The 53,757-nt window shown below is 40.8% G+C and overlaps 1 protein-coding gene across 3 annotated transcripts; it reads right to left on the bottom strand.

Annotated features, from left to right (window-relative positions):
- Window positions 1–2,356: 2,356 nt before the first annotated feature.
- Window positions 2,357–52,470, bottom strand: LATS2 (large tumor suppressor kinase 2). Of its 3 annotated transcripts, none has more exons than XM_030445957.1 (8): window positions 52,312–52,470; window positions 47,631–48,194; window positions 15,099–15,231; window positions 10,490–12,027; window positions 7,947–8,529; window positions 7,075–7,257; window positions 5,804–5,910; window positions 2,357–5,052 (listed from the first exon to the last, which is right to left on the bottom strand). In XM_030445957.1, exons 2-8 carry the CDS (start codon window positions 47,967–47,969, stop codon window positions 4,558–4,560), a joined length of 3,378 nt encoding a protein of 1,125 aa, XP_030301817.1. In that variant the 5' UTR covers window positions 47,970–48,194; window positions 52,312–52,470; the 3' UTR covers window positions 2,357–4,557. The 3 variants fall into 3 exon arrangements, with proteins under 3 accessions (XP_030301817.1, XP_030301824.1, XP_030301832.1); XM_030445964.1 differs by lacking the exon at window positions 52,312–52,470 and adding an exon at window positions 52,163–52,266; XM_030445972.1 differs by lacking the exon at window positions 47,631–48,194 and having other exon boundaries at window positions 2,358–5,052; window positions 52,312–52,459.
- Between the last annotated feature and the right edge of the window lie 1,287 nt (window positions 52,471–53,757).

The raw sequence follows: 53,757 nt of genomic DNA, 5'->3' as shown, positions 1-53,757 counted from the left end.
ACATGGTGAGCTCCTTCGTGGCACATGGCTGGGCAAATCAGCGGCATCCTGGAGAGCTATTGCTCTGCTCTCATGTGATGCCCTAATGCCCAGGGACAGAGGTGGTGTGGGAGTGGGGCAGCAATGCAGCCTCTTTTTTCCCTGTACAGTGTGACCCAAAGCTGTGGGTCTGGCTCACTGCATGAGCTGGCTCCCTCCTGCCCAGCAGGACTCTTGAGGAGGGAGCTGTGCACTCCCAAAAAGTGTGAGACAAGCAGGAGGTACCAACATAAAGGGTCTCCTCAACATGTGTACCCCCCACAGGGTAACCACTGCCTGCTGCAGCAGGGCTGGGCCATCTTTAAGTTAGTCTTTTTCCTGGCTGCCACTCATGGTCTATCTGCATCAGCTATTTCCCCTCACCCACATCTACCCCTCACACATTCAGTTCCCCCTTTTCTGGGCCTTTCCTGGGTCATGTGGATTCCCCAGGATGCCCCATTTTTTTCACATATCTAGAAATGAATAACCACAGGCATGTCTAATCTCATGGAACTGACTGCACACCACCTTTCACACCATGAGAGCTGACAAGTCAGGGCCTTGGTTGGTCCATTTGAATTTAAATTGTCCATGTCACCAGGTTCCAGTTTCCTCTTCAGGCCTTGGAGCTGCATCTGCAGAATGTGGCCACTTCATAGATCGAATCCTTGGTCTGTTTTGGTAAGAACAAGCCCAGGACTCTGCTTTGTGCTGCTCACTGCTCATCCAGTGCTCAGAACAGAAACCAGAGGAAGGCACAACTTCCATGTTCTTGCTGCAGCAGATTTCTTTGCCAGGAAAAACATTTTTACACTTTGTGTGTTTTAATGGTTGCTATTTCTACATTATCTATTCCTGAGATTATTTCCTGTGGGAAATATTTAGTATTTTTAATTCCAATTATAATATTAGTAACAGTTGCCATTTTCTGCCAGTTTCTGTAGTTTGGGATAGAAACAGATGATATGTTCTAAATTCCTGTTCTTAATACAGTTTTCCTAGGAAAGCTTCTAAGGCAGTTATTTCATATGTCAAATATTACAGGGAAAATAACAGAATTCTACCTTTACGAGATTGATTTTCCATCAAGTTCCAGGCAATGGACTCCTTCTGGCATGGATAACTTCATTCTTCCACTTCCATTTAAAAGTCAAATGCTTCTCTACGCCCTTTATCTCTCATGTTATTCAAGCTAGGTACTCGACTGTAACTTTTACTTGCAGGTCTTTTGCATCCAACATGGAATAATTTGCTTATCAAGAATCACTGCTGCTTCTTGGCAAATCTGGCCATCCTGAAGGATAAATGTATGAGCAAGGCTGCCTTTCCTGCCTGTGCCACTGGCACCCTTGTCTTGTCAAGTTTCCATTCTGGAAACAGCAGGGTCTTACATTTTTGAGGCAATTACTTAAGATTTCCATAGACATGGGAAGTGGTGTTACTGCCCATACCTGTCCCTGCTGGAACCCAGGAATGAAATTCCTGTCTTGCAGAGATCAGCAGCAGGTTCAGCACTGACTCAGTAAAGTTATGACTGCATCTCAAATGTCACCTGTGGCCTTAACTAAGAATACTACTTTAGAATTAATAAACTTATTTTTCACTCAAGAATAAATACATCCTAGGGTTAGGTTTTGTTTGTTGTTTTTAAAGGAAAATACTTTTAAACAAACATTGAACACATATAACTTCTCAGAAGAAGACAGTAGATGCTTTTTGCAGAAGTTCGACAGAACCAGGAAAGCTTAGAGCCAGTCCCTGAATAAGGCATATTCTTTACTTGTCCAAATTGTGTAACATTCACTCTACATTTTTCTTTACATCCAAAATTTCTGCAGAGGATGTGAGCCTTCCAGGGACAGCATCTGATAAGCTGGAAAAGATTTGGGTTTTGAATGGTTTCTTCTTCAGGTGAAACAGGAGGTGGCTTCTGTTCCCTGCAGCTTAGACTTTAAATGAGTAAAATATTGGTTATAGAAGCACTTGCTTCCTTCTGAGCTGGGTCCTCTTGTTTTGCTTAGTTGCAAAGTCTCTGTATTTGCAGATGAATTATTTACATTTTAGAAATACATCAGCAGCAACAGCCAGAGGGGGCAAGCACACAGGTTTTGGTTGCCCTAGAAGAGCCATCACTGCAGAGAAGGTGACTGTGTGGAATTTTTTGTCACCTACTGACCAGATCACACACACCAAAACAAGAGTTGCCTGGGAATCCTGCCCTCTATTCACAGAAGAAATGGTCTTAATGTACCCAGAGATCCTATGCCAAATGCTGCAGGTGAGGTGAGATTTGGATTTCATGTTTAAAACTCAATTCCATTACTAGTATTTAAAAAAAATCCAATTTAAAATTATGCCTTAAAATAGGCAGATATTATCCCTTTCAAGAACATATAACACATTTTAGATTTTGATTCAGATTTTTAATAAATTGTGCCAGTAGAAGCTTTCAAAGGCAATGATATATCAATAAATAACAGTTAAATTGAGTTCCTGAGAAAGAACCTACCACATGAAAGAATGTCAGATAGATGTAAATAACAAAAAATGGCATTACTATATAAAAAAGCAGTAATACTGAATCTTACATGAACTGTCACAACACAAGCACTGCATACCTCAGAACATTCCTTTCATACAAATGTAAACAAATACACAATCATTTTCGTTTAGTTTAGGCTGATGAATTTATATGTTGTTGCTTAGATATCTAAACAATGGATAGGATAGGATATGCTAAAACATTAAGGAATAATATGTGGAATAATATATGGAAAAAATAATGAAGCTCCAGATTTAAAATTAAAAAAAAGCAAAAACACATTAAAGGAGTGCTTTCCTCAAATGTTATTATATGTCAATCACTTTAAATAGGACTGTGTTACACTAATCTGAATTAAGGATTTTTGTGTGTGTTTACTTATTTAGTTATATATAATATATATGCAAATATGTATGGCTTAATTATCTTTAGTATTCTGATATCACCTTGAATAATTCTCACTTATACATATAAGAAAAAAGCATATTTTAACATAGTTAAGAATTGATATTTTGAAGTATGCCTATAATTTGACAGAAATGCAGGACTATCGTGCTCCATCACAGCAACACATAAGACAGGATGACCTATGAACAACACCAACATTTTCAGATGTCAGTGCCTAAAATAACAGGATACTAAATGGATACGTGGCCACCCACATGTAGGGTCCCATCTCTGGAAAAGCCACGTACCTCCAGGTTCCCGAGATGTCCACGGAGCTGTGCATGCTCAGCACCAGCCTCATTGCACTGAGGATCTTGCTGTGTTCCAGCAGCAGAGCTGGATATACTCTGTGCTGAAGATGCTGAGCTCCAGGTGTTAGTACAGGAGCTCTGCATTGCTGTTGGTATCAGCCATGGACACTGTGCCGCGTGCTACGTGAATAAGCCCCATCTTGACTGTTGCCACAAATCAGCTCTGCAATAATGGTCTTGCTGTTATTATTGATCCTTTGTGGGGAAACGTGTGTGCCGATGACACTTGTTCACTAAAACAATCTATTACATCAGACCACAAAATCACTGCTCAGTTATAACCTTTGCAATCTGTTTTACAAAATTAATATTGGATACAATCATAAGAGGAAACCACCCACACAGTACATTATCAACACACGGTTTAAAATGGTCTAATTTTAGACCCTCAGTAAAAACTGATCCACAGGACCTGCCTGTGAATGGCAAGAAAAGGCCATTTCAAATAGAAAAACACTGCTCATGCAACATTCTTCACACACTAGACAATTAAATCACACCCAAATTGTCACTTGCTCACACTTTCTATTACACTCCAATAAGCAGAAGGAAATAAAGCAGCTTTCAGGTTATGTCACAATTTTGAAATGTGGAAAATACATATAATAAACAAAAATCACGGTGTGAATACAATGGCATAAGTAAATTTAGAAAATTAGAGAGTAGGTTTTTTAATTTTTTTTTCTTTCTTATATTATTGCACAGAGACCTTTCATCACATGTTCTTCAGCTTTATGCTTCTTCCTAAATGTGAAATAAGTGCTATGGATAAAATAAAAATGTAGAAAAGAAGAACAGCAGCATGATTTGTCAAAGTTAATCCCTATAATTTAGTAGGAAAAAAAACCCTGCTATAAACAAAATATAAGTGCTCTTTATTCATTTAAAAAATAACGCTGACAGTTGCAGAAATCTGTAAATGTTAATCTGAGTAGGGGGATGGTAACCTCAAATAAAAATAGTCCTAGAAATATCAGACTGCTGGCCTTGCAGATTTTGGTGAAGACCAGGATTTCAAGTTATCAACAAAGTTATTTACAGTAAAACTAACTTGAACTTTCAAGAGTGCCATTTTTAGGACCTGGCCCTGCAAGTTTCTGACTTCCCAGGATGACTTCAGCCTCAGCTGAAGTTACAAGAACTGAACAAGAGCTGCAGGATCAGCTCCTAAACGATCAGTTGGAGGCCCTAACAGATTTGAGATTAGTCTTTTATCTGGAGTTCCTATACAATAATTTACACATATACAGGCTGACAAGCTCCAGTCTGATCCACCACACCTTTGTCTTCCACATCAGGTTTCTCAGACTGGCTAACTTCCATTCCAGAAGGTTTGGGATACCTGAAGGGATATCCATTGTCATCGAAGAACCTTCGGAAAGTGAACTCATAGAAAGCATGCTCTGTGTGTTTGCTATTGGAAGAGGCCAGTGGATCCCATGTCCTGGTGCTGTCACCACTGGCATCGTTCCAAGGACCTTCCTCTTCAACTGGATCAAAATTTGAAGTGTCCATTGGGTGGCTGATCTTTGGAACATAGGGAGCTGGCTGCCTCCGAATATCAGTAGAGAAGTCCATAGAGTGAAAGAAAGAATGGGCCTTGATATCATCTGCTCCATTTCTTCCCAGCCTGTCCTCAGCAGCACAGCAGAGCTTCGTGATGAGATCAGTTGCCTCAGGGCTTAGCTTGATCTGTGAGGGAATGTGCAGTGTGCTTTCCCAATTTATCACCTGGAGGTAAAAAAGATTAAACAACTTCTAATCCTAGCAACAGAATCCTTCCTATTGTCAACATTAGCTGTACAGAAACATACACATAACCAACCACCTCACAGTCTATATAATTAGATTAGAGGTTCAAGAACCCAAAGATTAGATTGCATCAGCTGTTAATAGTGTCTTTAATGAACCAAGAAACATTTAGATAGCAGATAAGAGGAGCAATTCCATTTTAAAAGAAGGCAGACTCCTGCCTGAATGCTCTCCTCATCTGATTTGAAAACATACTCAGTTTACACATGACTTCATGGAATGACTTCATGGAATGACATCAAGAAATTACCATTTCATCTCCAAAATGTAAACAAGGAAAAATGGTCATGAGATACACCCTTTCTAATAAAAAAAACCTACGCACTGCTTGACACTTTGAAACATATTGCCAACTCTAATTATCACTAGTATACCAGCTTACTCAAATCTGATATTCACTCTAAGGAATTTAAATGGGTGAACTTCTGCTGAGACTTAAAAAACTATTAACTATCTATGCAGTTGGACAAGTCAGTTCTAAGTCTGATATTTACCATCTTCATTGATGGGGAAAGGATTTGTCCCTGCACAGAACTATTTAGAAAAACTGGCTCTTGCAATCACTACTCCTTCCTCTAGTAAAACAAGAGAGAATAGGTCTGTGCATTGAGAAGGGAAGGGGAAAGGTTAAAATTCTGCTACCACAGACTGGAATTTTGCTTCAACTTACCTTTAGCTGGGTTTCTGTGGGTGTAGGAGCCAGAAAAGGAGGCTGCCCCACTAACATCTCGAAGAGGATAACACCAACACTCCACCAGTCACAAAGCTGAGTGTATCCTAAAAGGCAAGTCAAAAGTTTGTCCTACACCAACCAAAGAGAGTGTGCATAGAGTTAAATGCAAAACATACAGCATAGATTTCTGTCTTTCCTTAGACATAAAGTTTGTGACCTAAAAACAAAGGACCTCCCCTTCACCTTCATCATAACATTGCTTCTGCTTGCTGACCTGAATTTTACTGCTGTCAGGAAAAGATCTAATACTGATGTCTGGGAATCTTTCTGAATAAATTTAATTCTCCATAAAAGTGAGTGATGAAGCAATATAATTAGAAAGAATGCTTTATTTTTTCCATGACCTGAAGTTCATGCCTCATGCAAGTTCCAAGCAGAGGAACAATTTCAATCACTTCATTGCTGTAACAAACAAATAAGGTTATGTTTGAGATCTCTGGAAAAACAGAATTTAAACACTAATTTCAACAGAGATTTGTGTTGTCAGGTGATGTAGGGTTGTCAAATATCTCAACATGTCAAATATCTCAACTTGAGAAAGAATAGGCTTAGGATCTGACTTGCAGACAACTCTGAACAACTCATATCCTTAATGAAGTGACCACGTCTGTTCTGCATGGATAGCCACCAAGTACTGTCTAAAGTAATCTTAGAATCACAGAATTATGGAGTGCAGGGCATCCAGTGTAATTGTGGAAGAATGTTTGTTGGGTTTCATCGAGATATTGGTTGGGAATCTGGAAGACACGTTTCCAACAATTTACATCATCCATATTTAAATGTCCCATCTGAATCACCTATAGGGAACCATCAGCTGGCTACTCACTGGTCTATGTAAACTTGCTAGCAGTCACAGGTGTACTCCATGAAGACAGACAATCTGCTTTATACTTCAAACTTTATAGTTTCAATAATATGTATATATAAAACATCTTCCACATTTATTATCAGTCATTCAAAGGCTTTGTAGATATACAAAGGCACACAAGCTATGATCACCATCACTATCAACAATGTGATGCTGAACAATGAAGCATGTAGAAAAATCTGTTGTCCTTAATCTGAGCTAAGAGTTTTTGGCCTCCAGAATCAAGCAGCAAGCTTCTTTAAGTCAGAAAAGAAAAAAAAAAGAGGAAAAAAAAAAGTATTTCGAAGCATCAGTGTTTACCTAAACAGGAGAAAAACACAGGTTACCACAGGCTGCCTACCTTTACGAAGCAGGACTTCAGGAGCAATATAATTAGGGGTTCCAACTAATGAGTGGGCTAGACATCTCTGATGCTGCTTCTTAGCTCTTTGTTCCAATGTTTTTAGCCTATCTCCACATCTACAATTGGACACATCATCCCAAAGATCACTGGGCTCCATGCTGTCTTGTCTGATATGGCTCCCTTTCAGATGGGAGAGAAAGTTTATATTCAAGGTTATAAAAAATAACACAAAGAGAAAATAACACAAAGAGAAAAAAATAACACAAGGAGAAGAACTATATCTTGATTTAGTAGTATCATCTTTGATTCTCGCTGAAGAACACCACTTGAACTTTAAACCCAAGGCATTTTCTTGTGCCCTCCCCTTCAAAAATGGTTTTCCATAGCCATCCAAATGTGTCTGTCTCTGTGCAAGGAAGCATGGTCTCATATGGGAGATACAGAACAATGGAGTATATTTAGGATTAGCTGCAACCATTGTTTATGGTCTTTCTGCCAACAGACACCCATGTTTCTCAATGGCACACACAGGAGGTACGTGGACTACTTAAAATCTGTGTTAAAATTACTTCACCAAGAGACCCTCCAATTTAAGGGGAGGACTTACATTTAAGTTTTCCAAACTGAAAAATTGCTGCTACTGCAGTGGTTGGTCAGATTACTGGCAGGGGTTTAAATAATATTTGAAACAAAGGATTGGAAACTAAGTAATCAGGAGAGTTATCAAGAAACAGACCCATCATATTGTCACCGACCCTTTGCCAATGTACACACCTCTCTTTCTGAGCTGGCATGTCTGCCAGGGGGTAACTGTTTTGTTTCAAAAGAAATAATGCAACAGCATCACAAATAAATCCTAAGAACACTACCTTTCTGATAGTATTTGGAGTTGTGAGTCCACCTGAATCCAGTACACAGTCCAAAGTCAGTCAGTTTGATATGCCCATCAAGGTCTATCAGAATGTTGTCAGGCTTGATGTCTCGATGAATAAATCCCATTTTGTGCACACTCTCTATAGCCAAAGTGAGCTCTGCAATATAAAATCTAGCCAGACGCTCTGGAAAGACCTCCATTCGAATCAGCAGGCTCATCATATCCCCACCAGGGATGTAGTCCATCACAAAGTACAAGTTCTCTTTATCTTGGAAGGAATAATAGAGTTTAACCACCCACTCATTGTCTGCCTCAGCAAGTATGTCCCTCTCTGCTTTGACGTGAGCCACCTGGTTCCTGTTCAGCACATCTTTCTTTCGCAGAGTCTTCATGGCATACAGGGCATGGGTATCCACTTTGCAGGCCAGGCACACTTCTCCAAATGCACCAATACCCAGAGTCTTGATTTTCACAAACATAGATTTGTCCATTTTAGCCCTTTTAAGTCTGTTGTAGTTGGACTCCTTCTGGTAGAGAATTTTCCTCATTTGTTCTTGTTCTGCTTCACAAAGGCCAGCCTTTACAAAGGAAAGCAAACCACAAGAGCTAGTACTGTTACGTTCATAGCAAGAGAACAATAAACTAGAATTCCCAAAATGCAATTCTCAGAAAAAATAACCAAGAACAAGAAAAGATGTATTCATGAGACATTTATCCTGTTGGCTGCCTGTTGAGGTATTTCTCAAATACTGGAAAATTCACTGTGCCCTCATTTGTCACCTGAATTTGTCATATCTGAGATTAATTTGCCTTTCTCATTTGACTGAGGGGCAATACTGTTAGAGAAGGGAATATAACATAACAAACCCTCCACCAGTGCATCAACTGAAGCACTTTGAGAGGAAGATTAGTGTGTGGTGGGAAGGGACAATGGGGAGGAGGGCAGAGAGGGTTGAAACTGACTGATATTGCAGACTGGAAACCCAAGCATACGCCCACAGGGATGCTGCTTAGATTGATTTATTTTCACATCTGTCGCCCAGGTCTTTAAAGATGAATGTGGGCTGCCAGACTATGCAGTGAGATCCTCACAGTATAAAAATGAAATCTCTATGAATAAAAGATGGAGAAAGACTGCAGAAACTTGCAGAACAGGTAGGATGAATTTTCAGACAACAGCCAAATCAAGTAATACCATTTTTAAAATGTAAGGAAAATATATAAGTCCATTAAAAGGAATTATTTATTGGTTTAAGGTAAAATAATTAGTGTGTTGTGTTCTTGGTTAACTCTAGAATAATGTGATATGCAGACAGCCAAAATCTCCTGGGTTCATTGTGTATTATTCCAGCCAGTTAAGAGGTTGCTAGGGGAAGGAGTTGTTTTTGTTTATAGCTGAATTATCTCTGAGTTATGAAGTGAGGGAAAACTGAAGAGTCAGAAGAGAAAAACTAAAGCAATTAACTGCTGTTTTACTTCTCTAGAGATCATCCCCTACCTCAATGTCAGGAAAATATTCACTCCATCCAAGCAATGCAACACAATCTGTACTTGCACTGTGGACAAACTATTAACTGTCACTAAAACAACCTTTCAGGAGATTTCATTAGTATGCTCATTTCATTTTAATCCCTAAAACAAATAGCTGTGTTTTCTGGAGCGATGTCAGCATCAAACTGATTCTGGAAACTGACAAGCAAGGTACAATTGGGTTGGTAATTATCCATTATGTGTTAATAATAGCTTTCCTCAGGGTTTATCCTTAAATACAAAAGTACACTAGTCATATTCTACTCATGCCTGGGAAAAAAGCCTCTTTCACATTTAAAAATTAGAAACAAAACTGCCAGAGCAACCATCAAAGCTTGGCAGCTCTGTTTTAAGTAGCCCTATCAGTGAATCACCTTAGGTTTGAGCTACAATTAGGCATGAAAGAAGCTCTCACTTGAAAGTGCATCTCCCTGAGACCTGTTTCTAGAACAAGTTCCAGCAAGGGTCCTGAGATTAGTTCAAGCTGGCCAAGATATGATTACTTGCACAATATTATTACTTACATGTGTCCAACAGACAACTTCCTGTCAAGTATTACATACTTGCCTGAAAATATGGTACAGTGAATATACTGCCAAGTTGAACTGTAGCTTTTGTGAATGAGTGGCTATGGTGGAACAGGGAGGAAGAACTGGAGCAAACAGACTCTTTTCAGAGTTTTTTAAGAGCTACCAAAGTATTGCCAGTGTTATCTCAGCTTCAAATTTGGCTTCTGAGTTTTTTCCTAAGCTAATGTAATATTTTCCTTCTATGGGGGTGGAGTGTTGGCTTAATTTTACTTTTCTAGTATGGAGATATATTAAACCACATCTCAGGTTTTTCAGCCTCCCAGACCTGCATCTAAGTGAGTATAGTCTGATATAGGGAGGTGCTGGATACCTACTACTTCCAGTGGAGTCTGCCTTTTTAAATTTTGTGACCGATTAAAAATAGTGATAATTTATTTGACCCCATTAGCTTTTATTATAACAAAACAAGAAGAATTACTTTAGCCATTTCTTGCTCCAATTGTAATCTTCTGTTAATTTTCTGCTGGTAGGTCTTTATGACATTTTCTACATGTTGCTCCATGTAGAACTTGAAGGCAAAAGGTGAGTAGCTCTTTATTCGTGATTCTCGCTTTTCTTCATCTTTGCCATTTTTTCGCACAGGCACTGGAGATGTCTGGATCTGTTTTTTATCCTTGCTTGGTTTTTCAGCTTTAGTGTTCTTGCTGCTTTTGTCATTTCGCTCACTATTCTCCTCAGCCTTATTGCATGTTGAACTGGGGACTACACAGAGGGTCTGCTCTACACCCATGCATAAGCAGTTGATATCAAACTGCTCGGAGCTACCGGGAAGGAACAAATGCTTGGGATACGGTGGTGGTGGGCACCGCAGTTCCTGGTTACCATAATCCACATCTAGTTGATAGGCATTAGCTGCTCCTACAGGTGGCACATGCTGCTCCATTATCTCCAAGCCATCCACAGCTGGTGCCTGTGCTGGTAACCAACCAGGATGGGAAGGTCCCACTGCAGTCTGAGGCTCAGGTCTCATCACTCGCATGCTCTTCACTGGCTGGAGAATATGAGCAGATGTGACTGCTGTGATGGTATTTGGGGATGTAATTGAGGGATCAGGTTTTCCTGGAGGAACCTGTCTTATAGACACTGTCACTTGCGGCTGTTGCTGGTGGTTGTTAAAGGAGTTTGTTCTGCTCGGCACTGTAGCATCAGGTCTGAAGGATACATGTTGCCGTGGAGATGTTTCTATTCCTGGATTTTGTAAAGAATCTCGTCGTGAAGGTGTTGATGTCTGCCACTGCTGCACTTGAGGATTGTTCATGTCATAGAGGTCCATATTTAGGCTATTTCTAGACGGAGTTAATAGATTTTGTGGTGGACTGTCTGAAAAATCATTCGCAAAAGCTGGACCTCTGGATATCACATGCATTTGATGAGAAGAAGGACTGGTCTGTTTGTGATGAGAATGTGATATATACAGGCTGGCTGGTGCCTGCTGAAATGCATGACCAGAATTATTCTGAACAACTGCCCCTTTATTTGGGAGATTGGTGTATCCTCCCTCCTGCTGCATCTTGTTTTGGAAGGATGGACTTCGCTGAACACCATAGCCCATAGGTTCTCCCTGCACCATCATGTGCTGCCTGCTGTAATGCTGACTGTTGGAGCCGTGGGATGCCTGCAGCTGCAAAGCTTGATTGCTGTGATTAGCCACTGGATAATTAATCACAGAGGACTCAATATTTGCAGGGTATGTTTTCTGCTGATGGCTTGTTGGTGTGCTGTGAGTGCCTACTGCAGAGGGTCTCTGTACAGGAGCATTCATAGCAGCAGACTGTGAAGTAGAGATTAAATAGTCCATATATGGCCTTGGAACTTCAGTGAGCATATTTGCACCTTCTGCTCCAAAACCTGTCCCTTCATAGGCTGCATTACTGATCTGATGGTAGGACGGAAAAGATTCGTTTGATCCTTCAAAGCTTGGCCTGCGGGTTACATTATTTGGCACAATACCCTTTCCTTTAAAAAAAGTACACAGAAGAATGTTAGGAAACAACTCAGGTGAACCAATTACTTTGCATTATTCATCCACCTGTACATATATACACACGCACACACACTGCGTAGGGAGTATGTGTTCCTGAAACACCTTTCAAAATCTAAATTAAGCACTTTGAACACTTTATAGGTGCCAAGTACTATTAATGATAACAAGCTACTGGCCCACAGCACTGCTTGTGCCAGGAATCATCAGGGAGTTTTACCAAATCATTAAAACAGAAGCACAAATTCTTTAACTATGAAATCATCCCACTACACTACAGCATGGTTTTTAAAGCTGGACCAGTTTTACCAGTCATCACTCACAGACTGGAGGAAGATACAGAGCAGGGGGTTAAGTACAGCATCAACAGGAGAAAAAAAGGATCCTGGAAGGACTATCCATACAACTTAAAGTCAACATTACTGAAAGCTACTAGGTCATCACACAGTCCACATTTTCTGTACTGTGAGCTCACTGCTCACACTAGGGATCTGTTTACATTTCTCTGTTCTATCGCCTTCCTCAAAATTCCTTGTTTCCCTCTCTATTTGCAACAAAGCCATGACACAATTTCTCCTGTATTCTTCCCAACGTGTCAGACACAGAGTATCCCCTCATATTACTCATCTTCTGTCTGTTAGGAAGGCAAATCTTTCAGGGTGTCAGCATGTTAATCTTGGCTTGAAAAATGTGTAGAGACAAGATAGCAGCATTTCTACACTGGAAGCATCAATGGCACTTTTCATCAGTTCTTCAATCTGAGGACAAACTGCAGGTGTACAAAGCATTTGCTGTGCTAAAAAGAGAAGAGGATACTCTGTGCCATCACCACTTTTTTGTTCCCTCTCTGGTTCTTTAGCTCTCACAAATCACAGGACTTGGCCCGTATATGCCTGAACAATTTCCTTTTAGTATCTTGACTTCACAAGAATGCCTTCAAGCCAACAGGCTTGAACACTGCACTGAAAGCTTTTCCCACTGTTTATATTACAGCATGTCCCAGCTCAGCCAGATGCAGCACACTTGAGTACAGCTGTTGACTCCTTGCCTGCATTGTCACAAACTCTGCTATATAGAGACACACAAGGACATAGATGTTATGAAGACAGGTCTATGCACCATCTCCACACTGAAGAGGCTGCCCCCATACTAAATTACACTTTAATAAATAATGCAATGCTCTGAAATGGAAGCAGGTTGAACAAATAATCAATGTTCTTTAAAGTGAAATCTGTAATTGACAGCTCTTTGTTTTTGACACACAAAGCTGTGCTCACAGAGGCTGTACTTAAAACAGCACTCCCCAATAGCTCACCTGTTGGGACACAGTGAGATGTACAGAGGAGGCTGTGGCAATCCAAAGTCTTCTAAGTGGCTATTCTGGCCTGGAGGTGGGAGGCAGCAATAAAACCCACTTGTCATCACTGTCACTAGGATTCATGCCGAGCCTCTGAGGCAAACTGACTTTATTTTTCCCTATCAGAGGCCATGCAGGAAACTAGTACAAAAAAGCTGTCCTCCTTTGGGACACATCCTTCAGTGGGGCACAAAATCTTGCTGATGTCAAGAGAGATATGAAGTCCACCTTCTAGATTTGTATACCAATAAGTCTACTCTGGTCCGATGGAGGAATATTTGGACTTGTAAAGATACCAAACATGGCAGTTGCAGATTAATTTTTTTCATGCATTCCTATCCAACACGGTAACTGTTATGACTGCCTCTTGCCTGTGAAGGTTTTAGATCAGTGTATTCTCAGGGGATCATCTGGTTTTATTCATAGCTCTCTGTCCCACAGTAAATGATGTCTTATTTGAGTCTTGATAGTATGCTGAAACTCATGTCAGCTTTATTACTGAAGTTAAAGCAGGAAAAAAAATAATAATTTGAAAACCTATTTCCATATACCAGTATACAGAATTTTAAAATGGAAGATTTAAATTCTCAAACTACAAATGGAAAGCTCCCAAGCAGCACTACATGCTTCCTAATCAACTAGAGGAGACCTAGGTTGTCCTAACACAAACCATGCCATATCAAACAAATCAGTATGATTTCGTGGCACTTCAGGCAGACAAGCATTAATTGCATGATGCTTACATTTCATGATGCTGAAGTGTCCAAGAAATAGGCCATGGGGAAATCGCACACAGTAAACTCAAGACCAACTTAGAGGACTGTACTACAGTAATCAGAGTGGATTTGTTAGCTTCAACTCATCCAACATGAACAAGGCCTTTTAAGTCTGAATGTTGTCACTGACAGAAGAGAAGTTCCTTGGCCAAAACAGGCACCTGACAGCAGCTCTCTAATCCACTCAACCCTTCATCCACTAAACCCTCTGCAGCATGTAACACTGTGATTAGGCACCTTCAGCCAGTCAGGGGATGGTTGTCTGCTGATCAATTGTTGAAACCGAAAGAAGATAAAAGGAACAGACCCTGACAAAACCAGAGTGTATCCTGATCACAGATCAAAAGCATTCTGCTGTGTTGTAATTGCTAATACCCAATGGAAACAACTCTTGCATGGCCTTTTGTCAGCTATGGTCTGATGTTTGTTGATGAGGCATATGCAAGACCCAAGTCTTCCCACTTTCTAATTTACAGGAAACAGAACTGAAGCAAAGTAGCAGGGATGAGTGGAAAAGCTTCCGCTATCCTGGCCCAAGCTAATTCTGTGGTGCACTCAAAAGGATGTTAACATCAAGAAATTTGTGGTAAATGAGCTACCTCACAACTCCATAGCAATTGCTTATGTGCAAGCTTTTACTTTGTGGTAAATTTGAGAAGATTGAGGTGATCTGCATTGAAGGATAGTTTCATGTTTACGAATGTTTACTATGAATGTGCTCTTGCAAAGTTGGTGAATTACGTTCAGCTTCAGTACTGTTCACCTTGCAGGGCCTTGCAATTCATGTCACTGTCTTGTACAAGAGTACTACTACATAATACCAATCCACTACTCACCAGCAACAACTCCACCTTAAAAAATACCTTATTGCAAGGAAGAATAACACCATTTAAAAATAAAAGTTCATGATTACCTGGTGAGGTCTGCTTAATTACACGTACTATCTGTTCATTTCTAGGATCCAGGTAGCTCATCTTGCTGATGTACTCCAGAGCAGCCTCAATACTTCTGCTTCCTGTCTGCTTCAGTGCTCGGACAGCCATCTCCTGTACAAAGCAAACAAGAATAGAACCATATTGAGACAAAACCCAAGCACTGTACTGCAGGCTAGAAAGTGCTAAGCATTCTTATATTTATAGAAACATTTTATAGTTCACACCAGATCACAGCTGCCTGAAGCCAAATGGACTCATCTTTTGAAAACATGTGCATGTCTTATACAAAAATGTAAAAGAAGAAAATAACAAAACCCACAACCTACCTAGGCTCTGGAAATCAAAGAAGCATCAAACTGAAATGTGTAATTTAAGATTCCTTAAAATAATCTCTGAATCAGGTCTGGAAAAGGCAGCATAGTCTTACATCGGATGAAACAGAATGAAAAAATTAGCTTTTGGTAATTGAGAGCATGTCTCTTTAGTCACCCCTGAACACAGTAAAGGATTTAAGGTGTCACTGATGCCACAGGAAGCTAATTAGACAGAGAGTGGCACTCCTACTGTCATGGAGGAAGAAAGATTGCAGTACAACTGGGACATCTTTCACTATATGTTTGGAAAATTACTTGCACACCAAACTGCATTTCACATTATTAGTCTTTTTAGCTGTATTTTACTGAGCACACATCCATCACTGAGAAGTTAATACAGGTGCCAGACATACAACCTGAAAACCAAAACTGGGGTAAATACAAATACTGCAGTTAACTCCAACTCAACCATGGTTCATGTCCCCTGCTCTATATTCAGCGAGTTACATTCTTCTGGAGTTTGTTGATACATTTACTTTTAGCTCAGGTATACAGAATACCTTTCAATAATCACTCTAGCCTGTGGATGCAAAGCAGAAATCAGAAAACCTTGCAAGGCTGCACAGCCTTTTCTGAAACAATGGAGAGTGTGAAATCCAGACTTTTAATGCTGACTTCACATAATTGAACTTCAGCTGTCAAAGTTAATTTCTTAGTTGAAAATTGTTGCTGAGAACCTTTCTATAATCATCTCCAAAAGGCAATTCATTAAAGATGTAGCAGGAGATAAACTGACCTTTGCTGACAAGAAAAGAGAACTAGTTTGAACTGGACTCCTACCTCTTAGATGGCTAAACTTGGATTAAATAAAAGTCACTATCAAGGACTTGGCTGCAAATGTCAGTATACTATTATTTTGCCACTGCAGTGCTATTTCTAGGGGAATTCTGTTATCACAACCTGCCCATTGAGCACTGAAGCAGATGGAGTGTGTGCCTTCTTGGCATGGATTACTGACTGCAGATGTGATGACTGGGTTGGCACGAGCCCACTGCTCTCCCACAGCAGTTCTGTCCACCAGCGAGCAGTCAGGCAGCCCCAACCTGTGTGCCCCTCTCCTCTCTCATCTAGAGCAAAGAGCAATTTTTCTCAACTGAGCTGCAGGTACATGTAACATACTTGCTAATTGTTTACTTAGCAAGGACCATCTCAGATGACACTAATTCACACTTAGCACAGAGCCACATGCTGGCACTTGGTTCTTTGCTTAGCTCAGTCCCCTCCTACTCCCCCCAAATGGCAGCATTTTCTCCATTACTCAGAGGTTCTGCCTGGGGAATAGCAAGTTTGAATATTTTTCATACAATTTATGACTCATAATTCATAGAAAGGCAGTAGTTGGTTTCACATTTCCTATAGCTGAAATATTTCACTGGCATCAACACATTACTAAGGGCAATTTTAAACCAACAGAAAACTATTATGTACTAAGGAAAGAATTTCCCACAATGTTTTTTTTTCCTTTCTTTCTTTCTTTTTTCTTCTTCTGGATACATTTCTAAAGTATTGCAAATTCACATCCTAGTGCTCAGCATTCTCATCATCCAGTTCCACAGGGCTGCTAACACACAAAGTCCATTTACGCCAACTGGATCTAGCCTTATTTCACAAGTCTTACAGTTTCTTATATCAAATGTGCTCAGTATGCAAGACAGATAAATCTCTGGGCTGGTTTAGATGTTGGGGGTTTTTTTGTTTTCTCTGCAATGGAGTACCAAGAGAATAAACACTTGGTAAACAATTATCTTAATGCTTAACAAAACAGCCCATGTAGTCCACTTCCTCTCTTAGCTATATTGGCTGTATACAATTCAGAGGGGCTAGAATAGGCTAGCTTTTTATCACCAGAACAGTGATATCATCTCTGAAAAGAATCCTTTCCCTCCCACTGCTTACTGTGCCACCAGTTTCTCTTCTTTTGCCATTTTGTCAGAGAAGCAGAATAAAAATTACATTGGTCTATTTGAAGCTGCATGTTCTACCTTCAGCAGATTTGTTAGGGGATTCATATATAAATTTCCATGGGAATAACAGGAGGGAGAAAGCCAAACACACTTAGCTGTGGCAGTACAGAAAAGTAAAAGGGCCAATAAGAGCATGGGATAAGCATATGTGTTGCTGGCAACTTCACTCCTGCAAGCTCCCAGTGCAGCAGCAGCCCTGTGCTCCATCTCACTGCCTCTCATCTTTCATTAGGTCAGCTCTCCCTCTCCAAAGGGTTTCCTCATTACATACCCTATTTGCTTAGCATTTACACTACTACTGGAAAAAATGAAGTAAATTTTCTTGCGGTTCAAAAGAACACCTGTGATTCCCCCATACACCATTCCACAGCTTTGGCCCTTTTCCCTGTACTTATCATGAGATACAAGTAAACCCCATTTCTAATGCTGGTTCTCAAAAGGCTCACAGCATCCCCAAGCAAATGGAGAACGACCAAAAATAAACATTCCACAAACAAAAGCAAAGGGTTTTTTCTCAGAGGCAAAGGGTTTTTTCTCAGAGGCAGATCAGATATGGAATCATAGAATGGTTTAGATTGGAAGGGAACTTAAAGATCATTTAATTCCAAACCTTCTGCCACAGGCAAGGACTCCTCCCACCATATCAGGTTGCTCAAAGCCAACCTGGCCTTGAACTCTTCCACGGAAAGGGCATCCATAAGTTCACTGGGCAACCTGTGCCAGTGTCTAAAATTTCTCTCATTTCTTCCTAATATATAATCTAATCTACCCTCTTTCAATTTGAACAACACAACAATGGACTGCCCTTCAGAAGCCTGAGGAAGGGCAAGGTGGGTTCTGTCTGGCAGAGGGGGCTAGAGCCTGGTCAGCATTTGCTGCAAATTGACACAAATACAGGTTGGGAGGAGAAAGGATTGCAGACAGCCCTGACGAGAAGGACTTGGGGGTGGTGGTGGACCAGAAGCTTAACATGAGCCATCAATGTGCACTTGCAGCCTGGAAGGCCAATCAGGTCCTGGGCTGCATTAAAAGAAACACAGACAGCTGGTCAAGGGTCGAGGGATTCTGTCCCTCTTCTCTGCTCTTGTGGGAACCCACCTGGAGTACTGTGTCCAGTTCGGGAATCCACAGAATATGAAGGACATAGTGCTCCTAGAATGTGACCAGAGGAGAGCCACTACACTGGAGCACCCACTGTATGAAGACAGGCTAAAGAAGTTGGGGTTGTTCAGCCTGGAGAAAAGTAGGCTCCAAGGTGACCTTCTAGCAACCTTCCAATACCTGAAGTCACCTACAAGAAAGCTGGGGTAGGGCTTTTTACACACATGTGTAGTGAGAGAACAATGGGAAATGGTTTAAAACTCGAAGAGGAGAGATTTAGGTTAGACATTAGGAAAAAAATTCTTTCCTGTGAGGGTGGTGAGACACTGGCACAGGTTGCCCAGGGAGGTTGTGGCTGCCCCCTCCCTGTGGAAGTGTTCAAGGCCAGATTGGATGGGGCCTTGAGCAACCTGGTCTGGTGGGAGGTGTCCCTGTCCATGCAGGGGGTTGGAACAAGATGAGCTTTATGGTCCCTTCCAACCTAAACCATTCTGTGATTCTATGACACAAGAACTGTTTCCAAGGATGGGATGAAGGGCAGAAGACAAATTAAGCAGTGTCAGTCATTACACTTGTTGGAGACCACAGGCTTAAGTGAAAGTGAGCTGGAGGGTGTTTGTAAGAAGCAGCAGAATGGCTCAAGGAGAGAAATAAATGTCCAAGTATTCCAAACTGTAGACAGCAGAAGAGGCTGCAGAAATCAGAGGAAGATGCTGGGTGAGGATAAAAGTGCACAGCTACACTGATATAGGTAGAGCTATCTTGATTTTACACCATGCTAAGGTAAATACATTTTAGAAAGAGAAGGCAAAAAAATATCAGAAATGAGACATGAAAAAAAAAAAAAATCCACTCAATGCCAAAACATTCCAAGGAGGGACAGGATCAAATCCAGCTCCCACAGTGGTCGACAAAGAATTCCACTAACTGCAAGGTACACTGCATCAGGCCTTCTGCTTTGGATCATTTCCTTTTCACCAGTCCAAAAGCTGTCAGCCAGAGTATGGTTTGGGAAACCTGGCTGCTGGCTCTGTTCTGCTAACCCCACAGCCAGCTGTCAGGCTAAGGAGGAACACAAGCCACTGGCAGTGTTACACACATAAACCACAAGGGAACAGAGTGGTCCCAGCCCAAACTCATTCTTTGCATTCTGTGTATTCCCTTTGGAGGATTCAAACATATTTATGCACCTTTTGCTTCCAGACACCACTAGCTGCTAGTCAAAAAATAAGCAAGAAAAAGTAAAGGTGAAATGCTACGGGGGAGAATGTGCTTTTACAATTAACTAACGATTTTGTAATTGATGTTACAGCTGAAGTATTAAAATGAGATTTCAGTGGTCAGCTGTGGTTCTGGACATATCTAATGGAAAACGTAAGTTAGGCCACGAGCCACAGAGCAGACTGAGGCAACTCTGCAGGGTCCCAGATTTGTGGATTCACAGTGAAATATGGGGAGGGTGGTGTTTCCCAGCTAGCTCTGGGCTACTTTAACTGGACAGCTGCATGGTCAACACGTTCTCTGTTATTTCCGCAGTCTTGCACTGGTAGAAGGCAGCTGTCCAAGAGATTTCAAGCTTTTGCTAGAAGGAAGGCTTTGAGCCTTTGCTCAGATGCTCAACAGGGAACATCCTTGTTTGAAGGTAAACAGATATTTGGATGTGTGCATATCCAGACTTCAATTCACTCTGGGCTCTGTAGGCAATATGAAAGGCTTTCCCCATTTTACCCTCCTGCCTGGCTGTACTCCACCAGCCTTGGCAGAAGCTTGCGTTCTTGCTGCACTACCGGGTTGTCCAGCAACATTTTTCATTCAGAAAGCTTCTACTTGCCAAGATGTATTTATCATCCAAGTGAAGACTGCACAAGAGGTTACAATAAGTAAGACTTTTTCCCAAGAACATTGTGTCTGAAGGAGACAATAGGTCCTCCAAAATTTGGCAAGGATAAATAATTGCTAACAACAACAAAAATTAATTACTTGCTCTCCATTCACAAAGAAGACGGACAACAGATGCAGGAAACAGATACAGGTTCCCTGCGGAAGGAAAAAAACTAAAGTTCATGCCAGAAGAGATGATCCAGAATTGATTACAGACCTTTCTGCAATAGCCCACCATTGTAGGAATTTTTCATTCATGATTTTAAGCACGCAAAACCTAAGAAATTCGGGAAACAATGTGTACAGTACAGCCCATCAGGATTGCTGCAGTCCCACAGAACAGAGAAACTTCTTTTGTAATATTCTCTATTATTATTCTCTAGTTGGATGCTTCCTCCAATTCTGTAATATCAACTTTTGTTCTGCCTATTTTCAGGTTGCTGAGACCAGGGGCTAAAATTTGCCCACAAATTGTCATGTCTAACAATAACTTTGATTAAAATATTCCAGCCACCTAGCTAAGAGGCCATCCTGAGACTCATTAGTGCTCTTCAGTTTTAGCCTAACAAAAAAACAGGAGGAAATAAGCTCTGGCAAAAACCTTGGGAGTGCTCACTTGTTTGCCACAGGATCACTTACTCCATTCATAAACCACATAAATCATTCAGGAACTAATCAGATCTACTCCACCACTAGTTATGAGTTTTCTGTCCCCACCACTCCTGTTATAAAGCTCCTCCAAAGCTATAATGCTTTGGCAGTGATACACCTTCCTCTCACTTTCAGCCTAAATTACACAGGGTCTGTTTATTCCCTCTGCCTTTAGTTTTCATTGTCTTTTAACTTCAGCAACTCTGACATTATGTACAGAGCAGAAGCCCCCTTCACCCTAAGGGATGCTTGCAACTTGGCCTCCCTGGCTAAACAAATCACATGCTTTTTAGTTTTCTCTTGTAAAAGAGGCTCATCATTCTCTTTATTGCTGTATCAGTCCACCTCTGTATCAAAAAAGATCAGACTGGAACATGGTTTTGATAAGAGCTGCACACACCATTTATGATGACATGCAAACAGTGATGAAAAAGTTACTGTTGTGGTAAAGTCACTCCTTTTTTTCAATTTAATTTCAGCAGAAGTTTGAGGCTTTCATCCTGGCTGATAGTCTTTGCTTGCAGCATTTCTACCCCTTGTACTCCTGAATTTATTTTCCATTGTTTGCACTCCAGTCTTTAAGGTCCATCCCTTCTCTGCACTGACTACATTCTCACTTGACATTGTCAGGCTGGGTTTTTGTCGGGTTATTTTGTTTGGTTGGTTTGGTTTTTTGTTTGTTTTTTGTTTTTTCCTTTTTTGTTTTGCTTTGTTTTTAAATATCAGGCTTATTAGGGGACAAAGTAGGCAGAAGGAACACCATAGTACATTGAGTTGAGGCAGACAGAATACAATATGGATTGGTGAAGAAATGTAAGGCTCACTAAACTAAATGGCATCAATATATGAAAAAAAAATTACTGAACTGTAAATCGGGAATGGGAAATTATAGGCAAGGAACAATTTTAACCAGAAGGATTTCCAAGGGATATTTGAAGAAGTAATAGAGGGAGTATGCCCAAAAGATAGAGGGGGGATTTTGGAAATTATACAATGCTCTGGCAAATGTCCTATTAGAAGAAAAAAATGCAATAAACCTAACATGACATTTGCTGCTATGCTACCACTCATTCATATGCTGCATATGCCACCACTCCAAACTCTTTTAAAAGTCTTGATTTAGACAGTCACCTACAGGAGTCTTACTATTCTGTGTGCAGCACCCAGTGCAATGGGGTGCTACTATGTCAGTGTTTAAGGCACTAGGATAACTTATTACTAAATTAGAGTAAGGTAATTAAGTATAGCCCAAAATATTCAACTTGTAGAAGTAGCATCCTGAGCAATAAGATGTTGTAGGGATAAAGTGTCAATTCTCCTGGCTCTCAGGATAAAACTCCTCATATTGCTACCACCACAAAGCAACGCTGAAATAAGATTACCTTAACTCTCCAAGCCACAGGACATGGCACACTTCCTGTAGCTATGGAGGGAATCAGGCAAAATAAAATAAGACATTGAGAAGCACCTTTTGATGATCAAGATTACAGCTGTTCAAAATGTTTCCAGTATCTTTTCAGATTTCAAATAGCTCTGGATTATTATAAAACAAACAAATGAACCAGACAAATGAGACTAATGTTAGCTACCACAATAGTTTTTCTATTTTACTAGCTCTAGAGTTAATACAAAATTCTTTCACAGGTATCACCAAAAAAATCAAAATAAAAGGGCTATCATGACATTTCTCTACTGGTTTTCCCAGCTGACTCTTCAGCTTCATGACTAATCAAAGCTATTTAAGTTCTTCCAAGAGAAAAACCTTTACAGACTTAGCAGCAGGGTACTCAAAAACAACCACTGTAACACCTTCAGTAACTTGGAAGGGGGAAGAAAGAAAAAAACAAGAGCTGAGAATAGTAACTGAAATATGACATATCTCCTTAGCAGGTGTCTCAAAAGACAACAGTTGGATGAAAATACTTTTTAAGGCTATGTAATTTATGTCAAGTAGCAGCACATAACTTGTTTATGTTTTTCTGTTCTTTTAACTGAACTCATGCAGTACACTCTCCCACCACAGCTCCTTGTAAACACCCATGTTTGGCCATGGGTGTTTCACAAAGAACACCTGCCATCTTACACTACAGACCTTGTGTTCCAGGAGTTGCTCAAATATGGATTTTTGCATGAAAAGGAGAAATATGAACTTCAGGCTATAAGCCAATCCAAGGTCTCAGAGTTAACATGTTTGGATATAAACCAAGCATGGATGTTCAACATGTTTCCAAACAAATGCTTGCAGAATTAAGGGATTATTTATATCCAGGCATAGACAGACAAAGAGCGTTGTCTGTACGCATTTCAAGAAGCTCTGATGAACTATTCAAGAGATGAAATCTGTTTAATGAAAAAACATACATGCACTGCAATGTCAATTTTCAAATCCAATCAGAACATTTAATCAGACAATTCCTGTTATGTCCCAGAGAGTACACATGTGTATGTACAGACACACATGTAGATGTGTGCACATCTGTGTATCTGATTTTGTTGAAATTAATCTAATTTCAAGTATGCATCTGAGCCCTTTGAAAGCAATGTATTCAAAAAGACACATCACTTTCTTTCATGAAGAAATGAGGTTCCTATTTGTGTCATCAGTCAGACAAGACAAGTGATTTCGTTATATATATTTATATATACACACTTATTACAACATTTCTGGAAGCATGTCAGGCACTCTGGAACGGATTTGGAAAGGGGAAGGCCTGCAAGAAGAGGTCCTGCTGCAGGCAACAAACCTGCACTCAGCATGAAGCTCAAGTGTCATAAAAGAACAGTTGCAAACAGGCAACAAAAGAGAGGCCAGGACATTACCAGTAATGGAAAGGGAGTGCAAATAATCAAAAGCCATAACAAATGCCACTTTTTTCTTTTTGCTTTCTTCCAAGTAGGCAGGGAAGTAAGAATAGAACTGAGTTGCTCAATCCCAGAACACAGGCATGAGAGGAGGGGAAGCACAGGACAGAAAGCCCCATTATAGAGACAGCTTAATGGACAGAGCTAAAGAACAGTGAAAAGGGGGCTTTTCTGTCCTGACTGGCCTTGGAAAAAGTACATCTGTGGCTGAAGAGCTGGTGGTGGAAGCCGAGTTTCCCCAGATATTTGGTGGAGAGAGTGACACTGTTAGTACCCAAGATATGCAGTAACTTGCTGCCTACCTCAGAGGCTCTAATGCCCCTTTCTGAAGGGACCCACTCCTTTCCCAGCTTTTGAAGGAGCATGGACTCCTGATTTAGCAAACAAACTTGGCCAGCAGTAAATAGGCACCAGTAACAGCTCCCCGAGTGCAGAGAGTCCCCATTGTCAAAAACATACATTTTATTTTAGATTCCACATCAGAACATAGGTGTAAGGAGTGAGCACACAGAATTCCGTTTTGAACACATGGTCCAGGACTATCTACATACCAAAGTTCATAGGCCAGGTTTGCATTAATGATAAATTAAAGGTGAAGGGAAAGTATTTGTGTATCTTCACTGCTATCTCCCAGCTATACAAAATCCTTTCTCCTGTGATGACACCTGAAGCCTTCTGCACTGTGCTAAGCCCTACATAAACAAAAGGGAAGAATTCTATTCTAAAAACAGTTTCTAATTAAAACCAAAACAAACAATTCCATACATCCATAACTGTTCCTCATTAATCTTTAAGTCTGTTCATTGGAGAACCATGTAAACTATTCAGAGTTCTGTCTAACCAAAGTACCCATGAAGAGTGCATCAACAGACAGAAAGTTGTACAAATATTTCTTCATGTCTCTCCCTCATTGAAAAGGGGAAACCAAACCAGAAGCATCATTATGTGCTAATTCAGAAATCTTATAATCAGGCCAAATCATATTATATGAACAGCATTTACAATTTACTACACTGGCAGGTTTCTGCTACAGAGCAGCATAGAACAGCTTTGATGACTTCATGCATGTGGGGAATGCTCATGCACACATGTGCAAGTGTGTACATAGCTCCATTCCAAAGGCGCTGATTTGCTTCCCCAAAATCCCCTCACTTTGGTGACAGGAACAGGGAAATTCCCACCCTCTGGACACAGTCTGTAGCAGATTCAGATTCAGCTCCAGCTCACTCCTGTCCCTCCTGACTGGCAGCCACTGCAGTGACCTGTACTCTGTCACAGCATCTCAGACACATGTCTTGCATTAACCAGAGTTTCTCCTCTTCCCACAAGTAAAGGCAAGGGGAGCCATGGCACTATTCATCGATACTTTTAATATTGCAAAGGTAACATAATATCCTACAACAGCTTTGGAACTCAGAAGAAAATTAAATAGGAGGGGACTAAAAACCAAATTCAAATACAAGCAAACAAGTTGTCCCAAAACAAGAAGCATAACCATCTTCCTGTAATGTTCAATGAAAACCCCTTCCAGGTTCCTGTTTACATTTTCTAATAATGAGAGGTAACACTAAACACACCATCCCCATTTCACACCAAGCCTGCCAAGCTCCAAGGTTCGCCAATCTAACTCAAAGAACAAGAGTTCTGGTACACCAAATCAAATCCTTTCTAGACAGCAGAGATGTCCAAGCCAGTGGACAGCTTGTTACTAAGCTTCTGTGTTCTGTGTGTCTGTTCAAGTTGCTGAAATCTTGGACACAACACTTCTCATCTCCCTGCTCTGAGCAGCGGGGCTTGCCAAAAGATCATACCAGACAGTATCAGGCATTACAACCTTTATAATTAGAAGGAAGATACAAGGGGCAAGAATCTCCAAATACTCAGTCACCATTTGGTCTGAAACCTTTCTCTGGATTTACATGCAGGAAGCAACAGTAGATCCAGAAACTCAATTAAAAGGCAGAATTCACCTTGAAGAGACAAGAACAGGAAGCATTTTCCTGTCACTTCTTGACAGGGTGTATTAAAATCATTAGGAGACCAGGAGAGGTGCTAAGCATTTCACCAGTGCAATCAGTAAGTTTTCTTACTCAGGAGAAAGAGCAGACTCCACCAGACTAATTCCTCCTTGCTCTACTTCTCCTCCTGCCTGACTCAGTCTAATGAAATATGGACATTTGGTCATCAGTGCTTACATTACAACCAATGTAAGTATTAAAGGCCAATTTGAGATTATTATTATATCTGATATATATCATATCTTTGCAGCACCTAGCAAAGAACCAGTATACAGGTCCCTGTAAGAAAATTCCTAGCAAGCCGCTTTCTATGTATTGATGCCACTGAAGAATCACAAAACTCTCAACACATGTAAAACATGGTAAAGTGCCTTGCACATAAGGGATCTGCAAATTTGAGGTGGAATTGGACCAAAGCTTGAGGGACATATGCACCCCATAGCAGAACAAAACTGTTGTTTGAAAAAAGGCACTTCGTTATAGCTTCATTTCCCCTTATATATGAAATCCAGCCATGAATAAAAAATGGCATCTGCTACTCTGTACTTTAGGGGTTCCAGTGAGCATCTCTACATCCAAGGCATGCAATCTTAAAAGAAAAAACCCACAGCTGCACAGAAAATTAAAAAAAAAACTACTCCTGACATAATGCATCTTAAATTACTAAATATATTAAGATGGCAGTTTCAGCAAAAGCAGCACCCTGCTTTGCAAAGGCCATCTGCCATTTAAAAAGCACTATCTCTCTAAAGTATCCTCTTGGAATCAGGCTCTTTCACATTTGTTTTTCTCAGGTGAGATGTTCTGACATTTATTAGTAATCAGGGCACACTGGTTGCAGAAGCAAGAGACCATCCCTGCTCTCCTCCAGACCCTCTTTTCACATACTGAGCAGTCAGAACTGCAGCATGAGTCTTTCCAAGCAGTGCCCACATCCCTCCCTTATTTATTTTATATACTTCCAGTTTCATACTCTCTGAGGGCATGTAAATCAAGCTGGATAGAATAGCAGTTCTGTAAAGGTTCCATGATGAGGTTATTCTTCTTCATTAGCAGCAAGTGATGTGCTTGTTAATTTTATTGTTTATGGGCTAGCCAGAAAATCATTTGGCTGTCATTACATTTACAATAATTCTATTTGTGTATCAAAGCATTTCTTTTCAGTGGCCACAGACAATGAGTGTTTCACATTGCTCTTCCTTCTACTGTAAAGATACATACATATTGGATTATGTATAAAAGAGGATTTTTACAAATATTCACAGAGCCTGCAAATTATTTCTTAGACAAACTGGACACAAGGGACTTGTAAATTGGGTATTCAGATTCAGCAAGATGAGTTATGAGGTTTGTTGTCCAGGAAGAAAGCCCCAAAGCACAGAAAAGAATTGTGTCAAAGACTGGAAGAGCTTTTCACACTGCCAAAGCCAGCTGTTCCCATGGAAGTCACACGGTGCTGGAAATCTGCAATGCTTTTGGTAATGTTCATTGCATTTCTCTATATCCCAGCTCTATAAGTATCTATTCCTAATAGCAGTGCCTCTGTCATTTTAACTGAATGCTGCCTTGTATTTCATAAGATTTTAACATTTAGAGTGATACAACTTCCCCCTCTTTTTCTTGTAGTTTTATATGGGATTTTTTTTTCAGTGTTAAACCACTACAATTCTCAAGTATTGTTTTAAAACCCCTTCTCCTAAGCAAGAGAAATTCAAATTAAGACAGTAAAATGAAGCTGTCCATTCATATGCCAGGTCAAATACTAACATAATTTTCCTAACAAGGTTCAAGCATATTCCTCATGTGTCCTTTAGAAGTTTAGTAAAGATTTGTTCCCCTTAATTTTCCTTTGGGGAGTACTTTAACAGAACCATAAAACCTCCAGGAGATCTGGTTGGAATGCATTACTCCACTGAACTGTTTTCTCCTTTGAGGATGTATGCCACAATGGGACCCCAAGTGACATCAAGTAGTAATGCACAATCAAAAAGAAAAAGTAATATGAGAAATATTGCTCCATTATAAGAAAACTGAAGGCTACTTCCCTCTCAGACTCACAGTCCAATGCAGCTTTTCTCGTGTGACTGAAGAAACATCTGGGTTTTATCTTGAGATTCCCAATATTTTTCAGTACAGACACATACACACACAGAATGCAAGTATGCTGAGCAAGACAACCTGGCATATTTATTGTTTGAATGGGAGGAAAATTTAGAATGTTTTGACATATATTTATTTTTTAAATGGTAGTATTTTTTATTTTATGTATTAACTGTGATGCTAGATTTCTTTTAAAAATGCCGATTCAAAAATATTAAAAAGGCATTCAGCTTTTAACATCTTAAAATCAATGTGCTTAACCTTGAAATACAATAATGCTCAAACTCTGTAGCACCAGGGAACTCATTAGACATTTTCCAGAAGTCTCCATGCAGTGCTTAGTTTCATTAACTCTGCCAAATACACGTGTATAACCACATTCTAAAAGCAAGCATTGCTAAACACCACTGACTGCCACTTAATGATTTTTAAGACCACAAAAATACTCCTTTGTACTCAGTGCTGTATAGGACTGCTCGTCACTGCAGCTTTCTGCAGTTTTAAGATAAAAGTCTCAACTATACCACTGTTGGAGGCAAAAAAGAAAAGAAAAAACAGCTGGATAAAATATCTTAAGGTCAGTCTTTTTACATGTAAAGCAGCCACAGAAAAATTATTCACATTCTTAGCACATAGCTGACCGGGACAAGATTCCACAGAGAGGTAAACAATTCCCCCAAGAGAGCAGCTGCATCTTCCTCAGCTTGGGAGCCACTGGAGGAGGGAGAAATGCACAATGAGGTCCCCAAAACTGATCAGAAGCAGGAAGAAAATGAGAGACTGTTTTTGCTCAACCTCTCATTTTCTGTGTCCAGTGAGAATAAAGTGAAAAGAAAAAAAAAGTAAGTAAATAAGTAATTTAAAAATAAAGCCAGTTGATAACACATGCTTCAGACAACATCCTGGAGGAACCCTGTAAACAGACATCCCAGTCCAGTTCAGCATAAAAGAGGAAGGGAAGAAATATTAGATAATATTGAACAGAACAACTAAAGGGAATACAGTAATACAACTCTGCTTTTATTGCATAATTATTTTCAAAAGTATCTTTTGGAAGCATAAAACCATTTCTTTCTAGATTTCCATAATATATCCTTTAAATTGTCCTTTTATCATCCAGTACTTCCTTAGCAGTATCTTCACTCAGTTCACCTCAACACTATTTCTTCTGGCTACCAGCCAAGCAGCACACTTTAATAGTCAAGACACACAGTACTGAAAAGCATCTCACTCTGCTCTATTTACATGCAAAGGCTGTGATCTGTATTTTAGGCTGTTGTAAGAAAAGAAATCCTCCTTCAAGATCCTCCTCAATGTCATCCCCCTACCATTAGTATCTCCCCACAATCCTGCCATTACCCATGAACCAAATCAGCAGCAACATGAAAAATTACTGTATCACTACTCTCAGTATTCATACTTAGTATTCATGTATTATCTTCCAGCTGCAAGTGTGTCACCCAGAAACTATTTCCACCTAGTCCCTGCGCTAGAGCTTATCACCTGCTTCTCTCTTTGCTGGTCACACTTAGGTCTGCTTACCAGCAGACAGCTGGGTTAGCACAGACCTATGACTGAGCTGCCAAAGCTAACTCAGCTCATTTTGACTTAAATGAGCTGGGGTTAACTCCAGCAGGGGCAGTAGGGCCTGTGTGAGAGGAGTAAGAAGAGACAGCAAGAAGAAGACAGTAAGAAGACTGATCAGATGGCCATCTCTGAAGCACAGCTGGAGGGAAGGAGGAGAGCACAGAGAGTGCAGGCTGAGCTTTCTCTTGGCATTTCCTTTGATGGTGGTTGACACACAAAGCAGCTGCCACTACTCTCAACTTCTCTGCTCCTTTCTGTGCCCCCCTGCCATATTCCCCAATTGTGCTTGTGTCTCTCCCACCATCCCCAAAAAGTTATTTTTAATCTGGATCAGTTCCCTGATCAGTCACCACTCAGCTCTGCAAAAACTGTCCTGGCACAGCTTGAGGGAATGAGCTGGGCAGGAACATGCAGGAGGACAGACAGGTTGCTCTGGCAGCACCACTGGAAGTTGCTCTCCTGGAGACCCAACCTAGGAGTCTCCTCTCCTCCCATCACACTGATGCACAAACTTCCCAGGTGAATTGAAATACACTTGTTAGAAGTCAGATCACAAAGCTGGTGTGGGTTTTTTCTTTATGCTGCCTTAACAAAGTTCTAAATGGTGGTATTTTGTGTATTGGTGTCAACTAGCTTTAACAAGCATACTTGAGTAACATTAAGAGGTTTAACTCTCTTACTTGTGCAGTTATCACCTAGTATTCAAGGCAGCAACAGGATCTTTTTCCGAAATACATCTGATCATCTTAAAATGATATAGCCAAGGGGAAACAGTCTTACATGACAGCCTATAAATCAACATGTTAGACAAGTAATTTTAAACCACAGGAGGAGGGAAAAAAAGTCTCACTGTAACAAGCCAATAAAAACCCTGGAACGCTCCTTTTAGAAGATATTGGACCTGTTCCATAACAGCAACATTTCTTAGGAAAATACAGTATTTTGAACTTTAAAGAAGTCTTAACTTGATTAGGCTGAAACAAAGGATAGGGAGAAAGGAGGAGCAGAGGACATGATTCCACTTATTCTTTCCCCAGAGTTGAAGTCTGAAATAACTCAGGCAGATATTACATAAACAGTATCCAAAGACAGCAGTGTTTCTTCTGAGATGTTTAAAGGTGTAAAATATTTAGAAACCAATAAAGAAAAGTTCTCTTCCTTGAGAAAACAATATCTTAAATATAAGGCCTAAACAAAAATCACACTGGGAAAATTCTTGACTATTTTGGATGCAGAATGAAACACGGCCAGTGCTTTGACAGGACAACACTGGCAGTAGCAAGCACAATGCTACGTGGTGTGGAAGTGAGGCTTCATAATAGTCACAGAAACTAAGACTCCACAATGCACAGGAGTACACTGGTGAACATCTCAGATCAAGTGAAAAATAAAGTTTCTATGCACCTGTCTGACAAAACTATTGAAGATAATATATGTCTGGTTAGGCAATGAAGTTCTAAGTTCCCAAACTTTCCCTAAGAGAACTGAGTGGAGAGGAGACAGTAGTTCCCTCTGGTTTCTAACCTGTGTGTGTGTTGCCAAGTCCTGTTAAACAAATGTCACTGTATCACACCCACTGCAGTTTCAGGATAAGATCTGTATTCACACTCTTTGAGAGTGCCAAGCCCAAAACAAAGCTCAGCCTCCATGGTAATGACACATGAAGAAGGTCCCTGTATTTTGATGAACGAGTTCATGCTACACCAGTAAGATCCAAGAAGTCTCCTTGGAGTAATTTCTATAGCTCCAGAGAAATGCTCTTTTGTCACTTCTGCTGTGTGTGCATCTTACTTGGGTTCCTGTCTGTGCGTGCACTGCCTTGGATAATGCTATGAGGAGCAGAATTACAGATGCAATGACTCCTGAACAGCAGTGCTGAAGAAGACACTTGGCTTCCAAGGTCAACATCCACTTCCTGTAACAAGCACTGCACCTGATTATTCCTTTTATCCAAGGCGTCCATCAGCTCTTAAAATTGTCAACATTATGATAAATTATTTTTAAATCAAGCTTTCCAGTATCTGCCATCTTCACAGACTAACTGCAGAGGCCAATGATAAGCAAGCTTAGAAGTATGTGTATAAATAGGATCTATAACCTACGTGCCCAGTGAGCTTTCAATGAGTATTACAGTGCTCAAGTAATCTATTTACCAAGCAACTTCTGCATTCTAATGTGTATGGGCTCAGACATCCTACCAGCTGACTACTCATTTACTTCTGCTCTGAACACTTACCCACATTTTTTACCCACATCTCAAGCTCTCCTCTTGAAGAACACTAAGAAAGCAGACAGTAAGAATGACAGAGACGTCTATGTGAACAACAAGACCACCAAATATCATTATCCTTTCTTTTCTCCGTGCTGCAACCTTTCTACATCTGTAAGCAAGGAACATGCTGTAAGGTCTTCTGGGCAGATCTCATTTTTTGCATTACAGTGCCAATATAACAGTGGCTTTTTATTTTATTATCCCTGTAATGGAGCAATGTAAAGTGAAACCCAAGGTGAACAGTAACTCTCTTGTCAGCCATTTACACTAGCAACACCATCCATACAACCACGTTTTTCCCAATTTCTAACACACAGGTCATAGAACAAAGCTCTCGTTCAGCCAGGAAAGGTACCAATTACACTTTCTTATAATACCATTACAAATGCCTGGAAAAACTCTGTGGACACCAGCATCAAAAATTAGAGAAGAAAGAAGGAAAATACCAGGTATGCTTTGAGTTACAGGAATATCGTAACTGACTACTAATTATCACATAGAGCTGGGTTTAACCATCCATGTAATCTGAAATCCAATAAATGGATTCAAACAGATTTCCATTCAAGGCAAAAATCTGCACCAGAACCTAAGTCTAAGTAAATGGATTCAGCATGAGTGTGTACCACTGGAACAGGAGGCCTCTTTTACTGCTCAAAATAAGCAGCAAAGCTCTGGCCTGATGAACTCCATAGGAATTTTACTGCTGATTTCAACAAGGGCAGAATTTCACCTTAAGAATTTTCACCTTCCAGCATGGCTGGGCTGGAGATGATGGTCTCAGTCTAGAGGTATACAGCTGATTTGCAATTCCCAACACACAAATCGTACCATTTTCTCATCTCTCTTTATTCTGCACAGCAGTACCAAGAGAACACAGACAAGCTCTTCTAGACTGAGACTCAAGATTGTGCAGGCTCTTCATGTTTTATCTCTGGACCTGATCATCCAAAGGACCTTGTGTTGTTGCAAGTAGGGTCTGAGGAAAAAGAACACTGTTACTCAGTAGCTGATGAAATGAAAAGGCCTCCCCACCCCCAGCACTTCCTGCAATGCTCCATTGACACTAAAGTCATATACCACTACAAGCTGGACTGCAGCTCAGTGCATTCCACTGCACTTTGTCACGCTTCCCTGACCGATACTATGCCAAAAATTACTAGCTTTAACAGTTCTCTGGTGAAAAGAAGAGCTTTTGCAACTCTGAAACAGAGCTGAGTTTTTAATTCGTGTTAAATCTGCCTTTCTGTTCTGAAGGAACATTTTTAATGCTGCTGGTAATTCCCCTTCTGTGCTTTTTTCTTACTTCTGTAGTGACTTTTGTGAAGATAAGTGGAAAATTCAAGCTGACTCGTTTTTAAAAGCTTTAAAGAGACCTCTAAAATATGCCTGAAGGAAGTAAAAATATGAACTAGAAAGATGTGAAGATGAAATGGATCAAGATATATGATGCATACTCATATAAATCCAGAAATACACAGCAATGAGCCAGAAGATTCACAAGACAGCTACCAAAAAGAACAAAATACAAAGTACAGCTGGACTATCTAAACAAACATAGAGCTTTATCCAAGATTTGCACATTTACTGTTTATTTACTCAGTACCTAACTGAGCACAATCTTGTGGAATAATACAGACTGCTCCTGCAAACAGCCCTTCAACACAGATACTCTAAGCACTTGTAGCTATTGACTATGCCTTAAGAAACTTTCCTTTGTAATCTTTTATTCAAAACCCATACCTACAATTATCAAAAGAATATGATTCTCAGAAAACTGTGAAACTAACATAAGTACTTAACAGAGTTAAGTGTTCATCATGTCAATGCTTGGCTCCCTTCCACAGCAGAAGAATACCAGCATGTTGCATGTGCACCCAAAAAAGGGATCCCACTTCTCTCCAAGCCAGTTAGCTTTGCTCAGCACATCAAGAAATGTTGCTGGTTCCAGCCCATTTTTGGAACAGAGGATTTCACTAACCAACCCATCTCCAGACTGACCTGGAAATATGCCTGCCCTGACTCCTAGTCGTGTATGGAAATAATAAAGCTATTTTTATATTGAAAGTAAATCCTTTTTCTCCCAGCAACCATGCTGCCAGGCATTTAGAATAGTGGAGAGTGTTACCTGCAAGTACAAAAAGCCACTAATCCTTGTGAACAGAGCAGGTGGGCAGGATGAGGGGTTAAGCATTATTTTAGACAGCAAGAACCAAAAAAACACTGAAAAGAGGGAAGTAGGGAGGGAGAAAGCAAGGCCACCTGGAGCTTTTAAATTCAATAGGTTGGGAAGGTGGGGAAGACACCTCTCCTCCTCTGCAGTGCCTGACAGAGAGAGCAAGCAGCAAGCACTCACTGCCGAGGGCACTGCAGGGAAGGCTGTGCTGCTTCCTCTGCCATGCAGGGAGCAGCTCTAGCTCAGGCTGCTGTTCCTTCCACACTGAGAGCTGAAGAAAAGCACTTTCCTAACACCCCAAACAGGAGCCCTTGCTGAACGTGCACTGGCTTAGGGCACGCAGGCAGCTAGCAGGGCTGAGAGACCAAAACAGCACTTTGGTGTGCATGATTAGGATTTTCATCCTCAAAAATTACACCCAGTTTTCAGGGCAGATACTTCATTAGCACTAGTGCTCCTCCAGTTAAAACAACCAGCTTGCTAGTAGTGGCTAAACTCAGTACTATTGGCTCTGCAACCTGACTACCCTACTCCCTGATTCCCAAACAACATCCTCTCTGTTCCTATATTCACTTCTGCTTTTTAGCAGGGGTTTCATTTTTATTACATCTTCCCCTTTGCCCTCATTACTAGCAGTAACCACATTCCTATCAGAATTTAATCCATAGCCCATTAGCTGCCACAATATGAGAACAAAAAAATAAAAAAAGGGTGGGGATTGGGGAGAAGTAAAAATTCATTCCATTGAACCTCTTCCCAGCTAGTATGTCAAACTACTATGTGAAAGTGGCAAAACAAGCCAGATCTGCAGCCTAGTGGCAGGGTTTTCCCCAAATACCACGGACTCAAAACTTTGAGCACAAGGAGGGTTGATGATGTTCTGCTAGTGTGACTCACAGTTTTGTCCAGTGCTGTGCAATGGTCCCATTTCAAGGTAATGGGAAAGAGGAAGAGAAAGCAATTTTATGCATAGCTGAGAGAAAGAGAACTGACCTCCCCTCAGTGCTGTGCCAATGCTGCAGCTGCTGTTGCTTGGCCCATCTGGTCAGGGTGGTGACCAAGTTCAAACTCCAGTAGGCAGTGCTGAACTTCAGAGCATAAACCCTCCTCCACGAGGCAAAAGGAAGAAAATGGCTCTTTGCAAAAAAAAAAAACAAAACCAAAAAACCAAAAAAAAAAAGCAACCCTGCTGATCCTGTTAAACACACAGTGCTATTTGCCCAGAACAGTGCTCCTGGAAATGCTGAACACATAGCAGGACGTTCTGACCTTCCCAGGAATCTGGAAGAGGGCAGCTCTGCCTCCACCATCAGAGCTCTGCCACAGACTGTGCAGCAGCTCAGACTCCCTTTGCCTCCTGAGTAGAGGTGTTTCAGGCTAAGGAGACAACAGCTCCTCCTTGGCAGCAAATCCGAGCACCCATTCCTGTGTAAGTGTAAAACAGGGCCTGCAACAGCAAGTTCTCAACCTCCAGCAGTTTGTAACACTTACAAACCACTGGGAAGCTCCCGGAAAAGTGGAAAGGATTTGTTACAGAAGGTTTTTGAGCACCAAAGTAGTACTGAAAAAATAGTTTTTCTAGGTTACTTTCATGTGGCTTAAACCCCTGAAGGTTCACTTCACAATAAACAGAGAGATGGCGTGTGGGGGGAGGCACATCAGCACAAATAAAAATTCTTGTGGCTTGCTTTTGAATTTGCTGGCACTTCCCAGTGAGGTCCTGCTTTTGTAGTATGGGGAGCTGGCTTGCCACGTGCCCTGGCAGAGACTGATGACTTTTGCTCGCTTGTAAACTCTTAGGCTCTAGATCTTAGATTTGCACTTTTGAGCACTGCACCAACACCTTTTGCATGACTGCAACACTATACATTTCACTGGAAAAAGTGTAAACTTCCAGAAATAAAACACCTTCAAGAAAGCGATCATGAACTTAGCACTTGCATTACAGAACACAATAAAAAGATTTTCATAGAATCATAGAATTGGCTGGGTTGGAAGGGACCTCAGAGATCATCAAGTCCAATCCTGGATCCACTATCGCTGCAGTTACCAGCCCATGGCACTGAGTGCCACATCCAGTCTCTTTTTAAATATCTCCAGGGATGGAGAATCCACTACTTCCCTGGGCAGCCCATTCCAATGTCTGATCACTCTCTCCATAAAGAAATTCCTTCTAATATCCAACCTAAACCTCCCCTGGCACAACTTGAGACTGTGCCCTCTTGTTTTGCTGAGAGTTGCCTGGGAAAAGAGACCAACCCTCACCTGGCTACACCCTCCTTTCAGGGAGTTGTAGAGAGTGATGGGGTCTCATCTGAGCCTCCTCTTCTCCAGGCTGAACAGCCTCAGCTCCCTCAGCCTCTCCTCATAGGATCTGTGCTTGAGTCCCTTCACCAGCCTAGCTGCCCTCCTTTGGACCTGCTCCAGGACCTCAATCTCCTTCCTAAACTGAACTGGACACAGTACTCGAGGTTTGGCCTCACCAGGGCTGAGTACAGGGGCAGAATCCCTTCCCTGGACCTGCTGGCCACGCTGTTCCTGATACAGGCCAGGATGCCATTGGCCTTCTTGTCTACCTGGACACACTGTTTGCCCATGTTCAGAATGGAAGTGATGGACAAGTATAAGAAATGAACACAGGAAGGAGATGGAACTGAATTTCCAATAGTATAAGAGAGGAATTTCACCCACTACAGCACACAAGCAGCTGATTGCTACCATGTCCGGGCAGCACATACTACACAGGCAATTGGGATATCAACTTGGTACAACCACTGAACTGCACCGGACAATCAAAGAAAACAGACTCAGGAAGCTGGGACACATGTCTCTGGAGAAAATTATTCAGCACTTGTTTGGAGCCAGTACAAAAATGGCCCAATATGGAGTGGATTTACTTTGATTCAAAAAGCTATTATACGGCCACAACTTTTTACATTTCAATTGGGAAAGCCAGAGATTTTTTTTCTTTTTGTAAACCAGGATGTTCTGCACATATTAAGAGTTTCTGAGGTTCTGCTTACATCAATTATATTAGATTTTATGTATCTGGAATGAACACAGGGACTGTGGAAAAGTTAGAATAAATAAGCATGAATGAGACCGGTGACTAGTTTAAGCACAGACTATGGAGTCCTTGACACTGAATGGCAGACAAGATGCAGAAAGAAAAATATATGAGGTGTGCTGTTAGGATGTCACATCAAATTTAAAAACTAAGGCTAAAGTCTACAAAAGAGTTCTTTCTTAATAGTTTGCAATTATTAAAAAAAATTAATTCATTTTGGGTATTCAGAGGCACATGGAGAAGGGCATGTAGGAGCTGTTGAATATCAGTCATTCAAACCAGCAGAACAGAAAAAGCAGTGCAACAGGACAACAGGTAAGGGAACATATGGACTTCAATAGCCTTAAAGATATTTAAGAGTTGATTTAGTGGAAGAACAAAATTAACAAAGGAGAGAAGGAAGCTGCAAGAGCTGTAACTATGATCTCCGAGTCTGTGCTGACATTTCCTTCTGTTTTGAAATAACCCACATCCAATGGATTACAAATGGTGAAAAAAGTCCAAACCCCCTATTGAGATTTACACAGGAGTAATTTTACACTGCTAGTTGTCCTACTGAAGTCAATCTCTTTGAACTTAGTATGTTATCACTTTGTGCTGCCAATCTGCTTTCTAGGATTTTATGTATGTAAGCATCTCTGCATACTTTGGATGAAATTAGTAATTTACAAATCATGCATCACAAGTAACAAAAAATATAGAAAGCAGTTGCAGGTTTTTTTAGAATCAGACAGGTTGGAAAGGACCTCTGAGATCATCAAGTCCAACACTAGTTCATCATTCTATCTACAATTAATTGTCAAGATTTTTCCATTCACACTGTGTATTTCTCTAAATTCCTAGAAGACAGTATCTGTTGAAGTAACAGTTTCACATACCCACACATACACTGATAATGATTAAAGACACAGAACACAGTGATTTCCACTGGCTGTCCCTGCCACTGCAGTTACCTGATTCACAAAGTTACGGATTCAGTGTTCTTTGGCTTCAGGCTTCTGAATATGAACTGGCCTAGAAATTTATATATATTTTTTTAGAAAAGTATTTTCAAATCCTCTCCTGTTTTTGTCATCCTTTGCCTCCCTGAGGAAATATTTTTAGTTGCTTGGATTCTGTTAAAATGAGGAGCACAAGTTTCTTATCAGGATAAAGTTTCTTATCAGGAAAAATCCATCTCTTACACTGCAGGGAAGCTGAAAACAGCTTAAGACATTTAAATCTTGTTTACTTAGACTGAAAAAGAAATCTTCAGGGCATTAACAAATCCTATGGATTAAGTTCTTCACAAACAGCTGCAGTTGTCATAATACACATAAGCACATGTGCATCTCTAGGGTGAATTGCTCTGTGTAAATATGTATTTAAAAAGTTTCTTGGGAACTGCCAGTCCAGATGGCAGGACAAGACCATTAGAACAAAATCAGTGTTGCTGCGCTGCAACTGTTGCAGGTTGACCCCATTACATCAGAGCTGACAGAAGCACCTCAACAGAAGCCACATGGTATCAGGGAAGACAGATCCCGATCCCTTGCCAAATAACATGAAGTTGACAATACCCCAACAACAATAGTATTTTGGGTGACCAGCAGCAGATGTGTAGAGCTGGCAGAAATGAAGAGTCTGACTGATTGACTTTCACCAGGCTTTTACTAAAGCATCTTCTGAGGATGGGAATCTTGAATCCCTCTCAAGTCTGGACAGTATGAGTCTGCTGCTGCTATGATAGGGTAACACCAAAGACAGTGCCAAAGTAACTTCAGTCTCTATTTTGGTAATGTGAGGAATTTTTTAATTTAATGTTTTTCCAAAAAGCTAGGGAATGATGAAAACCTAGAAATAAGGACCAACATTTTCCACTCTCAGCCTCAGCTTCAAGCAACATAAAAGTGCCAGATCTAAGCTACACTCCCAATTAGGTTATGAACATAAACAGAAGGAGCAAAACCAGTGGAATGTATTCCATATGCTGTACACATGACTTACATAATGATAAGGCCCATTAATACAAACACCTGTAGCTTTAAGCAAACAGATAGGATGCCTGTAGTTCCTTGATTTAACTACAATGAACTGAGTCTGCCCCAGCAGCATAAAATTAACACCTTCCCAGCTGTTAGATAAGAGAGACTTTAAAAAACAAACAAGCAAAAAGGCCAGTGAGGAATTAATGGATGTACCCAATAAATGAGAAAAAAATCAACTTGAAGGTATATTTTCCTGTCTCTCCTCATCTATCTTAGAGAGCCCTGCATACATGCATTAGCAAGTCACAGAGACAGCCCACACCTGCAGAACAAAGACTGTATGTACTGGAGCCTGATTTATGGTAGGCTGGGAGGTTACATGGACTACATACAGGGGTCATGGATATTCTACCACTGCCACAAGCAGGTGATGAGCACAACTTGAACATCGTGCCCAAGGGAGCACCAATGAGCTACAGTCTGCCCAAGAGTGACAAGATCAACATTACAAACACAAAATGCTTCTGCTGCGTTTTGTGGCACGTAACCATTCACCCTCACTGCAGCCATGGTGTGATCCTCAGTCCCTGCTTCCTGGTCACGATCATGCTGGTCACTGTTTTTCCTTCCAACAGTGTTCTGGTAAGAATTCAGCCAGCATCTTGGATACTTCCAGAAAAAAGGCACACAGTTGTAATGTTATCATGGAGAAAATGCAGTCACAGTAACTTCATTCTGCCCGTGGGCAAATATGACAGCATCTGGCAATGATATTTTATAACTCAAATAAGGAAAAGTAGCTTAGTTCCCTTCAGTTTATATTATGCATCTGAATATGCCTGGCTACACTCTTGTAATTTAAACTATTATAACCTCACGTACCTGGTGACAGAATTGGTATTTCTACAGGTGTAATTCCCCCCCCCCTTTTTTTTTTCCTGATAACTTTATTTCAGTTCTGCTGTTCAACCAATTTCAAAATGTCTGAAAAATAATTTTTCCTGAGGGTAAGAAAAAAAAGTGAGGAAAAAGGACTGCCATTGTAAGTTATTCTATACATATTCAACCATGCTTCAGGAAAAAAAAAAACAAACAAGGACTGAAAAAAAGTAAAAATCACTGCACACCAAGTATGGCACATAACTGTGTATCACAACAGAAGCAATGGAATTTTGCTTGCATTATATTGATAGTTAATTAGCAGTTTTAACATAATTGTTTAGTTTAGCAACTACCAAAAAAGCATTCCTAGATAGAATCAATGAGTTCTAAATGCACATTTTGGATTACCTTTAAAGAGTGCAGTATTCAAAAGCCCTGTGCCAAGTTTAAAAGTGTCAATTTAATTTTTTTGAGAAAGAAGAAAAACCACAAACACAACCAAACACCCCACCCCCCCATACAGAGAAGCTATTTTTCAGTTTCAGCATAAAATCACATTTGTGCCCCTCAGATACAAGCTCAAAAAGACAGCAAAGATTTAGACAGAAAAAAAAGAAAAAACAAACGAAAACACAAAAGGAACAGTTACACCCTACTACTATTGTGATATCAACTTCCTGTTATACTAATGGCAATCTTCACTTTTGGTCACAAGGGCTTTTTTATTCTGAGACTGAAGTTTATGCTTACGCAAAATTTTTAGAGACCGTGATGAAGCCACTTCCTTTTTCTTTTTAAAAAAATAATCCATAGTTCAACCTTCTCCTGGCAATTAAATTTTAATAAATACGTACCCAGTACAAGTTAATCCTGTGCCCTGTTACAGAAATATATAATTTGTATTAGCTCTCAAGCTTCTAGAATTATTTATCTGACATAAGGAATAGGGAGGCATTAATTTATCCTGTCACAAGATTCACACTTAGCTACAGTTGAGGTCAGACATCTGATTTCTGTTTTGCCATGTCAAACATAATCCTACCACCTACCAAGATGCAATTTATTCAATAGTTTGCCAAAGAAGAAAGGAGACTAACAAGAATAAAGGGAAGTTTTAAAAACATACTGCAGTTCTTGTTCAGTGCCATATTGGTGCCCAGATGCCAAGAAGCCATATTTCATCACATGAAGGAGAAATGCAATCACTTACTACTGCTAAGGAATATTCCTACCACTGTAAAAACGCAAGGAAAAAGATAAAATTAATTTTCTCTCTTCTGCAGGACAAGAACATGCTCTAAACCATATTCACACAAAACAAATCCAAAAGTACTTTCACAAATATAGTGCAGGAAGTGCACTATGACAAAGAGGATTTAAATTAACTCTTTAAGAAAGTGACATCGAGAAGTGCCAAGTGCCAGCAACATAGTATGACTGGAGACAAGAGAAACAAGATGGAAGAAAGAGGTGTCTGCAGGTACCTGGTCAAAAGCAGTCCTCACCTCTTGTGCTTTCAGCCACTGAAAAACTATGACTTTTTTTTCTGAGGCAGCTAAAAACTCAATTACTTCAGGGGCTAACTTCTGGTGTACTGGTAGAAATACACATTGACTTCCATGCCTTGATGTAAGAACACTGGGTGATGCTGGAAACATCTCAAAAATTAGAAAAAGGTTGAAACTAAAAATGGAGTTTAGAGAGAAAAGAAGTGTAAGAAACAGTTATGAAAGTGCTCTCAACACAGTTAGCAAAGAGTAGACAGAGTGAACAACCTACCTTCAAACAAGGGAGGCAAACAAACACACAAGAGACTTCTGGCCTGAATTATCAAATATATTACAGATACTAAAATAAAATTCTCCTGCTTTCAGCAGTGAGTGCCCTCATTTGAAGGCCTCTTTTTTTCTGCTTGTAACCCAAGAATACTTATTTCCTCCTGACCTGCAACATGTCTTATATATCCACCTTTAACATATGGCCCACAGAATAGCCTAGGCAATCTTACAACTTCTCATTCTTAGTCCATTTTTCATAAAAAAACCAATCTGGACCCAAAACACCTATTTGACAACTAAGATGTTTATCCTCAAAGTTTTGGTAAATTAACACAGGTAAAGTTTATCCAAGCAAAAGACAAAATTTTGTTATGGGTCAGGCCAATATTATGAAATTTTTCCCTTATTTGCTCAGGGCTATTACAAAATTTGCTGCCCTTGACCTTGAAAACAAGCTGTCTTTTTAGACTTGTCCTCTTAACTAATCCATTGCAACAGCTATTTTACTAAAGGCAAAACTTCAGCCATGCATTGTCTGTTACCAAAACAAAACTTTGTAACTGCTTCCTCCTGTTGCTCCAACAACAGGACAAAATTTTATACCACTTAGTGACAAACTGTTAGATGGCACGTGGGTTATATATGAACAAGCACAACCTAAAACCCTATGTAGAAGAGAATAACAGAGTAATAATTCCCCATACAAAACATAAAAAGGACTTTATGCCCAAGCTCTATTTGGCATAGCAGAATATCCCTCAACTTAAAGAATTTCAAATACCTGTTCAAACTGAGAAGTACTGCATTCCCCATTTTCAAAGTTTCCCACAGTCAAGCAGTAGTTCCCAAATCAGCCCAGAAATCCTTGCCAAGTGGGTTAAATAAAAGGGATGTCATCTATGATGGATGAAGAGATCTTGCATTGCAAGTAGGGGAATTTAAAAAAAACCCAAAACAACCCAAGGCACCTCACTTCTACAAAGTAAATTCCATGAACTTTGTGTAACACAGCTGACAAGACAGACAGCTTGAAATTCTTGAGACAGTCCTCATACCAATCATGTTCCTTGAAAGACACTATAATTAGTGTTCAAAGGAGAGATCTTCACCTTTAGAATGCTCTGATCTGGCAAAGGTGCTTTATGACAGAGCTCTTTATAAAAAGTCTCTGGGAAAAAAAGGAAGCACGAGGACTAACCTGCTTCACGTATTCACATATTTATTAAGTATTTGGTACATGATGCATGTTACTGGAAGTACATAGCTTGTAAAAAATCCTAAAACATATTTTTTCTTAAAAACAGCTGCCCAAACAAACTTTCTAGAAAACTTCACCCAGAAAAGACACCCTTGCTCAAAGAAAAGAGGTTTGCTTGGTAGGGGGGGGAAGTGACAAGTGTTTAGCATTCCACAGTTCATCTAGAACTGCTGCAGCCCCCTCTAAATTACAATGTCAGTGCCTGTTTGTGCTCCAAGGAAGTACAGTAAGTACAGTACAGCCCATTCAGGTTGCTGGAATGTCACTGATCATATGCTCAATTGCATCTATTCATTAGAAAAAAACAATCCACAAGAGTAGCTGCATTTACCACCACACCCCAGTTGCCCCAGGTGATTCCAGCAGTTTACCAGCCCGCAGGACAGATGCTCCCCACTCTGGTCCCTCTGCAGTGATTTGCAAGTTACACTTCTAAGCCCAAATTGGATTTACTAAAGAACAATACATTAGCAGTAGTTTTGGCTTCCAGCTTTTGCAACAAAAAGTCTAGCCTTTTGCATTCATGTTCTACAAGTTTCAAAACAATTTATGCTGCACTAATTATTTCTGATTGAAACCCGCTAATAATTACTGCTGAAAAGATGACTTAAGCAAACAACAGACAAGTTACTCCCTTTGAGAACTATGATTAATTATGTGTATAACTTTGTTTGTACCACTTTAAAAAAAAAAGTGTATAATCCTGACTTCTTTCAGGTCAACAGCAAAATACCCCACTAAGTTTCAGGGGCCAGATTCCACCACAAAATCATAAGCTACATAGTGGCCAAAAATAAATCTTTGTGGAAAAATACGCATCATTTAAACGGACACTAGCAACTTCCTAATTATTTCTTTGAAAATTAATATTTTCACATATTTATTACAGTTTTATTACATATTACATACAATTACATATTTATTCAGTTACAGATTGTAACTGAAATACAGTTTTGTATTTACTTCATTAATTACACTGCATTTTATATACTTGTTAAGTTTAACAACTGCTTATAACTGATTTCCTGTCTCCCGCAGTCCAAGAATAAAGTAATAAAATGTTATGTTTCATTTTTATTTAATTTAACCAACTTCGATTTCATCTTAAAACTTAAAGAGTCACTTAGGTAAAACAGGGAGCTACAAACCCTACCTTTCTTTTACTTAATAGGCAACATCTCTATAATATGTAAAATGGTTGTTGTTAAAATCTAACTATGCTACAGATGGGTTAGAACAGCAAAGCTAGTGGGAATAATAAGCAGAACTATCCTTTCCTCAACCTCTAAAATTCATAGTCCTTCCTTTTACTTACCATTTTTCCTTTACACTCTTCAAAAAAACCTTACTGTGGCCCAACAAACAGATTGAGGAATAATCCAAATGCTTGCATGGTGCCCGCCATAACAAATGATCCACAAGGTTAGGATTACTTTCCAGTGTTCCATCAAGAACAAATTCAACTTGAAAATGGAGTTCACCTAAGATCACACCAAATGATGATACACCCATCTACCTGTCTTAACAACTTCCTCAAAAGCCCATCCTTAGAGTTTCTTATGACAAACTTATGACAAACCTCAGGACACTTGCAACCATCAAACAGCTGATTAGTGTGCCATGAAGCAGGACCAGGAGGTGTAAGATCTTGTACTCTGTAGGCTTGCTGCAAGGGAAGGCTCAAGTTACCTATTCATGGACTGAAATCCTTAACCCCGAAACATCTGCTCCTGACATTTGACACGGGGAGAGGGACAGTTCCAATGTCCATTTACCAGCCACACATTAGAATTGGGCCCAGAGACAAATAAAATCATCCCCAAAAGAATTACAGAATTGTTTGGGTTGGAATGGACCTTAAAAATCATCTTGTTCCAACCCCCTGCATGGACAGGGACACCTCCCACCAGACCAGGTTGCTCAAGGCCCCATCCAACCTGGCCTTGAACACTTCCAAGGAGGGGGCAGCCACAACCTCCCTGGGCAACCTGTGCCAATGTCTCACCACCCTCACAGGAAAGAATTTTTTCCTAATGTCTAACCTAAATCTTCCCTCTTCGAGTTTTAAACCATTTCTCATTGTCCTCTTGCTACACACCCATGTAAAAAGCCCTACCCCAGCTTTCTTGTAGGCCTCTGCAGGTATTGGAAAGCTGCTATAAGGTCACCTTGGAGGCTCTTTTCCAGACTGAACAAGCCCAACTTCTTCAGCCTGTCTTCATAGTGGAGGTACACCAGCCTTCTGATCATTTTAGTGGCTCTCCTCTGGACACATGCTAGGAGCTCTGTGTCCTCAATGTTGGGGACTCCAGAACTGAACACAATTGGAAAGTGAAGCTGAGTTCACTTCTCTGTTAAATCAGAGACCTCTTAGCTGCCAACAGGACTACAGAAGGCATCCCTGTCGTAGGTATTTAAAGGCTTTGATTCACAAGCAGGGACAGGATAACTTGGGATGGCTGATTTACTACACATCATGCTCTGAGACAGTTCAGCATTTGATTCCACACAGCTCAGGCACCAGGAGGAAAGAAAGAATCTAGAGATAGTAATCAAGTCTGTCACCCTATTCCATGCCATCCCCAGGGCCAGAGACCACTCACAGCATCTCAAGAAGCAATATTCATTCACAACCTGCTAAGAAAACCAGCTTTCATGTAGGCTGGGCCCACACTAGGAAACCCAGCATTTTTAACCACAAGACTCCAGTTTTGGAACCCCTATCTGGACTCAAGCCAAACGTGATCCTTGCTTATGCTTAGGCTGGAATGCCAAACGCACCTAGGGGATAAGCCCAGTAATGCCATCCCCAGACAAGAAGTCACAGCTAATGAGAAGCATTAAATGTGAGGATGGAAGGATGATGGGGAATAATGGACAAAACTCCACACCAAACCACAAAAGTAAAAAAAGCAGCTAAATTTAAGAGGGTAACAAAAAAATCTTCACATCAGAGTCAGAAATGGGCTCAACCTAAGTGTTCTATAGGAAGCAATACCGTTTTATGAACATTGTAGTAAAAATAGTTTAAGATATTAAAACCTTTAGATATATAGTATAATTACATTACGCTTGATATGAAGACATTTTAACAGGTGCTCAGGTATTACTGTTTTATACATTGGCTTAACATTTCTGTGCTGTAGTGTGTTGAAAGTACTTTCCAAGATTTTTGTCCCACAAGCCTGTTCTGTGTGTGAACGGTTTGTCCATGGAAATGTCCAAACACACATTTCCAATCCAGAATCCAGCTGTGCTCATTTAACCTTGGCTCATACACACAGGGAGTGTTCTCATCCTAAACAGCTAAGGAAACGCAGAGGGGTGAGATCTAAAAAACACTGTGCTTTCATGGCATGCTTAAGATAAGAGAAAATCCTTTGTTCCTCCAGTTAAATAATTCAGTACAGCATCTTGGTTCACTGGACTAGGAAGTGTTTAGTTGTACTGCAGCACTTCTCTCTGGATCTGCGATCTATTCTACCTCTGATTTTCTAACACAGCATAAACTCTCTGGCATAGAAACAGTTATGTTAATTATTGTCTATATAGCTCCAGAGAATCGCAAGCTGTTTATTATAATGTCTGATGTTAGTTTTGTTGTACAGGATTCAGAATATGGTCTAGGAGAGTCAAGAGAATGGAGGTTGAGTTCTGAAATCAAGGAAATGCACTTTAGTTTTAAACCTCTCCAATTTATTCCAAGGGCTATAAAAAGAAATGTTTCAGCTTTTTCAACAACTACCATGCAATCACACTGGAAAAAAAGTTGCTTCTACAACAATCAGAATCTGTACCCAAAACAGCACTTCTCTAAAAATAATAATTTTTAGCTATGCCTGGACAGAGGTTAAAGTCAATACCAACAGTGGAAGCACACACCAGATGAATCCAGCTCAACACAAAAAGACCATGTTCTGCACCAGGTGAATGCTATTTTAATAAAGAATACATTCAAGCATCTATCTCAGAATGACAAAAGCAAACATCTCTGTGCCACACCCCTTATCTGAGGCATGGGTACCACCTTTTGATGGAATCAGAGAAGGTGAGGAAGCAAAGGAATGCAACCAACCACTGCTGCTTGCTTAACACCCAGCCAATTCCACTCACAAACAGCAAGAGAGCTTCTTCAAAGACTGCTACTGTCATCTCTTTGAGTTGCTTCTGACAGTTAACTGAGCTAGATGTGCTAGACAAAATTCCATCCTATTAGTCATAGCTAAGGCTTGTGCCAGCATTGAGAGGAAAAAAGCAGGAAAGAAAAAAAAAAAGAAAAAAAAAAACCCACAACACTCTCCCCTGCTAAGCTACCCTGTTCAGCATTATACACCAACTGGAGAAAACATACAATTCCAGAGGTCACCATGACCACCCTGAACATGAATGAACACCATACTAGGCACATCTCTCAACAGCAAGTCCACCTACTCTGCTAGTCATGCAGCAACATGAAGAATCGGTTCACTTTGTCAACAGGCAAGCTTTCCAAGTTCCCCCACGATCCCTTCTTCAGCCCCAAGTATAAACTTCATTTGAAGGCAGTGACAGTCCCCCCTCCAAACTCATACGTACCTGATCACAACCTGCATTCACCAGCTCCTGGAGCATTTGCCTATTTACTTCAACAGCTGCTGTAGTGCTTGACTCATTAGCAAAAGGCAGCAAAGAATACCTAATTTCTCGCAGAGCTTTCTGATATGGTCCAAACTTGGGTGTTTGTCTCATCTGCTGCTGCCTTGCAGCATCCTTGCCTATTAAAATCTTAGAGTCCAGAGAAGTTTCACTGCCTGGTCCAATAGGTAGTCCCTGACCCGTAGATTTGGATGGTTGCTTTAAACCTTCTCGAATCTCTTGTAGCCTTTGTCTGCTGTTTCCAGAGTATGTTGTAGCAGGAAAAGTCTTTGGCCTCATTGTTAATCCAGTTTTCTCTGAGCATAAATACAGCTTTTTTTTTTTTTCTTTTAAATTACTTCAAAAAAGCATTGCTATCAATTTCTTGTAAACATAATCCTTCAAAGAGAAAAAGGCAAAATTATCACAAAATTTCTGCCAAGGTTTTACTTCAGCTCATGATCTTCACATTTCCTACAGAAAATGAAAATCCTTGGGAATCATCATTTTGAAGACTGACGATGTCTGAAACAAAAGAAAATAAAAAGTACTTGCAATTAATTTGATACTGTAGGTGCCTCTAATGGACAGCATGACAATTACTCAAACGAAAGTGAATCATTTTAACCTATTAAGCTGTCACAGCTGGGTCCCCTTTAATGATTTTCACCTTATCTGTTTTCAGGACCAGGATTCCAAAAGGCTTTTTCAACATAATCAATAAGTAATTGATTTTAAGTTTCATTTTCAAGAAAATTAATTTAAAACCCTTAAAAACAACAACATTTAAGGATTTTACAGTACTTAGCTGTGGCATGTTTCCCACCCAATTGCATAACCAAATCCTGGACAAGCATACCCTATTTCATAATTAGGGAAGAGAATCCTCACGAAATGTTTTTCCCCACACTTAAGATTTTGTTTGTTTTAAACTAGCTGAGCTAATTTTCGGAAGTTATTGAAAAAGATTTTTAATGGAAATACTGATGACTAACCATGGCAACTTCTAATATTTCAATAACAAAGTGAGTAAGAGAACAAGAAGATTATTTTGCCTTTCCACATCAATACCTTAGCAAAGCCTGAAGGTAAAAATTCTCCTGAGAACTGGAAGGAGGGGAATGTCATTGTTATGAACTTAAATGAATTTCATTATATGAATTTCATTACAGGGAAGAGACTGGAAAGGGGTAGAGCTGCACAGTAACAGCAGAAGAGGCCAAACAAGCTCAATTAGCATCCCAACACAGAAAGAAGACTTTGAGACAGCTTTAAGCACCTCTACTGCCATGCAGCAGAGAACTACGCAGCACAGCTGAGCTTCGTGTACCTGTGCAGCATGACAAAGCACTTGCAAAGGGGCTCCCCAATGGTGCTCAGGCCACTTCGTTGGGAAGGTTAGAATTTTGTTCAGTTGCTTTCAAATAGCAAATACAGGAGATAGTAACACACTGAATGTTCCTCTCGGTCACTTAGAAGTCAACTCAATTTTTTTTTTTTTAAAAGGCACTACACTTCAGGTCACAGCATATTTATCTGTGGAAAAGAGCTTCTCAATAAAGTACTGTTCTTTATTTTCACATGCTGTTTTCATACTAAAACTCAATTCACTGCTACAACTCTTCCTGTGATAGACAGCTACATTATTTTCCAACAAAACAACCATTTCCATGTATTTCTCATCACTTCTTACTGCCAAGCAAACAGATTACTATTGTGAAGCCTAAGATAATCAGGACACATTCACCTCTGAAGCCCACCACTTCCTCATTAGTACAGAGTCCACTTCAAGATTTCTCTACAACCAAAGACTGAAATGCAGGAGTGAAGTCAGACCTAAGATTCTATTTTGATGTCTCACCAGTTTGAAATGCAGAAGCACAGATTAATCACCAAGATTTACCCATGTCAACATCTTTTGCTAAGATTTAAACGATCATTTCACTAAAATACACCTAAAATGTATCTGAGGTCTTGAGCTCCTTCACTCGTACTAAGGATATGCTGCAAACCTAACTCATAGAGCACTTAAGAGGGACACAAATGCCTACATGCACATTGGCCAAAGCTTGCCACATGTTTTAAGGGAATTGCTAAAACTGATGAGATTTTCATATTCTCACAAACAACAAATCATCTATTAGTCAATAACAGATCAAGTTTTTGTTGTTCTCAATAAAAACAAAAGGAACTGAAAGATACCAAGAACATGATTTTTTCTACTTAGAATGTAACAAAGATAACACATAACTGTGCTTAAAAACAAACAAAAAACACCCAAGTTCTTTAGCAGCCTTTTTAGGATTACATCATAACTAGCTAGTGCTTAAAAAAAAGATAAAGAGCAATTAATTGGTCTATAACTGTCTTTCTTTTCCGAACAGCAGCAGGCACCATATGGCTGGGTTTAGGAATCTGGGTTGTTCTTCCTTCCTTTTCAGTTCCTGTGCCAATCCTCTGGCCAGGGACACGCTGGTGCAACTCCCCCCACCCTTTCACAGCAAAGGGACTGCTTCCCCACTTACACACATTTCACATAAAGAACTTTCGTGGCCCTTAGCCTAAGCTCAAGTCTAATAATGCTAGGTCAAGCCAGCTGGCAGCTTCCTCAGCTTACATTTACAATACTGCTAAATCAGAAATAAATCTTGATCATTTAGACAGTATGAATGAGAACAGCAAAAACAGTAAGTACTTGAGCTAACTGCAAAGGTATTTCATATTTTGCAGAAAGGTTTCTTAACCAATATGTCAGGTAAGTCAAGAAATTGGAAGATTAGATATTACAGATGAATTACAAAAGACAAGCTGCCTGCTTTTTAAAATCTTACCCTGATCTGAATTTTTAGCAAAAAATAAAAGGCTTCTATGCTCCAAAAAATATGTATGTCTAACTCTGTATTAGCATTTCTGACTGTGCACCTGGATTTGGGTAACTCCAAATCCTTCTGATCTGCACCTTGCCTACAGCATGAATCTATCAATAGCCTTCCTGTCATTAAAATAAATTATTTTTAAGAATTATTTTTGAGATTTCTGATTAAACATTCCTAAGGTTTTCCTCAAATAACATATGTTCTGGACCATCATCCTGAAAATATAATACTGCAAATAAGTGCAGCATTACTTAAATTGTGTCAAGTTAGAACATTTTTTAACAATTGATTTTCTTCATTTGAGAAATACCAATAGCTGCTCTAGCAAAAAACACCCAGCCACACTAAAACTATATGCTCATATCCAGCAGCACTAGCTATTCATTCTCTTCATTCATCAACATGCTGCATATGCTAGAGGCTCTGTGAAGCTAGGATACAGGCAAAAAACTAAAGCTCAGCTGAGTTTCAAAAGTGAAGTCCCAAACCTTGATCTAGAGAGCTGCTTCCCCGTGTACAACCATACAGGCACTGTGGTGAGCTGAACTAGCAACCACAGCAGAAGGATGAAGTTTTAAGAAAGTGCTACAACTGCCTTCCATCTCTCAATTTACAGGTATTGCTCTGGGTCTCGTTTTTATTTTTTAATCACAAATTTATGGAAACAGGGATTGTCCACATTGTACTGAAGGCCTAAGATTGTTGGGGGGTGGGGGGGGACGACTTGCTGTTTCAGGAATTTCACAACACAAACCATGCTCCCCTGTGTCAGTGGGCACACGGTGAAAATGGAAAGAGCTGAAGCGAGGATCTTCCTTTAAATCATTCGTCCTCGCCTTTCTCCTGCTAACAAAACTGTCCAAAAGTAACTCCGTGCTCACGTCCCGCTGCCAACTACTGGCTCAACCCAGCGCTGTGGGAACAGCTCACCTTCCCCATCCACGCCAGACCAGCAGCAACTGACCGCAGAGCCTGGACACTCCAAATCAGCTTTTTTTTTTTTTTTTTTTTTTTTCGTCATTTGCACCAGTTCCTTTGCCGAGGAAGGGGTTATTTCAACACGCACACCACTTACAAGGCAGGAGAGCGGGTGGCGAAGTACTGAATTTTGGCAGTAACCTTCAAGTGACTGGGAACTGCGGGGCCCCCGCCGCAGACCGATGGGACATCGCGGGCTCTGTATGTCCCCGCCGCTCAGCTCGCCCCGACCCTTGCTTCCAGAGACCCCTTCCCGGCCGGGTCTAGCCCATAATTGTTGTCTCCAAACCCCGAGCCGGCCAGAAGTACCCAGCCCCTTCTCCCTCTGCCCCAAACCCACCCTTTCGCAGACAGAAAGCTCTCAAAATAAACTCCGGCCATTTACTAGCGGCTCTGGCCTGCTGGAGCACCCTGCGGAGCCGGACCTCGCGGCGGGTGAGTTGCGGGGCTGTCCGGCCTGGGGCAGAGGCCTCAGACGGGCGGGACCCTCCAACCCCCCCCGCCTTCCGCCTCGGCTGGGCTGTCACACTGGTGTCCGGAAAATGTCGTGAGGGTGCGGGCAGGGCGCCGAGGCTGCCCCCGGCAGGGACACACACAAACACGAGAAGCTCGCTCTTCACTCTCTCCTCTAAGACGTACCGGTCTTCGCGCCCCTTCTCCTCCACACGACTTTCCCCTCAGAGCAGGGTGGTTGGAGGGGGGGAGGAAGTGGGGGGAAGCGTTCGCACCCAATGTTGAGGGGAAACCACAACTCCCCACCCCCCCCCCCACCCCTCCCTTTCTCTCACCTCGTCGGGGCGCCCAGCGCCGCCGCTCGCCTACGGGAGGGGCGGTGAGAGAACGAGTCAACGGCGGCGGCGGCCCCGACGGCGCGGTCCGGTCTCCATCTTCCCCCTTGGCCGTCCCGAGCGCCGAGTGCGGGGCGCAGTCGGGACATTCGCTACATTGTTGGCATTCCATTCGCGTCACGTGACCCGCGGCGCCCGCGTCATTCCACTCCCCCCCCCACCCCCCGCCCCTCCCGGTGCATACCAGCGGGGGGAGGGGCTTGATGGCGGCAGGGCGGGAAGGGCCGCTAAGGCTCCTGGCACCCTGAGGGGGGTGGAGGAGTGACCCTTCGTTCCCCTCCCTTCCCCTGTCCTGCCCTCACCTCCCCTCAGGGTGCCCTTCCCTGAGTTCAGGGGCAGCGTGTGATACTCTTTCCCCTCACAAAAAACACCTCACACCACCACCACCACCCCGCCGGGTTTTGGGGAGAAGTGGTAAGGGGGGAATGGCGCTGCCTCCACTTGCTGAGGTGAAAGAGGCTGAGATACGCGATGTGGAGGTGCCTGTCCACTTGCCGGACGCCTCGAACTCATTTTAAATTAGTTTTGTGCTGGTAATTTTTTTGTTACTACTCCTTCCAGGCTGAAACATAATGGCACATGCACACACAAAGTGGCAAGGATATCAATGCCTTTTGGGGTTCTTCGGTTTTGGTTTTGGTTTTTTGGGGTTTTTTTTTGAGGGGAACTTACATATTTTTCATGTGTTTTATTGTGTTTGGGGATATGAGATGGCAAAGGATGACAGTCAGGGAATTCACATCTGGATGAAAAATGCAGGCTCAAGCTGGAAAGGATTTTTGGATGCAACGCTCTTGTTTGACCTCATTATGGAGAGAGTTGCCTGGATCCAAGTCTGTTTTTCATAAGAGTAGGAATGCTATTAATGTAATTATCTCTGTGTTCTTTAATAAAGTCATCATAATCAATGAGAAATAATCCCCACACACACGAATACAGCAATGTTTGGGTCTGGGAGCCTGGCTCTGATCTCTCAGCATTACAAAAATGCACACTAGCCATTACCAGGGGATAGTAACACATGGTAAAAACAATGAGAGAGCAAGCTTTCCTATATCATAGAATCATAGAATGGTTTGTGTTGGAAGGGACCTTAAAGGCCATCCTATCCCAACCTTTCTACCATGGGCATGGACACCTTCCACTAGACCAGGTTGCTCCAAGTCCCATCCAGTTTGGTCTTGAACATTTCCCAGGGAGGGAGCATCCACAGCCTCCCTTGGCAGCCTGTGCTAGTGTCTCACCAGCCTAAAGAATGTATTTGTAATATCTAATCTAAATCTATGTTTTCATGTTAAAGCCCATTATTCCTCATCCTATCACTACATGCCCTTACAAAATATTCCTCTTCAGTTTTCCTGTAGGTCTCCTGTTGGTACTGGAAGG

The sequence above is a fragment of the Calypte anna genome, chromosome 1, assembly GCF_003957555.1.
Source record: "Calypte anna isolate BGI_N300 chromosome 1, bCalAnn1_v1.p, whole genome shotgun sequence".
Classification (NCBI taxonomy): domain Eukaryota; kingdom Metazoa; phylum Chordata; class Aves; order Apodiformes; family Trochilidae; genus Calypte; species Calypte anna.
The sequence above is the reverse complement of the archived record's forward strand: the minus strand, read 5'-3'. Positions and strand labels throughout refer to the sequence as shown.

Coding starts and splice junctions, on each gene's coding strand:
- LATS2 (XM_030445957.1), bottom strand. CDS start 47,969: ATGAGGCCAAAGACTTTTCCTGCTACAACATACTCTGGAAACAGCAGA. Junction 15,232..47,630: donor TGAATGCAGGTTGTGATCAG/GTACGTATGAGT, acceptor TGCTTTGTACAG/GAGATGGCTGTCCGAGCACT. Junction 5,911..7,074: donor TGAAGTCCTGCTTCGTAAAG/GTAGGCAGCCTG, acceptor CTTGCCTTTTAG/GATACACTCAGCTTTGTGAC.